General features: G+C 41.4%; 1 protein-coding gene across 1 annotated transcript; it reads left to right on the top strand.

Annotated features, from left to right (window-relative positions):
• The first annotated feature begins 7,537 nt into the window (after window positions 1-7,537).
• LOC129839213 (uncharacterized) lies at window positions 7,538-42,963 on the top strand. Its single transcript, XM_055906520.1, has 8 exons — window positions 7,538-7,620; window positions 8,900-8,983; window positions 9,214-9,654; window positions 9,690-9,865; window positions 22,865-23,625; window positions 33,101-33,138; window positions 40,356-40,439; window positions 41,887-42,963. Exons 2-8 carry the CDS (start codon window positions 8,902-8,904, stop codon window positions 42,774-42,776), a joined length of 2,472 nt encoding a protein of 823 aa, XP_055762495.1. The 5' UTR covers window positions 7,538-7,620; window positions 8,900-8,901; the 3' UTR covers window positions 42,777-42,963.
• Window positions 42,964-64,922: the final 21,959 nt, after the last annotated feature.

Below are 64,922 nucleotides of genomic sequence, written 5' to 3' on the forward strand. Positions count from 1 at the left end.
GTGTACTCCCTCCCTGGTCTGTGTTCTCCCTCCCTGGTCTGTGTTCTCCCTCCCTGGTCTGTGTACTCCCTCTATCCTCCCTCCCTGGTCTGTGTTCTCCCTCTACCCTCCCTCCCTGGTCTGTGTTCTCCCTCCCTGATTTGTGTTCTCCCTCCCTGATCTGTGTTCTCCCTCCCTGCATTTATTAAAATGCATTTTGGGGTAGAAATGCCTTCTCAAACATGTGAACTTCATGTGCCTTAATAAAAAACGTGTATGCCATCTGTAAATACGAATACAATTGTTAAATTACGAGCCTAGGTGGTTTAGCCAAAGAAAAAGTTGGCAACCTTCCCGCTAGCCATGATTGGCTGAGATAATGAGTGGGCTGGACATGCCGAGAGATAAGTTTGGATTGGTCTGCCATTTAGCATGCTTCTGTCTATTTGAGCTGGTCAGTATGTCTAGGTAATCCTGTCTAACGTGTTTAAAAAACAAATGTATTGTGTATTAAAACTTCTTGACGCACGGATCCCTTTAGCGGGATCATTTTCGTAAACAACCTGCTGAATTGCAGAGCGCCAAATTTAAAAAAAATGGCAAAAAAAAATTATATTCATGAAATCACAAGTGCAATATAGCAAAACACAGCTTAGCTTGTTCTTAATCCACCTGTCGTGTCAGATTTTGAAAATATGCTTTACAGCGAAAGCAATCCAAGTGTTTGTGTGAGTTTATCAATCAATAGACAAAACATTAAGAACACCTAGCAGCAATTGGTCACAAAAGCCAGAAAAGCAATCAAATGAATCGCTTACCTTTGATGATCTTCGGATGTTCGCACTCACGAGACTCCCAGTTACGCAATAAATGTTCCTTTTGTTCGATAAAGAATATTTTTATATAAAAAAAACTCCATTTGTTTGGCGCGTTATGTTCAGTATTCCACAGCCTTAGGCAGGTCATCAAGGCTTGACGAAAATTCCAAATAGTATCCGTAAAGTTCGTAGAAACATGTCAAAAGTTGACTAAAACTATTCAATACTGGAGAGAAAGAAAATGTCGAGCAACCAGTGTCGAGCCCATGAACTAATGTAAGGACATCCGTGTATCCACTGACGTGTTTTGATAAATCTCTCTCATTTTTCAGAATAAAAGCTTGAAACTATGTCTAAAGACTGTTCACACCCTGAGGAAGACATTGGAAAAGGAATCTGGTTGATATCCCTTTAAGTGGACGAAAGGAAGAGAGTCACTTCCGGGTTGGATTTCCTCAGGTTTTCGCCTGCAAAATCAGTACTGTTATACTCACAGACAATATTTTGACAGTTTTAGAAACTTTAGAGTGTTTTCTATCCTACTCTGTCAATTATATGCATATTCTAGTATCTGGACCTGAAAAATAGGCAGCTTACATTGGGAACGTTATTTTTCCAAACATAAAAATTCTGCCCCCTAGCTTCAAGAGGTTAAAACTGCATTAGTGTTGCTCTCCACTTTCTGGAGGACTGAGTTTTGAAATCAGTGGAATTCAAGTATGATAGCTAAGGAGATGGGGAAAACACCTGTCGCCGGATTAAATCTTCAAACTAAGGGCAACCATGGCATCCGACAGGAGACCCGTCCAACCATGAATCATGTATACTTGTAAAATTGTCTAGCTAGCTACATTTTCAGATATTACACGTTTCTAATTTTGACAGAAAGAGACATTTACTTGGCTAGCTATAGCCTAATGTTAGCTAGCTAACATTGAACCTGGTTGGTTAGCTACCTGCAGATTCATGTAGGGTAGTAACGTCATGAGTTGGGATTATGGTTCATTGTTTACTTATCTACATGTCTTAACAAAAGACTCCACTATGGAAGTAAACATTTCGGGTGCATTCATAAATTCAGTCTGGCAATCTACTCCGATTTCAGAGCACTCTAGTCTCAGTGTGCCAAAGAGAGCAAAATAACTTATGAATTTACGAACGCTCAAAACCCATTGAATATGGCCGTTGTCGGCAAATATGCGGAATTAAATTGTTGCCAGCAGCACAGTTACAGTCACCAACGCTCTCGATAATATAAAAACAGCCTAACCAGCTCTGCTAGGGTGGGTAAAATGGTCAGAGTGGGGTGTTCTCTCATTATGTGTCTGGAAGTAGCTAGCCAATGTTAGCCAGTTAGCTTGGGTGCTTGACTGCAGTTGTGAGGTCAGAATGTTCGGATCAACCCTACTCATCGCCTAGAGCGTCCGCTGTGCACTCTGAACTAGAAATACTCAGATTTTATGAATGTACAGTCTGACAGCACAGTTGCAGTCACCACAGCTCAGAGATTTAACAATGCTCCTGTGAAAGGTTCTAACAATGAACATAGCTTTTTAGGAAACCGGGCCCTGGTCTCTTTGACACAAGGCAATGAAGAGTGAGATGGATGTATAGACAAGCCAGGACACGTTGCTGCTGGTGATCAGACTGACAAAGTTCACAGACGAAGAGAGGAACACTGTGAAGTGGATCCAGGAGAACTTTAGAGAAGAAGCCTCAAAATATACTATTCTAGAATTACTCTTAATTTTAAAACCAATGGCTTGCATTGTAATTTTTACTTTTCATGTTTGGTTTACAGATTCAGGACAGCCTTCAAAATATACTATTATATTATTCACTGGTGAAAATCAGTTACATGGTAATCAGTCGAAGTTTGTGGGAGAAAGTGATGAGCTTCAGGATCTTATAAACATCTGTGGCTTTAGAAATCACTCTCTCAACAACCAGACAAAAGATCGCTCTCAGGACACAGAGCTGCTGAGGAAGATAGAGGAGATGGTGGAGGAGAATGGAGGACAATACTACACCGGTGAGATGATAGAAGAGATGGTGGAGGAGAATGGAGGACAATACTACACCAGTAAGATGATAGAGGAGATGGTGGAGGGGAATGGAGGACAGTACTACACCCGTGAGATGATAGAGGAGATGGTGGAGGGGAATGGAGGACAGTACTACACCAGTGAGATGATAGAGGTGACGGTGGAGGGGAATGGAGGACAGTACTACACCAGTGAGATGATAGAGGTGATGGTGGAGGGGAATGGAGGACAGTACTACACCAGTGGGATGTATCAGGAAGCTCTGAGAGCCCAAGAACAGACAGACAGTTGGAGAAAGATTGAAAAGTTATGGAAAGCCCTAGCAAAGCCAGGAACTTGTTTTTTAATCGCTGGAACAGCAGAGCTTGTGTCACCAATTGAGTTGCTGACAACATCAGTAGCGATTATAATTAGGTTTGGCAGCAGGATGCATTTTACTGATTGTAACCACAGCCAATGATTTCTTATAGGGAGGGGAAAGCAACTAAAGATTCATATTCGGGTGAAGAATCCATTGTTTCTGAAAATATCTACAAACAAACAGTAGTGTAAAGTTCTCTGGCACTTGTTTAGGTCAGACTGTCTTTTGTTTTTACACAAAATTATTTCTGAAGGAAAAACATTTATGAAAATATATTCAAGCTATTGTGAGGAGTTTATAATAAATAATATAAAACAACTGAACTCATTATTGTTCTTTGGCTCTTTTTCCGATTTGGTCTGATGGGTCCCTCTAGTGGTGACCTTGAACACAACACTCTGGTCTGATGGGTCCCTCTAGTGGTGACCTTGAACACAACACTCTGGTCTGATGGGTCCCTCTAGTGGTGACCTTGAACACAACACTCTCTGGTCTGATGGGTCCCTCTAGTGGTGACCTTGAACACAACACTCTGGTCTGATGGTCCCTCTAGTGGTGACCTTGATCACAACACTCTGGTCTGATGTGTCCCTCTAGTGGTGACCTTGAACACAACACTCTCTGGTCTGATGGGTCCCTCTAGTGGTGACCTTGAACACAACACTCTGGTCTGATGGGTCCCTCTAGTGGTGACCTTGAACACAACACTCTCTGGTCTGATGGGTCCCTCTAGTGGTGACCTTGAACACAACACTCTGGTCTGATGTGTCCCTCTAGTGGTGACCTTGAACACAACACTCTCTGGTCTGATGGGTCCCTCTAGTGGTGACATTGAACACAACACTCTCTGGTCTGATGGGTCCCTCTAGTGGTGACATTGAACACAACACTCTCTGGTCTGATGGGTCCTTCTAGTGGTGACCTTGAACACAACACTCTCTGGTCTGATGGGTCCCTCTAGTGGTGACCTTGAACACAACACTAAATAAGAAAGCCAGTGTTTCTCAACCTTTTTCGGTTACTGTACCACCAAGTACATTTTGGTCAGCCCGGATTAATGCTAAAGAACCCGGTCATGTGATTTTACCAGTAAGCCTCATGAGTCTTCTCAAGTACTCTCTTTGGAAAGGCCAAGTACCCCCAGGGGTCCTACCAGCCCCGGTTGATATCTACTGGTGTAGGTCTACTGTAGGGACAGAGTCCTGGTTGATATCCACTGGTGGAGCTCTACTGTAGGGACAGAGTCCTGGTTGATATCCACTGGTGTAGGTCTACTGTAGGGACAGAGTCCTGGTTGATATCCACTGGTGTAGGTCTACTGTAGTGACAGAGTCCTGGTTGATATCCACTGGTGTAGGTCTACTGTAGAGACAGAGTCCTGGTTGATATCCACTGGTGTAGGTCTACTGTAGGGACAGAGTCCTGGTTGAGAACCACTGGTGGAGGTCTACTGTAGGGACAGAGTCCTGGTTGAGAACCACTGGTGTAGGTCTACTGTAGGGACAGAGTCCTGGTTGATATCCACTGGTGTAGGTCTACTGTAGGGAGAGAGTCCTGGTTGAGAACCACTGGTGTAGGTCTACTGTAGGGACAGAGTCCTGGTTGATAACCACTGGTGTAGGTCTACTGTAGGGACAGAGTCCTGGTTGATATCCACTGGTGTAGGTCTACTGTAGGGACAGAGTCCTGGTTGATAACCACTGGTGTAGGTCTACTGTAGGGACAGAGTCCTGGTTGATATCCACTGGTGTAGGTCTACTGTAGGGACAGAGTCCTGGTTGAGAACCACTGGTGTAGGTCTACTGTAGGGACAGAGTCCTGGTTGATATCCACTGGTGTAGGTCTACTGTAGGGACAGAGTCCTGGTTGATATCCACTGGTGTAGGTCTACTGTAGAGACAGAGTCCTGGTTGATATCCACTGGTTTAGGTCTACTGTAGAGACAGTGTCCTGGTTGAGAACCACTGGTGTAGGTCTACTGTAGAGACAGTGTCCTGGTTGAGAACCACTGGTGTAGGTCTACTGTAGGGACAGAGTCCTGGTTGATATCCACTGATGTAAGTCTACTGTAGGGACAGAGTCCTGGTTGAGAACCACTGGTGTAGGTATACTGTAGGGAGAGAGTCCTGGTTGAGAACCACTGGTGTAGGTCTACTGTAGGGACAGAGTCCTGGTTAATATCCACTGGTGTAGGTCTACTGTAGGGACAGAGTCCTGGTTGATATCCACTGGTGTAGGTCTACTGTAGAGACAGAGTCCTGGTTGATATCCACTGGTTTAGGTCTACTGTAGAGACAGTGTCCTGGTTGAGAACCACTGGTGTAGGTCTACTGTAGAGACAGTGTCCTGGTTGAGAACCACTGGTGTAGGTCTACAGTAGGGACAGAGTCCTGGTTGATATCCACTGATGTAAGTCTACTGTAGGGACAGAGTCCTGGTTGAGAACCACTGGTGTAGGTCTACTGTAGGAACAGAGTCCTGGTTGATATCCACTGGTGTAGGTCTACTGTAGGAATAGAGTCCTGGTTGATATCCACTGGTGTAGGTCTACTGTAGGAATAGAGTCCTGGTTGATATCCACTGGTGTAGGTCTACTGTAGGAATAGAGTCCTGGTTGATATCCACTGGTGTAGGTCTACTGTAGGGACAGAGTCCTGGTTGATATCCACTGGTGTAGGTCTACTGTAGGGACAGAGTCCTGGTTGAGAACCACTGGTGGAGGTCTACTGTAGGGACAGAGTCCTGGTTGATATCCACTGGTGTAGGTCTACTGTAGAGACAGTGTCCTGGTTGAGAACCACTGGTGTAGGTCTACTGTAGAGACAGTGTCCTGGTTGAGAACCACTGGTGTAGGTCTACTGTAGGGACAGAGTCCTGGTTGATATCCACTGGTGTAGGTCTACTGTAGGGACAGAGTCCTGGTTGATATCCACTGGTGTAGGTCTACTGTAGGGACAGAGTCCTGGTTGATATCCACTGGTGTAGGTCTACTGCAGGGACAGAGTCCTGGTTGATATCCACTGGTGTAGGTCTACTGTAGGGACAGAGTCCTGGTTGATATCCACTGGTGTAGGTCTACTGTAGGGACAGAGTCCTGGTTGATATCCACTGGTGTAGGTCTACTGTAGGGACACAGTCCTGGTTGAGAACCACTGGTGGAGGTCTACTGTAGGGACAGAGTCCTGGTTGATATCCACTGGTGTAGGTCTACTGTAGGGACAGAGTCCTGGTTGATATCCACTGGTGTAGGTCTACTGTAGGGACAGAGTCCTGGTTGATATCCACTGGTGTAGGTCTACTGTAGGGACAGAGTCCTGGTTGATATCTACTGGTGTAGGTCTACTGTAGGGACAGAGTCCTGGTTGATATCCACTGGTGTAGGTCTACTGTAGGGACACAGTCCTGGTTGATATCCACTGATGGAGGTCTACTGTAGGGACAGAGTCCTGGTTGATATCCACTGGTGGAGGTCTACTGCAAGGGGCAAGGGTAGAGACAGGTAGAGTCTGATTTAACCTAACACAGCTGGAGTAAAATAGATGCTGGGTCCCAAAAGGTTTCTTTCAGACCCTGCTGAGGGTGTCTTCTTGTGGAAGAATGGTGTCACATCTCTCTAATAGACAGACACTTGTAGAACCTATGCCAAGGCACATTGAAGCAGTTTTGTCGTCTCGTGGTGCCCAACGTCCTATTAAGACACATTATGTTGGTGTTTCCTTTATTCTGTCAGTTACCTGTAAGGTCCAGGTAATAGCTTCACCTCTCAGCAGGCGACAACAATTAACAGATTTGTGCAACTCCACTAACAGTGACTATTCAACTTAACTACCTTACTAACTAAATGATGTACAACGATTACATTAGAAGACCTAGGCCACTAATACCCTGAGTGCCAGTCTGTTTGTGCTATCTTTACAGCTACTTGTCACTCATTGTCATGGCTTGATAGTGATCAATGGAGTTGGAAAGGGCACAAACAGATCTGGGACCAGGCAAAACAACTACAGTATGTAGTGATCAATGGAGTTGGAAAGACCACAAACAGATCTGGGACCAGGCTAGACAACTACATAGTTACATTTTAAAATGCTGTAAAAAAAAAAAAAAAAAAAAAAAATCAATCATATACCTTTTCCCCTAAAGGTGTCAGACACATTTTATTTTACTCAGAGATTTGGTATACCTTCTTACTCTGGGCAGACAGCCAAAGTTAATTTGTAAGGAGGAGGTTGATATGCAGCGACACCCAATCAGAATTCATCCTCTGCCTGTCCTGAATTGAATTATTTTTGCCTAGCAACACTCGCCCATTGGCTAGAAATGACTAGTTACGAGGAAAACGAAACCTAACAGAATATAGGCTCTCACAGTCACAACAGGGGACAACAAACAACAGATCAGTACAACCACACTAAAAGTGAGTATTCAACTTAACTACCTCACTAATTAAATGTACAACAATCTACAGTTTTTTAACAACTATAGCACAACATCAAGTAAATATTTAATTGATACCAGGTCTGTTGACCTTCATGCATAAATAACCATGTTTAGAATGTAATTTGATCTTGATACATGTTATGGGAACATTATGTTGACCTGGGAAGGGAATGTACTGTGTTTAACGACAGTTATACCACATAGCATTAATATTTTTTATAGTTTAGATTTTTAGAAAGACAAATTGATGAGACAAATTATAATTAAGTGATAATGACCGACAAGGCAGTGTTAATGGCACGGGTGTTGTTAGGTGTTGCAAATCATGTCACAATGCCAATATTTCCTCCAAACATCAGCTTTCAGGGAATTATCACTTTTATACAACGTGTTACCAACATATTAAAATAATGATTGACATATTTTCATTAAAAAGGTTATTTTGATTAATTGATTCATACTATTTCATCCTTCCACGAGATATAGTCCCCACACATCTAGGACAGATATACCACATATCATTACTCTCTTTATAGTCCCCACACATCTAGGACAGTTACCTCTACAGTTATACCACATATCATTACTCTCTTTATAGTCCCCACACATCTAGGACAGTTATACCACATATCATTACTCTCTTTATAGTCCCCACACATCTAGGACAGTTACACCACATATCATTACTCTCTTTATAGTCCCCACACATCTAGGACAGTTACCTCTACAGTTATACCACATATCATTACTCTCTTTATAGTCCCCACACATCTAGGACATTTATACCACATATCATTCCTCTCTTTATAGTCCCCACACATCTAGGATTGTTACCTCTACAGTTACACCACATATCATTACTCTCTTTATAGTCCCCACACATCTAGGATTGTTACCTCTACAGTTATACCACATATCATTACTCGCTTTATAGTCCCCACACATCTAGGACCGATATACCACATATCATTATTCTCTTTATAGTCCCCACACATCTAGGATTGTTACCTCTACAGTTACACCACATATCATTACTCTCTTTATAATCCCCACACATCTAGGATTGTTACCTCTACAGTTATACCACATATCATTACTCTCTTTATACTTTAGATTGTTTGAAAGTTAAATAGCCGAGAAGAAATTCTAATTTAGTTTATCCTCATTTGCAAAAAATGGAACTCGGACAAAAAAGATGAGGTCATTGTAATGAGGTCTTCGTCTTTTACCATGTTTTTGATTGGCCATTGTAACAGAGATGGAACGAGGAAAAGGAGGAACTCAGAGGACTCTGTTCCTGTTGACACTCTGTCTACAAGCCTTCACTGGTCAATGCCAAGGTATACACACACACACACACACACACACACACACACACACACACACACACACACACACACACACACACACACACACACACACACACACACACACACACACACACACACACACACACACACACACACACACACACACACACACACACACACACACACACACACACACACACAGTTTTCAGTAGCCTTTAATCAAGACACTATCAACTCAAGCACTTCTTGTCTGTTTCCAGTTTCAGGGCAGCTCTCTGACCTCAGGATAGTTCTGGTGGGGAAGACTGGATCAGGGAAGAGTGCAACAGGAAACACCATCCTGGGAAAAAATGTGTTTAAAGTGGAGGCTTCTCCAGTGTCTGTGACTGCACAGAGTGAGAAACAGAGTGGAGTGGTGGATGGGAGGAAGATTGATGTCATCGACACCCCGGGGCTCTATGACACAACACTGTCTAAAGAAGAGATGAAAAGTGAAATAGAAAAGGCCATCTACAAGTCAGTCCCAGGACCCCACGCCTTCCTGCTGGTGATCAGACTGGGGAGGTTCACAGAGGAGGAGAGGAACACTGTGAAGTGGATCCAGGACAACTTTGGAGAAGAAGCCTCAATGTACATCATCATTCTGTTCACACATGGAGATCAACTGGAGGGCAAAACAGTGGAGGACTTGGTGAATGAGAGTGAGGAGCTTATGAAACTCGTCAAGGTCTTTAAGGGAATATATATATCTGTGGGGGCAGATATCACTCCCTAAATAATAACAAGAGAAAACACAACACTCAGGTCCCAGAGCTGCTGAAGAAAATAGAGGAGATGGTGGAGAAGAATGACGGACAACCCTACACCAGTGAGATGTACCAGGCGGCCCAGAGGAAGATTGAAGAGGAGGAGGAGAGGAAGAGACAGGAAAATGAGAAGCGAGAGAGAGAGAGGAGACAGGAAGAGGAAGAAAGAAGAAGAAGAGAAGAGAAATTGAATGACTGCAAGTGGTCAGCGCTTGCCAGTACGGCTGCATTGGGTTTGGGAGCCATGTACAGCTCTCCATTGTCTTTAGCAGCAGCGGCTGCATTAGCCGCTGTTAAAGGTTATCAGTGCATGGACACCTATTTCACCTCAGAAGACCAGAAGAAATAAGATTTCCACATCCACCATCTCAGATTGTTTTGAAATGAAGACTAATTATTGTGTTATATAACATAAATAAAATTTGATCTCTGAGAAATTAAGCACATTTATTGTGCCCAAATTTGACATTTTATTTTAATTAACAGCATTCATATACTATTCAATAAATATAGTACCCAACATCTGATCTGGATCCAATTGTTCCCCAACAATGATTAACAACAAAGAATGGTCAAAAGCCTCAGATCAGATGTTGGGTATTATTTCACACTAGGGCCTTGTTATCTGGAGGGCTGCCATTTGCATCTCCCCAATGGTCCTAATGTGGAATCCGTAACCATGCCGATATCATGGACAGTAATGGTTTGAGAACATTCCAAGATTTGGAAGATACATACACATTACCAGATACATACACATTACCAGATACATACACATTACCAGATACATATACATTACCAGATACATACACATTACCAGATACACATTACCAGGTACATATACATTACCAGATACATACACATTACCAGATACATACACATTACCAGATACATACACATGACCAGATACATACACATTACCAGATACATACACATTACCAGATACATATACATTACCAGATACATACACATTACCAGATACATATACATTACCAGATACATATACATTACCAGATACATACACATTACCAGATACATATACATTACCAGATACATATACATTACCAGATACATACACATTACCAGGTACATACACATTACCAGGTACATATACATTACCAGATACATACACATTACCAGATACATACACATTACCAGATACATACACATTACCAGGTACATACACATTACCAGATACATACACATGACCAGATACATACACATTACCAGATACATACACATTACCAGGTACATACACATTACCAGATACATACACATTACCAGATACATACACATTACCAGATACATACACATTACCAGATACATACACATTACCAGATACATACACATTACCAGATACATACACATTACCAGATACATACACATTACCAGATACATATACATTACCAGATACATACACATTACCAGATACATACACATTACCAGATACATACACATTACCAGATACAAACACATTACCAGATACATACACATTACCAGATACATACACATTACCAGATACATATACATTACCAGATACATACACATTACCAGATACATAAACATTACCAGATACATACACATTACCAGGTACATACACATTACCAGATACATACACATTACCAGATACATACACATTACCAGATACATATACATTACCAGATACATACACATTACCAGGTACATACACATTACCAGATACATACACATTACCAGATACATATACATTACCAGATACATACACATTACCAGATACATACACATTACCAGATACATACACATTACCAGATACATACACATTACCAGATACATACACATTACCAGATACATACACATTACCAGATACATACACATTACCAGATACATACACATGACCAGATACATACACATGACCAGATACATACACATTACCAGATACATACACATTACCAGATACATACACATTACCAGATACATACACATGACCAGATACATACACATTACCAGATACATACACATTACCAGATACATACACATTACCAGATACATAAACATTACCAGATACATACACATTACCAGGTACATACACATTACCAGATACATACACATTACCAGATACATACACATTACCAGATACATACACATTACCAGATACATACACATTACCAGATACATACACATTACCAGATACATACACATGACCAGATACATACACATGACCAGATACATACACATTACCAGATACATACACATTACCAGATACATACACATGACCAGATACATACACATTACCAGATACATACACATTACCAGATACATACACATTACCAGATACATACACATTACCAGATACATACACATTACCAGATACATACACATTACCAGATACATACACATTACCAGATACATACACATTACCAGATACAAACACATTACCAGATACATACACATTACCAGATACATACACATTACCAGATACATATACATTACCAGATACATACACATTACCAGATACATAAACATTACCAGATACATACACATTACCAGGTACATACACATTACCAGATACATACACATTACCAGATACATACACATTACCAGATACATATACATTACCAGATACATACACATTACCAGATACATACACATTACCAGATACATACACATTACCAGATACATACACATTACCAGATACATACACATGACCAGATACATACACATTACCAGATACATACACATTACCAGATACATACACATTACCAGATACATACACATTACCAGATACATACACATTACCAGATACATACACATTACCAGATACATACACATTACCAGATACAAACACATTACCAGATACATACACATTACCAGATACATACACATTACCAGATACATATACATTACCAGATACATACACATTACCAGATACATAAACATTACCAGATACATACACATTACCAGGTACATACACATTACCAGATACATACACATTACCAGATACATACACATTACCAGATACATATACATTACCAGATACATACACATTACCAGATACATACACATTACCAGGTACATACACATTACCAGATACATACACATTACCAGATACATACACATTACCAGATACATATACATTACCAGATACATACACATTACCAGGTACATACACATTACCAGGCAACTCTTTTTGTTTATATTTACAACTCAGGTCAGGTATGTTAGCCTATGGAGTCCCTTGGGAAACCCAACTACCAAACCATTCAATGATGGGATTTATAAATAAATGATCTGGGCTCCTGAAAGGACTGATCTCTATAACATACGTGCTATATATGCTAACTTCTGTAAAGTGGTAAAAGATCTTAAACAACTCCTCCCCCTTGGGGTTGGCAGAGCGCCAAGACATTAGAGCATTGGGCCAGTTACTGGAAGGTTACTGGATCAAATCCCTGAGCTGACAAGGTATAAATCTGTTGTTCTGCTCCTGAACAAGGCAGGTATCCCACTGTTCCCCAGGTGCTGAAGATGTGGCTGTTGATTAAGGCAGCCTTCTGCACTTCTCTGATTCTGAAGGGTTAAATGTGGAAGACACATTTCATTTGTACAACTGACTAGTATCCCCCTTTCCCTTGTTGTCCCAGCAGGGTTTCACCGCCTCTGGTTCCATACTAGAATACATTTACATGTGTGGTACTTTAATAACCATTTAGCTTCAGCTGGACAATTATTAGAAAGGATAAACTCTGAAAATGCATATCATTCTACTATAGTCCTCTAGTCACATGACCTTGTAGAGAACGATGCACTAACAGACTCACAGACTGTATCTTCATTTCCCCATTTGATGTCTATGATGTACTAAGTGCTATGATAAAGAGTGTAAATATATATATATATCCATAGCTGATTCATATAATCCCTTCTTACTCTCTGCACCACTGATCACAGAACCATTGACCTATATATTATAACTTGACAGTTGTTTCTGGTGTTGTCCCTAAGTTCTGTAAAGCAGGACATGTCATCCCCCTACATAAAGGAGGAGATCCTTCTGACTTAGATAACTACCGTACAATTTGCCAATTATCTTGCCTTTCCAAAGTTCTAGAATCCCTGGGGAAATTCTTAATGTGAACCAATCAGGTGTTAGAATCCCATCTATTCTTAATGTGAACCAATCAGGTGTTAGACCTGGACAGAGCAGGTTCAGCTGCTACACTTGTTTTAGATGTGTTCAATTACTTAGATCAGAAACATGATAAAGACTTGAACACTGTTGACCATCACACTCATTTAAAGGTTGACTGAAATAAGCCTGGATCAGGCTTGTTGAAAGTGGTTTGAGAATGATCTGTCAGACAGGACTCAATGTGTGATTTCTGATGGTGTCATGTCCAGTTTCCTGCTACTGGAACCTGTTCTCTTTACTACTAATATAAATAATATTGGTTAATCTGTTATAACTTGTAATAGTCATCTGTATGCAAAGTGGACTTCTGTTTTAGGACTAGATCTTGCCTCTACCTAAATAGCAGGAAGCTATTTTTCCTGACAGTTCTTGACTATGGTGACACCATTTATCAGATTGCAGCAGCCACTACTCTTAAACCTTTGGCTGCAGTCTACCATAGTGCCCTTCACAGGTGACAGGTTTAATACTCACCACTGCATCCTGTATTAAAAGGTTGGCTGGTCCACATTAAAGTCCCGTAGATCTCTTCATTCCTCCCTTTTTTTTTACAAAGCTCTACTACAGCAGCTTCCAACGTACCTACTGTGTTAATAATGTATGAAGGAATGAGCTACCAAAGCCACTCGTCAGATTACTTAACTCTTGAGGTTCCTCTGGTCTCCACCATTTAGGTAAATCCTCCTTTAGTTTTATTGCCCCCATTGTTGGAATAACCTACAACATTCCTTGCATCTTGTTTCTCTGGAGACTCAAAGCCCGAACAGCTAAAGCCCCAACATCCAAACCCCCTGACCCGGATGACGCTGGGCCAATTGTGCACCGCCCTATGGGACTCCTGAACACGGCCAGTTGTGATACAGCCTGGTATCAAACCCGGGTCTGTAGTGATGCCTCTACCACTGCAGTAAAATACTTTAGACCGCTGCGCAACTTGGGAGGCGGATTTCAGTTGTTTCGATTGATTGCGGTGGTTTATTTGTTGAAATTGTGGCATTGAGGTTGTGGTGTTGAGGGAATGGTGTTGAGGTTGTGGTGTTGAGGGAATGGTGTTGAGGGAATGGTGTTGAGGTTGTGGTGTTGAGGGAATGGTGTTGAGGGAATGGTGTTGAGGTTGTGGTGTTGAGGGAATGGTGTTGAGGGAATGGTGTTGAGGGAATGGTGTTGAGGGAATGGTGTTGAGGGAATGGTGTTGAGGTTGTGGTGTTGAGTTTGTGGTTGTGGTGTTGAGGGAATGGCGTTGAGGTTGTGGCGTTGAGGTTGTGGTGTTGAGGTTGTGGTGTTGAGGTTGTGGTGTTGAGGTTGTGGTGTTGAGGTTGTGGTGTTGAGGTTTTGGTGTTGAGGTTGTGGTGTTGAGGTTGTGGTGTTGAGGTTGTGGCGTTGAGGTTGTGGCGTTGAGGTTGTGGCGTTGAGGTTGTGGTGTTGAGGTTGTGGTGTTGAGGTTGTGGTGTTGAGGTTGTGGTGTTGAGGTTGTGGCGTTGAGGTTGTGGCGTTGAGGTTGTGGTGTTGAGGTTGTGGCGTTGAGGTTGTGGCGTTGAGGTTGTGCCTTGTGCTTATTTATATTGTTGCTGTTCTATTAGCAATGTTAGTTTTTCTTCCTGTTTGGGAGAAAATGTTTGTATTCAGAGCACCATTGGGAATGAGACCCTGGTCTCAATTGGGCTACACTCAATAAATATGGGTGCTGGTGGTATGCCTGAAGGCATGGCTGGTGGTCCCCGGTGCTGGTGGTATGCCCGAAGGCATGACTGGTGGATTCCCCCGTGCTGGTGGTATGCCTGAAGGCATGGCTGGTGGATTCCCCGGTGCTGGTGGTATGCCTGTGGGTTCTGACTCTTATGTAGGTGTCATAACCAGCCATAAAATAACTACAGTGGTAGGTTCTGTGGGTTTTGACTCTTATGTAGGTGTCATAACCAGCCATAAAATAACTACAGTGGTCGGTTCTGTGGGTTGGACTCTTATGTAGGTGTCATAACAAGCCATAAAATAACTACAGTGGTAGGTTCTGTGGGGTTGGACTCTTATGTAGGTGTCATAACCGGCCATAAAAATTATGTAAGATATGTCACAACAGGTCTAAATATATGTATCATGACAGTGTTGTGACCATCTTATGACAAGTTATGACACATTATGTCAGCTGTTATGACATATGACATGGTTATGACTGTCATAACATGTTATGATGCTGGGTGTCAAGTAAAGTGTTACCATTTTAAGGGTTTCTAAAATCCTCTGGGAAAAATGAATGGTGGAAAAATGATTGGAACCATTTCCCTGTTTGACAGCTAGGTTGTATGGGTAATATGACTCATGCTGTGGTACTCTATGGAGTTGGAAAGAGCAGAAACAGATCTAGGACCAGGTTAGGCAACTATAAAGTTACAACTACAGTATAAAGTTACATTTCAAAATGCAGTTTTATGTGTTATTACATTTGTAACCTTTTTTTGTGTCCAATGTGTCCAACACATTTCATCTTACCCAAAGATGTGGCCTATCTTCTGATTCTGGCAACTAGCCAAGGTTATAATGAATAAGTACTTGTCCTGAGTAGAATAATATTTGCCTAGCAGCACTCTCTCATTGGCTAGAAGTGATTTGTTGCTGGGAAAATGAAACTTAACAGAATGTAAGGTGCAGCACATTGGGCGCTTTAGTTTTAGACCATTTGTCACGTTCCTGACCTGTTTTATGTTATTTTTGTATGTGTTTAGTTGGTCAGGGCGTGAGTTGGGGTGGGCATTCTATGTTTTGTGTTTCTATGTTTAGGTCACTTGTAATTAGCCTTATATGGTTCTCAATCAGAGACAGGTGTTTGACGTTTTCCTCTGATTGAGAACCATATATAGGTTGGCTGTTTCACACTGTTTGTTTGTGGGTGATTGTCTCCAGTGTCTGTATGTTACGCCACACGGGACTGTTCCGTTTTTTGTTAGTTCGTTCGTTTTATGTAGTCTGTTTTCCTGGTTCATGCGTTCTTCACGTTGTATGTAAGTTCGTGTCCAGGTCTGTCTACATTCGTTTATTTGTTTTGTAATTATTCAAGTGTTTGTCGTGTTTTTCCGTTTTGTCTATTAAATCAATATGTATTCACAACCCGCTGCATTTTGGTCAAATCACTACTCCTCCTCTTCGTATGAAGGGGAGGAGGAACACCGTTACAGAATCACCCACCAAACAGTGACCAAGCGGCGTGGGAGAGCGCAACAAGGAAACCAGGACTCGTGGACATGGGAGGAAATATTGGACGGTAAAGGACCCTGGGCTCAACCAGGAGAATATCGCCGCCCCAAAGCTGAGCTGGAGGCAGCGAAAGCAGAGAGGCGGCGATATGAGGAGCTAGCGCGGAAGCAGGAAAAAGATCTGGGCTACACTACGTGGGAGGAGATCGACAGGTGGTCGATCGACCCAGGGCGAGTGCCGGAGCCCGCCTGGGATTCTCTGGCGCAGTGCGAGGAGGGATACCGGCGAATGGAGGCAGCACGACGACGCGGTAGGAAGCCTGTGAGTAAACCCCAAACATTTCTTGGGGGGGGGGCTTAAAGGGAGAGTGGCGAAGTCAGGTAGGAGACCTGCGCCCACTCCCTGTACTTACCGTGGAGAGCGAGAGTACGGGCAGACACCGTGTTACGCAGTAGAGCGCACGGTGTCTCCTGTACGTGTGCATAGCCCGGTGCGGGTTATTCCACCTCCCCGCACTGGTAGGGCTAGATTGGGCATTGAGCCAGGTGTCATGAGGCCGGCTCAACGCGTCTGGTCTCCAGTGCGTCTCCTCGGGCCGGCATACATGGCACCTGCCTTACGCATGGTTTCCCCGGTTCGCCTACATAGCCCGGTACGCACTGTTCCTTCTTCCCGCACTTGCCCTGAGGTGCTTGCCCTCAGCCCGGTACCTCCAGTCCCGGTACCACGCACCAGGCCTAGAGTGCGCCACGAGAGTCCAGTGTGCCCTGTTGTTGTTCCCCGCACTAGCCTGAAGGTGCGTGTCCTTAGCCCGGTACCTCCTGTTCCGGTACCACGCACCAGGCCTATAGTGCGTCTCAGCCGGCCAGAGTCTGCCGTCTGCCCAGCGGCGCCTGAACTGCCCGTCTGCCCAGCGGCGCCTGAACTGCCCGTCTGCCCAGCGGCGCCTGAACTGCCCGTCTGCCCAGCGGCGCCTGAACTGCCCGTCTGCCCAGCGGCGCCTGAACTGCCCGTCTGCCCAGCGGCGCCTGAACTGCCCGTCTGCCCAGCGGCGCCTGAACTGCCCGTCTGCCCAGCGGCGCCTGAACTGCCCGTCTGCCCAGCGGCGCCTGAACTGCCCGTCTGCCATACGCCGTCTGAACTGTCCGTCTGCCATGAGCCTGCAAAGCCGCCCGTCTGCCATGAGCCTGCAAAGCCGCCCGTCTGCCATGAGCCTACAGAGCCGTCCGCCAGACAGGAGCCGCTAGAGCCGTCCGCCAGACAGGAGCCGCTAGAGCCTTCCGCCAGACCGGATCAGCCAGAGCCTTCCGCCAGACCGGATCAGCCAGAGCCTTCCGCCAGACCGGATCAGCCAGAGCCTTCCGCCAGACCGGATCAGCCAGAGCCTTCCGCCAGACTGGATCAGCCAGAGCCTTCCGCCAGACCGGATCAGCCAGAGCCTTCCGCCAGACCGGATCAGCCAGAGCCTTCCGCCAGACCGGATCAGCCAGAGCCTTCCGCCAGACCGGATCAGCCAGAGCCAGCGAGCCATGACCGTCCAGAGCCGTCAGCGAGCCATGACCGTCCAGAGCCGTCAGCGAGCCATGACCGTCCAGAGCCGTCAGCGAGCCATGACCGTCCAGAGCCGTCAGCGAGCCATGACCGTCCAGAGCCTTCCGTCAGCCAAGAGCGTCCAGAGCCAGCCAGCCAGGATCCGCCAGTCATTCTGGTGTTGCCCCTCATTCTGGTGTTGCCCCTCATTCTGGTGTTGCCCCTCATTCTGGTGTTGCCCCTCATTCTGGTGTTGCCCCTCATTCCGGTGTTGCCCCTCATTCCGGTGCTGCTCCTTATCCTGATGATGCCCCTTAATTTAGGTGGGGTTATTTGGAGGGTGGGCATTGTGAGGGGGATAAAAAAGTGGGGATGTATTATGGTGGGATGGGAACCACGCCCAGAGCCTGAGCCACCACCGTGGACAGATGCCCACCCAGACCCTCCCCTAGACTTTTGGTGGTGCGTCCGGAGTTCGCACCTTGAGGGGGGGGTTCTGTCACGTTCCTGACCTGTTTTATGTTATTTTTGTATGTGTTTAGTTGGTCAGGGCGTGAGTTGGGGTGGGCATTCTATGTTTTGTGTTTCTATGTTTAGGTCACTTGTAATTAGCCTTATATGGTTCTCAATCAGAGACAGGTGTTTGACGTTTTCCTCTGATTGAGAACCATATATAGGTTGGCTGTTTCACACTGTTTGTTTGTGGGTGATTGTCTCCTGTGTCAGTGTCTGTATGTTACGCCACACGGGACTGTTCCGGTTTTTGTTAGTTCGTTCGTTTTATGTAGTCTGTTTTCCTGGTTCATGCGTTCTTCACGTTGTATGTAAGTTCGTGTCCAGGTCTGTCTACATTCGTTTATTTGTTTTGTAATTATTCAAGTGTTTGTCGTGTTTTTCCGTTTTGTCTATTAAATCAATATGTATTCACAACCCGCTGCATTTTGGTCAAATCACTACTCCTCCTCTTCGTATGAAGGGGAGGAGGAACACCGTTACACCATTCCATTGGTCCTTAAGGTAAATCTCCACCCACCTGGGGCACCTGGCTATGCAAAACCAGCAGGCCCACTGCTTCAGATCTCTCAGTGACAACAGCAGACAACAATATACAGATCTGTGCAACCACACTAAAAGTGAGTATTCAACTTAACTACCTTACTAATTAAATGTTGTACAACAATCTACTCTACAGTATTTGAATAACTGTAGCACAATATTAAGTAGACATTTTATTGATACCAGGTCTGTTAACATTTATGCATAAATAATGATATGATTACATTACTTATCATCAAAATGTCAAAACAGTAAAATCATGTAGCTGTTAACAATCACATTCTGTTATATGTGTGTATTCATACACGTTTTAAAATTATAGAACAGTGAAAGGGGAAACATGGTTAGACTTTTACCTGAAACATTTACCTTGTTTAGTGGAGAGAAATTGCAGTATACTGTACCTTGATTAGTGCAGAGATAGTGCAGTATACTGTATCTTGTTTAGTGCAGAGATAGTGCAGTATACTGTACCTTGTTTAGTGCAGAGATAGTGCAGTATACTGGACCTTGTTTAGTGCAGAGATAGTGCAGTATACTGTATCTTGTTTAGTGCAGAGATAGTGCAGTATACTGTACCTTGTTTAGTGCAGAGATAGTGCAGTATACTGTACCTTGTTTAGTGCAGAGATAGTGCAGTATACTGTACCTTGGTTAGTGCAGAGATAGTGCAGTATACTGTACCTTGTTTAGTGCAGAGATAGTGCAGTATACTGTACCTTGTTTAGTGCAGAGATAGTGCAGTATACTGTATCTTGTTTAGTGCAGAGATAGTGCAGTATACTGTATCTTGTTTAGTGCAGAGATAGTGCAGTATACTGTACCTTGTTTAGTGCAGAGATAGTGCAGTATACTGTATCTTGTTTAGTGCAGAGATAGTGCAGTATACTGTACCTTGTTTAGTGCAGAAATAGTGCAGTATACTGTACCTTGTTTAGTGCAGAAATAGTGCAGTATACTGTATCTTGGTTAGTGCAGAGATAGTGCAGTATACTGTACCTTGTTTAGTGCAGAGATAGTGCAGTATACTGTACCTTGTTTAGTGCAGAGATAGTGCAGTATACTGTATCTTGTTTAGTGCAGAGATAGTGCAGTATACTGGACCTTGTTTAGTGCAGAGATAGTGCAGTATACTGTATCTTGTTTAGTGCAGAGATAGTGCAGTATACTGTACCTTGTTTAGTGCAGAGATAGTGCAGTATACTGTATCTTGTTTAGTGCAGAGATAGTGCAGTATACTTTATCTTGTTTAGTGCAGAGATAGTGCAGTATACTGTACCTTGTTTAGTGCAGAAATAGTGCAGTATACTGTACCTTGGTTAGTGCAGAGATAGTGCAGTATACTGTACCTTGGTTAGTGCAGAGATAGTGCAGTATACTGTATCTTGTTTAGTGCAGAGATAGTGCAGTATACTGCATCTTGTTTAGTGCAGAGATAGTGCAGTATACTGTACCTTGTTTAGTGCAGAGATAGTGCAGTATACTGTACCTTGTTTAGTGCAGAGATAGTGCAGTATACTGTATCTTGTTTAGTGCAGAGATAGTGCAGTATACTGTATCTTGTTTAGTGCAGAGATAGTGCAGTATACTGTACCTTGTTTAGTGCAGAGATAGTGCAGTATACTGCATCTTGTTTAGTGCTGAGATAGTGCAGTATACTGTATCTTGTTTAGTGCAGAGATAGTGCTGTATACTGTACCTTGTTTAGTGCAGAGATAGTGCAGTATACTGTACCTTGTTTAGTGCAGAGATAGTGCAGTATACTGCATCTTGTTTAGTGCTGAGATAGTGCAGTATACTGTACATTGTTTAGTTCAGAGATATTGCAGTATACTGTATCTGGTTTAGTCCAGAGATAGTGCAGTATACTGTACCTTGTTTAGTGCAGAGATAGTGCAGTAAACTGTATCATGTTTAGTGTAGATTGTGCAGTATACTGTACCTTGTTTAGTGCAGAGATAGTGCAGTAAACTGTATCATGTTTAGTGTATATTGTGCAGTATACTGTATCTTGTTTAGTGCAGAGATAGTGCAGTATACTGTACCTTGTTTAGTGGAGAGATAGTGCAGTATACTGTACCTTGTTTAGGTCAGAGATTGTGCAGTATAATGCACCTTGTTTAGTGCAGAGATAGTGCAGTATACTGTACCTTGTTTAGTGCAGAGATAGTGCAGTATACTGTACCTTGTTTAGTGCAGAGATAGTGCAGTATACTGTACCTTATTTAGTGCAGAGATAGTGCAGTATACTGTACCTTGGGTCAACACCCATCATATAGCAGGTTGTTGATGTGAGGGACACATCTGCAGGTTTTTGTCAGTACTGACTAATGTCACACTGCTTAGAGGTTGCATGCATCAACCAATGGTTGACTGACAGATTGCTGAAACACATGATGTGGTTAGCTGATATGTAAAATACCTATCCAGGCGTTGTAGGATCTGATGTCAGCAATGTCTGAGCAGAAGAACAGAGGAACACATGCTTTGTGTTCAGACATCTCCTGATTTACACATTAAGTACTGGTTTCAGTTATACTGATTACACTTAAAAATTGTTTGAACTCTTCCTGTCTGTCTACATAGTAGATGTGCTGTTTGATGGTAATGGGACACGACCTCTAACTGGTTTATCTGGTCTTGACAGCAGCAGCCAGGCAACGGTAGAATAATAACCATGTTTAGAATGTAATTTGATATGCATGTGGGTAAATTATGTACGCCCTATCTTAGGGAATGTACTGTGTTTTACAACAGAAGTACCGCATATCATTACTCTTTTTATAGTTTATAGTTTAATCGTTTTTATTGTTTAGAAGTCAAATAGCTGAAAAATAAATAATTTATTCTTTCCTCATCTGTGAACGTTGGAACTTGGCCAAACGCTTTGGATGAGTCACTGAAGAAATGTGGACTTTGTATTTTGTAAGGAGGTCATTGTCTGTTTCCATGTGTTTGATTGGCTGCAGTAGTAGAGATGGAACGAGGAAGAGGAGGAACTCTGAAGATTCTGTTCCTGTTGACACTCTGTCTGCAAGACTTCACTGGTCAATGCCAAGGTACACACACATACTGTGCATGAACACACATAGTGTCTTGATAAATGGCTACTGAAAACGATCAACTTTTTGTCTGTTTCCAGTTTCAGGGCATCCCTCTAACCTGAGGATAGTTCTGGTGGGGAAGACTGGATCAGGGAAGAGTACAACAGGAAACACAATCCTGGGTAAAAATGTGTTTAAAGTGGAGGCTTCTCCAGTGTCTGTGACTGCACAGAGTGAGAAACAGAGTGGAGTGGTGGATGGGAGGAAGATTGATGTCATCGACACCCCGGGGCTCTATGACACAACAATGTCTAAAGAAGAGATGAAAAGTGAGATAGAAAAGGCCATCTACATGTCAGTCCCAGGACCCCAAGTGTTCCTGCTGGTGATCAGACTGGGGAGGTTCACAGAGGAGGAGAGGAACACTGTGAAGTGGATCCAGGAGAACTTTGGAGAAGATGCCTCAATGTACACCATCATTCTGTTTACACATGGTGATCAACTGAAGGGCAAAACAGTCAAAGGGTTTCTGGCTCAGAGCAAAGAGCTACGGAGACTCATCAATATGTGTGGGGGCAGATATCACTCCCTAATCAATGACAAGAGAAGAGACAACACTCAGGTTAGAGAGCTGCTGGAGAAGATCGAGGAGATGGTGGTGGAGGACAATGGAGGAGAACACTACACCAATGCTGACTATGAAGCGGCTCAGAGAAAGATCATAGAGGAGAATATGTATAACTGTAAACTGGCAGCGTATGGCGGTCTAGCCGCAGCAGGACTAGGGATGGTGTTTGCTCCACCAGTATTGGTGGCAGCAGGTGTAGCTGTAGGTGTCAGCCAAGGGTTTGAATGCACTAAGGAGATGCTAGGCTTTTAAAACACCAGGGGTACGTTCAGTTGGTCTTAACGTTTTGCTACGTATGGCAACGGTACTTACTGAATCATATAACAGGTCTTTCAAAACTATTTGCAATGTTATAGATATGCTAGCCGTGTGGCAGGATGGCCCTAGCAGGGTGTGAACGTGGAAAATGTTAACAAAACTCTCCTGCTGCACTGTACACAATCAACCTCTCATCACCTATAGTTATAACGTTTCTCAACTCAAATCATGACCGTTTATTTTAGTGGCGGTGTATGTATTTAGTGGGGATATATAGTATATATTAAATAGTAGTGTATGTATTTAGTGGGGATATATAGTATATATTAAATAGTAGTGAATGTATTTAGTGGGGATATATTTAGTATATATTAAATGGTAGTGCATATATTTAGTGGGGATATATTTAGTGTATATTAAATGGTAGTATATGTATTTAGTGGGGATATATAGTATATATTAAATAGTAGTGAATGTATTTAGTGGGGATATATTTAGTATATACTAAATGGTAGTGTATGTATTTAGTGGGGATACATAGTATATATTAAATAGTAGTGTATGTATTTAGTGGGGATACATAGTATATATTAAATGGTAGTGTATGTATTTAGTGGGGATACATAGCATGTATTAAATAGTAGTGTATGTATTTAGTGGGGATACATAGTATATATTAAATGGTAGTGTACGTATTTAGTGGGGATACATAGTGTATATTAAATGGTAGTGTATGTATTTAGTGGGGATACATAGTATATATTAAATGGTAGTGTATGTATTTAGTGGGGATACATAGTGTATATTAAATGGTAGTGTATGTATTTAGTGGGGATACATAGTATATATTAAATGGTAGTGTATGTATTTAGTGGGGATACATAGTGTATATTAAATAGTAGTGTATGTATTTAGTGGGGATACATAGCATGTATTAAATAGTAGTGTATGTATTTAGTGGGGTGTATGTATTAAATAGTAGTGTATGTATTTAGTGGGGATACATAGCATATATTAAATGGTAGTGTATGTATTTAGTGGGGATACATAGTGTATATTAAATGGTAGTGTATGTATTTAGTGGGGATATAGTTAGTATATATTAAATGGTAGTGTATGTATTTAGTGGGGATACATAGTATATATTAAATGGTAGTGTATGTATTTAGTGGGGATACATAGTGTATATTAAATGGTAGTGTATGTATTTAGTGGGGATACATAGTGTATATTAAATGGTAGTGTATGTATTTAGTGGGGATACATAGTGTATATTAAATGGTAGTGTATGTATTTAGTGGGGATACATAGTGTATATTAAATGGTAGTGTATGTATTTAGTGGGGATACATAGTGTATATTAAATGGTAGTGTATGTATTTAGTGGGGTGTATGTATTAAATAGTAGTGTATGTATTTAGTGGGGATATATTTAGTATATATTAAATGGTAGTGTGTGTATTTAGTGGGGATACATAGCATGTATTAAATAGTAGTGTATGTTTTAGTGGGGTGTATGTATTATAGGTAGTGGGTACTGGCTGTGGAGGGATATATAACACACCTGTTAATATGAATACTCCTGTTTCCAGTTGTTTTTATTCGTCCTGATACAGTGCTTGAAATATATTTTCCAGATTGCATAGTTGCTTAAAAAAGTTGTTTACAGCAGGATTTATTTTTGTGTACACTCACAACTTAAATCACATTAATTGCAGCACCTGTCTTTCTGTCTACAAAATAATTCAGTGGAATGTGTGTGTTCAGTCTATGTGCTTAAGGGCCGTATTCAATCTGGACTGCAGAAGATCCGTGCTATAGTGTGATTGAAATTTAAAGGCAATGTTTTTTCTCCTGGTCACATACAGCTAATGTGTTGTGCATTGAAGTCCACAGGCAAAGGGAAAAGGGGAAATCCCACTTTCCAATGACACTGTCTTGTATAGGATCCAGGATATGGCAGATGATACTGAATCTTAGGTTTTAGACAGAGCCTGTGCTTCAAATTAGTTTGCAATTCAATTAGATGAGACATTTCAAATGTAGCCCAACTTCTTTTGTATACAATATTTGCAGATTTGATGAAAAACGGGGTGTCTGGAGATACCAAGTGGATGGAGACATTTTCAATATTTTCCCCCTATTCTCAACTCTGACTGACAAAGGTGTTGTGGATATGGATCACGTGACCAGGGTGATGTGGATATGGATCATTTGCATAAATAGATGGGATCACATCTGGTCAAATTCAATAATTAATTTCCTTCACAATCTGATCCACGCCAGGGAAAGCAGTGAATGTGTAATCCGTTCACCAGCACTAAATAGACTCAAGCATTGTTCACATTACCCATAAGCACTCCGTTACCTTGCGCCGGATGTCATGCATTTGAATGGGGACGTCCACAAAGGAGTGGAATGGAAAGCCTCCTTGTGGTTGAAGGCTGTGTTGCGAGTCGGACTTCGCATACTTTGACCCTGCAAGATAGCTTGACTTGCTCTAAAGTTAAAGAAACAAGGTAAATCAAAAGTAACTATACAAAACATGTTTTATTGTCACCTGAAACAATATATTTATCCTTTCTTGAATGAAAAAGTCATATTTTGCAATCTCCCAAAATAAATGCGATCGCTGTCTTGCGTTAAAAACACTATGCTTGCCGGTTCAGTAGCGGGGCAAGACTTATGGCGCAATAAAATACATCAATGTTTACGGGGAATCACAGCTTGTCACCGGTTCTAGAGTATTAACTACTGGAGCTGTCCTGGGACCAATGCATGCACATTAGTTTTAATGAGATGCGTCTTTCCACATTCTGTCTGTGCAGCAGTGGAGAATAGCCACAACTCAGCTAGTTGGCAGTAAAGATGTTATTCCCCTTTCTTTCTACTTCTGGGAAACCAGCTTCTCCTCTCTTGCTGCAACAAAATCAAAATATCGAAAAAGACCGGCTGTTGAAAACACCTTGAGAGTGTCCCTCTCCTTCTTCCCTCCGATGTTTGACATGCTGGTGTTCAAGAGACACGCACACCCATTGTCAGAGTCCTTGAAGAACAGTTGGGTTGGAGTCAGGCGCAGAGAGCAGAAGGTTCGAATAAATTTATATTTTATTCCCGGAAAAACGGTCACGCCACAAACACAAGGCGCATAAACTGACTGGCCCATAACCAGGACCCAAAATATCCGGGAAAACAGAATACAAACGAACATCCACAACCTAACAGAAAAACAATACCGCACAAACCTAGGCGGGCCTAACAGGCTTAAATAGACAAAAATCAAGAAACACAATAAGGAACAGGTGCAACTAATAAGACCAAACAAACAGAAAAGGAAAAAGGGATCGGTGGCGGCTAGTAGACCGGCGAGGACGACCACCGAGCACCGCCCGAACAGACAGGGGAGCCACCATCGGTGGGAGTCGTGACACCCATCTCATTGATTAGGTGAGTCAAACATATTTTACTGTTCTTTATAATGTAGATATTGAAAGAATGAAATATTGTTATTTGTTTATAAATATTCAGTTGTTGTTACATAGTTTTTATTGACAGAAGAGGTAAGGTGATTGTGTATAATGATAACATAATTTTAATAACGACCGACTGACTGACCATGACATGAGAACAACACAGACAGACAGACAGACAGACAGACAGACAGACAGACAGACAGACAGACAGACAGACACAGACAAACCGTGAAGGCAGTCAAGTAAATACATAATTCATTAATTTAGTGTAAAGTAAAAAATACAATAACAGTTTTTTTAATGAAGAATAAGCGATTTTCAATCATGTGTAACCAAAGCGGTCCCCAGAGGAGGAAGGCCATGCCTTACTGGTCCCTGGCTCAAACTCATTTAAGAAAGTCTGAAGTAGTGAAACCTTTAGTAGGACAATCATGGTGAGTGATGACACATTATCTTGTTAATTGCCTTTTTGTGTTTAAATCACATTGAACCTAGAGAAAATATCACAAAATATGAACATGTTCCATTTTCTATCTATTAGCTTTTCACAAAGATGATTTTAAAATGTTTATTTATGCATTTACAAAAAACACACAGAGAAAAGGGAGGAAAGGTGGCGAGAGGTAGAAGACCCAGGCGGTGTATCAGACAAGTAAAGTATCTGTATATCTGTTCCATCCTGTGTGAATGAAAGACGGAGACCCAGCTCTGTAATAACAGCATGAAGACCTGTGTGATTTAGATTTCAGAGAGAGCAGGATACCACAGGAAGTTACAACGTTTTTATATAGAGATTCTAAAGCAAAACACTCATAATTCTGAATATCTTTGGGGGCTGATCCTCCCGTCAGGATCAGCCCTTAGTCGTGGACGGCGGTTGTGTTGAGCCTGCCTGCGGCTGCCCGCCATTTTGCAGGAAGCCTAGTTGAGCAAGACATTTCATCTTTGTGTCTTGAATAATTCTATAATAATGATAATAATGTATTTTATAAATCATAATTTAGCAGTTATCCATCCTTAACCCTCCTGTTGTGTTTGTTTCATGTTAATTCATTCTTTGTTCCCGGGTCCAAAATGACCGCCGCTTTGTAGCTGACTATAAATCCATACTAATCCATACTAAAATCTCTGAAACTGGAAACACCTATCTCCCTCACTAGCTTTAAGCACCAGCTGTCAGAGCAGCTCATAGATTACTGCACCTGTACATAACCCATCTACAATTTAGCCCAAACAACTACCTCTTTACCTACTGTATTTATATATTAATTTATTTTGCTCCTTTGCACCCCATTATTTCTGTCTCTACTTTGCACTTTCTTCCAATGCAAACCAACCATTCCAGTGTTTTTTTAGTTTTTATTTTACTTGCTGTGTTGTACTCACTTCGCCTCCATGGCCTTTTTATATTTTTATTTATTTATACATATATCTGTTTGCCTTCACCTCCCTTATCTCACCTCACTTGCTCACATTGTATATAGACTTATTTTTTTTTATCTTTTTCACTGTATTATTGACTATATGTTTGTTTTTACTCCATGTGTAACTATGTGTTGTTGTATGTGTCGAACTGCTTTGCTTTATCTTGGCCAGGTCGCAATTGTAAATGAGAACGTGTTCTCAATTTGCCTACCTGGTTAAATAAAGGTTAAATAAATAAATAAATAAAATAAAAATAAATGCATTATCACCTAATGTTGTGTTAGATCTTTTTATCAACTTAAGTTCTTGTGAACATTACAAGTTTTGAACTTCTATTTGCTATGTATGGCCTGTAGGCCTCACTGACCTGAGCTCATACAACTAGTTTTTGCGTAAAAAAAGCAAAGTAGTTTCATGATCAAAGATGTGATCAAGAGCCTCACATACAGTATATTATTTGCCACAGAATGAATTGTGAGCAAGGCCTCAAAAAATCTTTATATACCAGAGCGGCGAGAAAAGTTCTATATATTATTGAAACAATGTTGCGATTGTTTGTGAGAATGCCAACAGGTGTGGTTCCCGTGGGGGAGAGATTATATTGGGGAAAGGTTCCCGTGGGGGTTGCCATGGAAGCCAAGAAGGAGAGTGAGGTGTGTGTGTGTGTGTGTGTGTGTGTGTGTGTGTGTGTGTGTGTGTGTGTGTGTGTGTGTGTGTGTGTGTGTGTGTGTGTGTGTGTGTGTGTGTGTGTGTGTGTGTGTGTGTGTGTGTGTGTGTGTGTGTGTGTGTGTGTGTGTGTGTGTGTGTGTGTGTGTGTGTGTGTTCGAACACACATGCATGTGGGGGTCTGGAAGAGGAAGTGAGTCCATCTGATTATGTGCCTGAACTCAATGTTATACACTAGTTGTAGTGTCACCCATTCATTTCTAATGACCCGTCATTTTTGACCACAGGTATACAAAAGTGAAATAAAACACCCAAAATGTACTGGAAAACATGTATTTTGTGTGTTCAGATGCCCTATGTGGACAAAGTCATGGAACCTTATGACAAAATGATTAAATTAACTACATTTTTCAGAGAGAAAACTTGTAAATCGGTCCAATTTGACTGGAACACAGCAGGAGGGTCAAGTAGTCTTTATAAAAGTGTTTTAGATACATTTCTAAATGAAGCTGTTTTTTTGATGATTTGAGGTGACAGTTGTAGCCAATGTTGTATGGTGTTTCCAAATTGTCAACAAGAATATAATAAAATGAATTGACCTTGTTCTACACTTCATGTATATACTCTTTGTTTCTTGGTAAAGTCTGTTTGTTCTGAGAGGTGGAGGAAAGAACCGCAGACAGAATGAGTAGAAATGTAAAGTCAAGAAGAAGGAGATTTAAGATGGCTTGTTGACAGTAACAGCAGTTTTTCTGACGGTGGTTGCAGCTGTTTTAACTGGGTATTTTCAGGGTTCAATGTCTTCGAAAAGACTGAAAGACCCTGACATATAAAGATGTGGAAGATAAGAGGTTGGAGTTGGAAAACACTCAGAGTGATTTAAGTGTAGCAGTAGAGTAGATTAATACTGTACAATGAGAATCAACAGACGTCAGATACACTGAGTGCAGACACAAGTATTTTCTTTTTACATACAATGATTGGTAACACTTTACTTGACATCCAGCATCATAACAGGTTATCATAACCATGTCTTAATATGTCATGACAGGTTATAACACGGTCATAATCATGTATTAATATGTCATAACACCTGACATAACGTGTCATAATAGGGTCATAACGCTGTCATGACACTGTCATGAAACATATTTAGATCTCTTGTAACATATATTGCAATATTTTATGGCTGGTTATGACACCTACATAAGAGTGTCAAAACCCACAAAATCTACCACACAAGACAAACATTCCATTACACCATAGCCTACTTTTCAACAGTAGGTTTATGTCAGATAACATTTTCTGAAATGTACCATATTAAATTATCATTGTAATTGCTCACACGTTGATGTCAGACATGTACCTACCCCAATGATCTGTTGCTGATGACTGGGATGAATGCAGGAGCAGATTTCAGGAACAGGACAAGACACACTCTTTTTGACTGATGACTGACATACTGTAAGGGTATGATAGGCCTATCTGGCATAAATTATTATGATGACCATAATGCCTTATCACAGTGTCACAATGCTTTATCACAGTGACATAATGCCTTATCACAGTGTCACAATGCTTTATCACAATGACATAATGCCTTTTCACAGTGTCATAATGCCTTATCACAGTGTCATAATGCCTTATCACAGTGTCATAATGCCTTATCACAGTGACATAATGCTTTATCACAGTGACATAATGCCTTATCACAGTGACATAATGCCTTATCACAGTGACATAATGCCTTATCACAGTGACATAAATCTTTATCACAGTGACATAAAGTGTATTTTCTTAGTCCAAGTAAAGGGACACAGGAGTGACATAATGCTTTATTTTGAGACAATGTTTAATTTAAAATATGATTAAAAAAAAAATTCATTACAACAACAAGGACTTAAGAAACACTTTCAAACGAAAGGAAACTTCTTGGCAGGGTCATAACCAGTCATTAAATAACGCAACATATGTCACAACAGGTGTAAATATATGGGTCATAACAGTGTTAAGACCATATTATGACAGGTTATGACAATTAATGGTTATAAACATGTTTTTTCATCATAATCTATTGTAGGTGTCATAACCAACCATAAAATAACTACAGTGGTGGGTTCTGTGGGTTTGGACTCTTATGTAGGTGTCATAACCAGCCATAAAATAACTACAGTGGTAGGTTCTGTGGGTTTTGACTCTTATGTAGGTGTCATAACCAGCCATAAAATAACTACAGTGGTGGGTTCTGTGGGTTTGGACTCTTATGTAGGTGTCATAACCAGCCATAAAATAACTACAGTGGTAGGTTCTGTGGGGTTTGTCTCTTATGTAGGTGTCATAACCAACCATAAAATAACAACAGTGGTAGGTTCTGTGGGGTTTGTCTCTTATGTAGGTGTAACGGTGCTCTAGCTCTTCCTCCTCCTCGGACGAGGAGAGGAGAGAGGGATCGGAAGACCAATGTGCAGCTAGGTATGATGACATAATGATTTATTGTACAAGACGAAGACGAAACGAAATACACTTGGAAAATTACAAAACAAATAAACGACGTAGACTGACCTGAACGTAAGAACTTACATGAAACACGAAGAACGCACGAACAGGGAAAAAACAGACTACACAAAAACCGAACGAACAAACAAACCGAAAACAGTCCCGTGTGGCGTAACATACAGACACTGACACAGGAGACAACCACCCACAAACTAACAGTGTGAAAACACCTACCTTAATATGACTCTCAATCAGAGGAAATGAAAAACACCTGCCTCTAATTGAGAGCCATATTAGGTCACCCTTAAACAAACATAGAAACAGAAAACATAGACTGCCCACCCAAACTCACGTCCTGACCAACTAACACATACAAAAACTAACAGAAACAGGTCAGGAACGTGACAGTAGGTGTCATAACCAGCCATAAAATAACTACAGTGGTAGGTTCTGTGGGTTTTGACTCTTATGTAGGTGTCATAACCAACCATAAAATAACTACAGTGGTAGGATCTGTGGGGTTTGTCTCTTATGTAGGTGTCATAACCAGCCATAAAATAACTACAGTGGTGGGTTCTGTGGGTTCTGACTCTTATGTAGGTGTCATAACCAGCCATAAAATAACTACAGTGGTAGGTTCTGTGGGGTTTGACTCTTATGTAGGTGTCATAACCAACCATAAAAAAATGTAAGATATGTCACAACAGGTCTAAATATATGTATCATGACAGTGTTGTGACCATATTATGACAAGTTATGACATATGATATAGTTATGACACGTTATGTCAGCTGTTATGACATATGATATAGTTATGACTGTGTCATAACATGTTATGATGCTGGGTGTCAAGTAAAGTGTAACCATTTTAAGTGTTTCTAAAATCTATGGGACAAATGAATGGTGGAAAAACGAATGGAACCATTTCCCTGTTTGACAGCTAGGCTTTATGGGTAATATGACTCATGCTGTGGTACTCTATGGAGTTTGAAAGATGAACAAACAGATCTGGGACCTGGCTAGGCAAGTATAAAGTTACATTTCAAAATGCAGTTTTATGTGTTATTACATTGTTAACCTTTTTTTGTGTCCAATGTGTCCAACACATTTCATCTTACCCAAAGATGTGGCCTATCTTCTGATTCTGGCAAGTAGCCAAGGTTAAAATGAATAAGAACCTGTCCTGAGTAGAATAATATTTGCCTAGCAGCACTCTCTCATTGGCTAGAAATGATTCGTTGCTGGGAAAATGAAACTTAACAGAATGTAAGGTGCACCATATTGGGCGGTTTAGTTTTGCATGAGTTTTAGACCATTCCATTGGTCCTTAAGGTACATCTCCACCCACTTGGGGCATCTGGCTATGCAAAACCAACAGGTAAACTGCTTCAGCTCTCTGTGACAACAGCAGACAACGATATACAGAACTGTGCAACCACACTAAAAGTGAGTATTCAACTAACTACCTTACTAATTAAATGTTGTACAACAATCTACTCTACAGTATTTGAATAACTGTTGCACAATATTAGGTAGACATTTTATTGATACCAGGTCTGTTAATATTTCTGCGTAAATAATCATGTGATTACAGTATGTTTGTATTTATACACGTTTTAATATTGTAGAACAGTAAAAGGAGAAGCATGGTTAGACCTTTACCTGAAACATTTACCTTGTTTAGTGCAGAGATAGTGCAGTATACTGTATCTTGTTTAGTACAGAGATAGTGCAGTATACTGTATCTTGTTTAGTGCAGAGATAGTGCAGTATACTGTACCTTGTTTAGTACAGAGATAGTGCAGTATACTGTACCTTGTTTAGTGCAGAGATAGTGCAGTATACTGTACCTTGTTTAGTGCAGAGATAGTGCAGTATACTGTACCTTGTTTAGTACAGAGATAGTGCAGTATACTGTATCTTGTTTAGTGCAGAGATAGTGCAGTATACTGTACCTTGTTTAGTGCAGAGATAGTGCAGTATACTGTACCTTGTTTAGTACAGAGATAGTGCAGTATACTGTACCTTGTTTAGTGCAGAGATAGTGCAGTATACTGTATCTTGTTTAGTGCAGAGATAGTGCAGTATACTGTACCTTGTTTAGTACAGAGATAGTGCAGTATACTGTACCTTGTTTAGTGCAGAGATAGTCCAGTATACTGTACCTTGTTTAGTGCAGAGAGAGTGCAGTATACTGTACCTTGTTTAGTGCAGAGATAGTGCAGTATACTGTACCTTGTTTAGTGCAGAGATAGTCCAGTATACTGTACCTTTTTTAGTGCAGAGATAGTGCAGTATACTGTACCTTGTTTAGTACAGAGATAGTGCAGTATACTGTACCTTGTTTAGTGTAGAGATAGTGCAGTATACTGTACCTTGTTTAGTGCAGAGATAGTCCAGTATACTGTACCTTGTTTAGTGCAGAGAGAGTGCAGTATACTGTACCTTGTTTAGTGCAGAGATAGTGCAGTATACTGTACCTTGTTTAGTGCAGAGATAGTCCAGTATACTGTACCTTGTTTAGTGCAGAGATAGTGCAGCATACTGTACCTTTTTTAGTGCAGAGATAGTGCAGTATACTGTACCTTGTTTAGTACAGAGATAGTGCAGTATACTGTACCTTGTTTAGTGCAGAGATAGTGCAGTATACTGTACCTTGTTTAGTGCAGAGATAGTGCAGTATACTGTACCTTGTTTAGTGCAGATAGTGCAGTATACTGTATCTTGTTTAGTGCAGAGAGATGCAGTATACTGTACCTTGTTTAGTGCAGAGATAGTGCAGTATACTGTACCTTGTTTAGTGCAGAGATAGTGCAGTATACTGTACCTTGTTTAGTGCAGAGATGGTGCAGTATACTGGACCTTGTTTAGTGCAGAGATAGTGCAGCATACTGTACCTTGTTTAGTGCAGAGATAGTGCAGTATACTGTACCTTGTTTAGTGTAGAGATAGTGCAGTATACTGTACCTTGTTTAGTGCAGAGATAGTGCAGTATACTGTACCTTGTTTAGTGTAGAGATGGTGCAGTATACTGGACCTTGTTTAGTGCAGAGATAGTGCAGCATACTGTACCTTGTTTAGTGCAGAGATGGTGCAGTATACTGTACCTTGTTTAGTGTAGAGATAGTGCAGTATACTGTACCTTGTTTAGTGCAGAGATAGCGCAGTATACTGTATCTTGTTTAGTATAGAGATAGTGCAGTATACTATACCTTGTTTAGTGCAGAGATAGTGCAGTATACTGTACCTTGTTTAGTGTAGAGATAGTGCAGTATACTGTACCTTGTTTAGCGCAGAGATAGTGCAGTATACTGTACCTTGTTTAGTGCAGAGATAGTGCAGTATACTGTACCTTGTTTAGTGCAGAGATAGTGCAGTATACTGGACCTTGTTTAGTGCAGAGATAGTGCAGCATACTGTACCTTGTTTAGTGCAGAGATAGTGCAGTATACTGTACCTTGTTTAGTGTAGAGATAGTGCAGTATACTGTATCTTGTTTAGTGCAGAGATAGTGCAGTATACTGTACCTTGTTTAGTGCAGAGATAGTGCAGTATACTGTACCTTGTTTAGTGCAGAGATAGTCCAGTATACTGTACCTTTTTTAGTGCAGAGATAGTGCAGTATACTGTACCTTGTTTAGTGCAGAGAGAGTGCAGTATACTGTACCTTGTTTAGTGCAGAGATAGTGCAGTATACTGTATCTTGTTTAGTGCAGAGATAGTGCAGTATACTGTACCTTGTTTAGTACAGAGATAGTGCAGTATACTGTACCTTGTTTAGTGCAGAGATAGTCCAGTATACTGTACCTTGTTTAGTGCAGAGAGAGTGCAGTATACTGTACCTTGTTTAGTGCAGAGATAGTGCAGTATACTGTACCTTGTTTAGTGCAGAGATAGTCCAGTATACTGTACCTTTTTTAGTGCAGAGATAGTGCAGTATACTGTACCTTGTTTAGTACAGAGATAGTGCAGTATACTGTACCTTGTTTAGTGTAGAGATAGTGCAGTATACTGTACCTTGTTTAGTGCAGAGATAGTCCAGTATACTGTACCTTGTTTAGTGCAGAGAGAGTGCAGTATACTGTACCTTGTTTAGTGCAGAGATAGTGCAGTATACTGTACCTTGTTTAGTGCAGAGATAGTCCAGTATACTGTACCTTGTTTAGTGCAGAGATAGTGCAGCATACTGTACCTTTTTTAGTGCAGAGATAGTGCTGTATACTGTACCTTGTTTAGTACAGAGATAGTGCAGTATACTGTACCTTGTTTAGTGCAGAGATAGTGCAGTATACTGTACCTTGTTTAGTGCAGAGATAGTGCAGTATACTGTACCTTGTTTAGTGCAGATAGTGCAGTATACTGTATCTTGTTTAGTGCAGAGAGATGCAGTATACTGTACCTTGTTTAGTGCAGAGATAGTGCAGTATACTGTACCTTGTTTAGTGCAGAGATAGTGCAGTATACTGTACCTTGTTTAGTGCAGAGATGGTGCAGTATACTGGACCTTGTTTAGTGCAGAGATAGTGCAGCATACTGTACCTTGTTTAGTGCAGAGATAGTGCAGTATACTGTACCTTGTTTAGTGTAGAGATAGTGCAGTATACTGTACCTTGTTTAGTGCAGAGATAGTGCAGTATACTGTACCTTGTTTAGTGCAGAGATGGTGCAGTATACTGGACCTTGTTTAGTGCAGAGATAGTGCAGCATACTGTACCTTGTTTAGTGCAGAGATGGTGCAGTATACTGTACCTTGTTTAGTGTAGAGATAGTGCAGTATACTGTACCTTGTTTAGTGCAGAGATAGCGCAGTATACTGTATCTTGTTTAGTATAGAGATAGTGCAGTATACTATACCTTGTTTAGTGCAGAGATAGTGCAGTATACTGTACCTTGTTTAGTGTAGAGATAGTGCAGTATACTGTACCTTGTTTAGCGCAGAGATAGTGCAGTATACTGTACCTTGTTTAGTGCAGAGATAGTGCAGTATACTGTACCTTGTTTAGTGCAGAGATAGTGCAGTATACTGGACCTTGTTTAGTGCAGAGATAGTGCAGCATACTGTACCTTGTTTAGTGCAGAGATAGTGCAGTATACTGTACCTTGTTTAGTGTAGAGATAGTGCAGTATACTGTATCTTGTTTAGTGCAGAGATAGTGCAGTATACTGTACCTTGTTTAGTGCAGAGATAGTGCAGTATACTGTACCTTGTTTAGTGCAGAGATAGTCCAGTATACTGTACCTTTTTTAGTGCAGAGATAGTGCAGTATACTGTACCTTGTTTAGTGCAGAGAGAGTGCAGTATACTGTACCTTGTTTAGTGCAGAGATAGTGCAGTATACTGTATCTTGTTTAGTGCAGAGATAGTGCAGTATACTGTACCTTGTTTAGTACAGAGATAGTGCAGTATACTGTACCTTGTTTAGTGCAGAGATAGTCCAGTATACTGTACCTTGTTTAGTGCAGAGAGAGTGCAGTATACTGTACCTTGTTTAGTGCAGAGATAGTGCAGTATACTGTACCTTGTTTAGTGCAGAGATAGTCCAGTATACTGTACCTTTTTTAGTGCAGAGATAGTGCAGTATACTGTACCTTGTTTAGTACAGAGATAGTGCAGTATACTGTACCTTGTTTAGTGTAGAGATAGTGCAGTATACTGTACCTTGTTTAGTGCAGAGATAGTCCAGTATACTGTACCTTGTTTAGTGCAGAGAGAGTGCAGTATACTGTACCTTGTTTAGTGCAGAGATAGTGCAGTATACTGTACCTTGTTTAGTGCAGAGATAGTCCAGTATACTGTACCTTGTTTAGTGCAGAGATAGTGCAGCATACTGTACCTTTTTTAGTGCAGAGATAGTGCTTTATACTGTACCTTGTTTAGTACAGAGATAGTGCAGTATACTGTACCTTGTTTAGTGCAGAGATAGTGCAGTATACTGTACCTTGTTTAGTGCAGAGATAGTGCAGTATACTGTACCTTGTTTAGTGCAGATAGTGCAGTATACTGTATCTTGTTTAGTGCAGAGAGATGCAGTATACTGTACCTTGTTTAGTGCAGAGATAGTGCAGTATACTGTACCTTGTTTAGTGCAGAGATAGTGCAGTATACTGTACCTTGTTTAGTGCAGAGATGGTGCAGTATACTGGACCTTGTTTAGTGCAGAGATAGTGCAGCATACTGTACCTTGTTTAGTGCAGAGATAGTGCAGTATACTGTACCTTGTTTAGTGTAGAGATAGTGCAGTATACTGTACCTTGTTTAGTGCAGAGATAGCGCAGTATACTGTATCTTGTTTAGTATAGAGATAGTGCAGTATACTATACCTTGTTTAGTGCAGAGATAATGCAGTATACTGTACCTTGTTTAGTGTAGAGATAGTGCAGTATACTGTACCTTGTTTAGCGCAGAGATAGTGCAGTATACTGTACCTTGTTTAGTGCAGAGATAGTGCAGTATACTGTACCTTGTTTAATGCAGAGATAGTGCAGTATACTGGACCTTGTTTAGTGCAGAGATAGTGCAGCATACTGTACCTTGTTTAGTGCAGAGATAGTGCAGTATACTGTACCTTGTTTAGTGTAGAGATAGTGCAGTATACTGTATCTTGTTTAGTGCAGAGATAGTGCAGTATACTGTACCTTGTTTAGTGCAGAGATAGTGCAGTATACTGTACCTTGTTTAGTGCAGAGATAGTCCAGTATACTGTACCTTTTTTAGTGCAGAGATAGTGCAGTATACTGTACCTTGTTTAGTACAGAGATAGTGCAGTATACTGTACCTTGTTTAGTGTAGAGATAGTGCAGTATACTGTATCTTGTTTAGTGCAGAGATAGTGCAGTATACTGTACCTTGTTTAGTGCAGAGATAGTGCAGTATACTGTACCTTGTTTAGTGTAGAGATAGTGCAGTATACTGTACCTTGTTTAGTGCAGAGATAGTGCAGTATACTGTATCTTGTTTAGTGCAGAGATAGTGCAGTATACTGTATCTTGTTTAGTGTAGAGATAGTGCAGTATACTGTACCTTGTTTAGTGCAGAGATAGTGCAGTATACTGTATCTTGTTTAGTGTAGAGATAGTGCAGTATACTGTACCTTGTTTAGTGCAGACATAGTGCAGTATACTGTACCTTTTTTAGTGTAGAGATAGTGCAGTATACTGTACCTTGTTTAGTGCAGAGATAGTGCAGTATACTTTGCCTTGTTTAGTGTAGAGATAGTGCAGTATACTGTACCTTGTTTAGTGCAGAGATAGTGCAGTATACTGTACCTTGTTTAGTGCAGAGATAGTGTACTGTGCTGTACCTTGTTTAGTACAGAGGTAGTGCAGTATACTGTACCTTGTTTAGTGTAGAGATAGTGCAGTATACTGTACCTTGTTTAGTGTAGAGATAGTGCAGTATACTGTACCTTGTTTAGTACAGAGGTAGTGCAGTATACTGTACCTTGTTTAGTGCAGAGATAGTGCAGTATACTGTACCTTGTTTAGTGCAGAGATAGTGCAGTATACTGTACCTTGGATCAACACCCATCATATTGCAGGTTGTTGCTGTGAAGGACACACCTGCAGGTTTTTGTCACTACTGACTAAGGTCACGTTCCACTGCTTAGACGTTGCATTCATCAACCAATGGTTGACTGACAGATTGCAAAAACACATGATGTGGTTAGCTGATATGTAAGATACCTATTCAGGCGTTGTAAGATCTGGCGTGTGGTTGTTCATTTCTTTACTATCAAATGTGGAGATACAAACTTATCACACAAGTCAGAGTTATACTTAAACTAAATCTTGAATCACTTATTAATAAGGGAGCAGGTCAATACAACGCACACATATAAAGTGAATCGATTTAGTGCTCTACGATAATGATGGCTGGTCGACGATTCACGCTCAGATGATCTATAGAATGGGTCACAAGGTTAAGATTTGTATGAAGGACACCTAGAATTCATAGCAGACAGTATCTGCTGTGTCAACAGTTTTCATTGTGTAAAGACCAGTGTCTGGCTCTCCAACTCCATACTGGAGCCATGTCTCCCTGGTACCGTATAGAACAGAAACTCATGTTCTCTGGAATGCTCATTAGGTTTTATCACCCAAAAGACATTGTAAATCTCCTGTCAGTGTGATCTCCCAGAGACCATCCTCAGTAGAACACACAATAGCTATAAGAATCTTCTTTTCTGTTGCATAAAACAACCATTTGATGCAATAAAAGTATTATAACATAATCTTGCAATTTTTCACCATATTCGTCAGCAACGTCTGAGCAGAGGAACACACCCTTTGTGTTCCGACACCTCCCGATTTACACGTCGTTTAAGTGTTCACCTCTAACTGGTTTATCTCGTCTTAACAGTAGCAGCCAGGCAACGGTAGAATAGTAGCCATGTTTAGAATGTCATTTGATACGCCCTATGTGAGTACGTTATGTTGATCTGATGTTGGCTATGTTGTTAGGAAATGTACTTTGTTTATCCACAGTTATACCACATATCATTACTCTTTTATAGTTTATAGTTTAATAGTTTTTATTGTTTGAAAGTCAAGTAGCTGAGAAAAACGTAGGAACTTTGCCGAACACTCTGCATAAGTCAAGAAATGTGGACTTTGTATTTTGTAATGAGGTCATCGTCTGTTTCCATGTTTTTGATTGGCTGCAGTTGTAATAATGGCACGAGGAAGAGGAAGGACTCTGAGGATTCTGTTCCTGTTGACACTCTGTGTTGTACCTGGTCAATGCCAAGGTACACACGTACACACACACACACACACACACACACACACACACACACACACACACACACACACACACACACACACACACACACACACACACACACACACACACACACAGTCTTGTACAGCTAACCTTGTGGGGACATACAATTCAGTCCCATTCAAAATCCTATTTTCCCTAACCCCTAACCCTAAACCTAACCCTAATCCTAACCCGTACTCTTACCCTAACCCTAACCTTAACCCTAACCCTAACCCTAACCCTAACCCAAAAACCTAAACTTTATCCTAACCCTAAACCTAACCCTAGCTCCTAACCCTAACCCTACAACTAACCCTATCTCCTAACCTTAATATTTAACTTAATTCTAACCCTAACACTAATTCTAATCTTAACCCTAAACCCCCTAGAAATAGCATTTGACCTTGTGGGGACTAACAAAATGTCCCCAGTTGGTCAATTTTTACTTTGTTTACTATTCTTGTAGGGACTTCTGGTCCCCACAAGAATAGTTAAACACGTCCACACACACACACACACACACACACACACACACACACACACACACACACACACACACACACACACACACACACACACACACACACACACACACACACACACACACACACACACACACACACACACACACACACACACACACATACACACACATACACACACATACACAAACACACATACACACACACAAACACACATACACACACACAAACACACATACACACACACATACACACACACACACACACACACACACACACACACACACACACATACACACACACACACTTGATGTTTGTTTGTTTGGATCACATTGTCTTTCCCAGAGGCAGCAGATATTCTTCCTGGGGACAGAAATCACAAAACATGACAAGTAACAAAACACTGATAGACAAGGACAGTCACACAAAGAAATGTATAAATATATATAATAATAATAATACAATACAATACATTAAAATAATGAGTGTGTTTGTGTGTCCCTTCACAGTTCCTGCCATTCCATGAGAAGTTGCTTAATATTTGTATTAATGATTCATTTTGAACTTGGGGACTGTGAAGAGACCTCTGGTGGCATGTCCTGTGGGGTATATATGGGTGTATAAGCTGAATATTATTTGACTATAAGAGAAGCATTTAATGTCTCGTCAACTCTCAACCAGGAAAGACACACACACACACACACACACACACACACACACACACACACACACACACACACACACACACACACACACACAAACACACACACACACACACACACACACACACACACACACACACACACACACACACACACACACACACACACACACACACACACACACACACACACACATACATACACACACACACATATATGCATGGAAATAGAGTACCCTTATATCAAGACACCTACTATCAAATCAATCAATTCTTGTTTATTTCCACAGTTTCAGGGCATCCCTCTAACCTGAGGATAGTTCTGGTGGGGAAGACTGGATCAGGGAAGAGTGCAACAGGAAACACCATCCTGGGGAGGGAGGGGTTTAAAGTGGAGGCTTCTCCGGTGTCTGTGACTGCAACGTGTGGGAAACAGAGTGGGGAGGTGGATGGGAGGAAGATTGATGTCATCGACACCCCGGGGCTCTATGACACAACAATGTCACAAGAAGAGATGAAAAGTGAATTAGTCAGGTGTATAGAACAGTCAGTCCCAGGACCCCACGCCTTCCTGCTGGTGATCAGACTGGGGAGGTTCACAGAGGAGGAGAGGAACACTGTGAAGTGGATCCAGGAGAACTTTGGAGAAGCAGCCTCAAAGTACACCATCTTGCTGTTCACACATGGAGATCAACTGGAGGGTAAATCAGTGGAGGAGTTTCTGGCTGAGAGCAAAGAGTTACGGAAACTCATCAATATCTGTGGGGGCAGATATCACTCCCTAAACAATGACAAGAGAAAACACAACACTCAGGTCCCAGAGCTGCTGAAGAAGATAGAGGAGATGGTGAAGAAGAATGGAGGAAAACACTACACCAATGAGATGTACCAGGAGGCCCAGAGGAAGATCGAAGAAGAGGAGGAGAGGAAGAGACAGGAAGAGGAGAAGAGAGAGAGAGAGAGGAGACAGGAAGAGGAAGAAAGAAGAAGAAGAGAAGAGAAATTGAATGACTGCAAGTGGTCAGCACTTGCCAGTACGGCTGCATTGGGGTTGGGAGCCATGTTCAGCTCTCCATGGTCGTTAGCAGCAGGGGCTGCATTAGCCGCTGTTAAAGGTTATCAGTGCATGGGCACCTATTTCACCTCAGGTAGTTCCAACTCAGAAGACCAGAAGGAATAAGATTTCCACATCCACCATCTCAGATTAAGATGAATTATTGTGTTATATAATATAAAATTAAGATGAATTATTGTGTTACAAAATATAAATGTAATTTGATCTCTGAGAAATAAGCTAATTTATTGTGGCCAAATTTGACATTTTAATGAATTAGATTCATATACTATTCAATAAATATAGTACCCAACATTTGATCTGGATCCAATTGTTCCCCAACAATGATTAAGAACAAAGAATGGTCAAAAGCCTCAGATCAGATGTTGGGTTTTATTTCACACTAATGCCTTGTTATCTGGAGGGCGGCCATTTGCATCTCCCCAATGGTCCTAATGTGGAATCCGTAACCATGCCGATATCGTGGACAGTAATGGTTTGAGAACATTCCAAGATTTGGAAGATACATACACATTACCAGATACATACACATTACCAGATACATACACATTACCAGATACATACACATTACCAGATACATACACATTACCAGATACATACACATTACCAGATACATACACATTACCAGATACATACACATTACCAGATACATACACATTACCAGATACATACACATTACCAGATACATACACATTACCAGATACATATACATTACCAGATACATACACATTACCAGATACATAAACATTACCAGATACATACACATTACCAGATACATACACATTACCAGATACATATACATTACCAGATACATACACATTACCAGATACATACACATTACCAGATACATATACATTACCAGATACATAAACATTACCAGATACATACACATTACCAGATACATACACATTACCAGATACATATACATTACCAGATACATATACATTACCAGATACATACACATTACCAGATACATACACATTACCAGATACATACACATTACCAGATACATACACATTACCAGATACATACACATGACCAGATACATACACATTACCAGATACATACACATTACCAGGCAACTCTTGTTGTTTATATTTACAACTTAGGTCAGCTATGTTAGCCTATAGTGTCCCTTGGGAAACCCAACTACCGAACCATCCAATGATGGGATTGATAAATAAATGATCTGGGCTCCTGAAAGGTCTGATCTCTATAACATACGTGCTATATATGCTAACTTCTGTAAAGTGGTAAAACATTTTAAACAACTCCTCCCCCTTGGGGTTGGCAGAGCGCCAAGACATTAGAGCATTGGGCCAGTAACTGGAAGGTTACTGGATCAAATCCCTGAGCTGACAAGGTATAAATCTGTTGTTCTGCTCGTGAACAAGGCAGTTAACCCACTGTTCCCCAGGTGCTGAAGATGTGGCTGTTGATTAAGGCAGCCCTCTGCACTTCTCTGATTCTGAAGGGTTAAATGTGGAAGACACATTTCATTTGTACAACTGACTAGTATCCCCCTTTCCCTTGTTGTCCCAGCAGGGTTTCACAGCCTCTGGTCCCATACTAGAATACATTTACATGTGTGGTACTTTAATAACCATTTATCTTCAGCTGGACAATTATTAGAAAGGATAAACTCTGAAAATGCATATCATTCTACTAGAGTCCCCTAGTCACATGACCTTGTAGAGAACGATGCACTAACAGACTCACAGACTGTATCTTCATTTCCCCATTTGATGTCTATGATGTACTATGTGCTATGATAAAGAGTGTAAATATATATATCCAGAGCTGATTCACATAATCCTTCTTACTCTGCACCAGTTATCACAGAACCATTGACCTATATATTATAACTTGACAGTTGTTTCTGGTGATGTCCTTAAGAACTGTAAAGCAGGACATGTCATCCCCCTACATAAAGGAGGAGATCCTTCTGACTTAGATAACTACCGTACAATTTGCTAATTATCTTGCCTTTCCAAAGTTCTAGAATCCCATCTATTCTTAATGTGAACCAATCAGGTGTTAGAATCCCACTATATTCTTAATGTGAACCAATCAGGTGTTAGACCTGGACAGAGCAGGTTCAGCTGCTACACTTGTTTTAGATGTTCAATTACTTTGATCAGAAACATGATAAAGACTTGGACACTGTTGACCATCACACTCATTTAAAGGTGGACTGAAATAATCCTGGATCAGGCTTGTTGAAAGTGGTTTGAGAATGATCTGTCAGACAGGACTCAATGTGTGATTTCTGATGGTATCAAGTCCAGTTTCCTGTACTGGAACCTGTTCTCTTTACTATTAATATAAATAATATTGGTTCATCTGTTATAACTTGTAATATTCATCTGTATGTAAAGTGGGCTTCTGTTTTAGGACTAGATCTTGCCTCTCCCTAAATAGCAGGAAGCAGATTGTAAAGTCAACTTTCCTGACAGTTCTTGACTATGGTGACGCCATTTACCAGATTGCAGCAGCTACTACTCTTAAACCTTTGTCTGTAGTCTACCATAGTGCCCTTTGTTTTATCACAGGTGACAGGTTTAATACTCACCACTACATCCTGTATTAAAAGGTTGGCTGGTCCTCATTAAAGTCCCGTAGATCACGTCATTCCTCCCTTTTTTTTTACAAAGCTCTACTGCAGCAGCTTCCAACGTACCTACTGTGTTAATAATGTATGAAGGAATGAGCTTCCAAAGCCGCTCGTCAGATTAGTTAACTCTTGAGGTCCGTCTGGTCTCTACTAGAGGTCAACCGATTATGATTTTTCAACGCCGTTACCGATTATTGGAGGACCAAAAAAGCCGATACCGATCAATCGGACAATTTTTTAATTTTTTTATTTGTAATAATGACAATTACAACAATACTGAATGAACACTTATTTTAACTTAATATAATACATCAATAAAAATCAATTTAGCCTCAAATAAATAATGAAACATGTTCAATTTGGTTTAAATAATGCAAAAACAAAGTGTTGGAGAAGTAAAAGTGCACTATGTGCTATGTAAAAAAGCTAACGTTTAAGTTGAGAACATATGAAAACATATGAAAGTTGGTGGTTCCTTTGAACATGAGACTTCAATATTCCAAGGTAAGAGCTTTTAGGTTGTAGTTAATATAGTATTTCATGTACCTTTGACTATTGAATGTTCTTCTGGGCACTATAGTATTGCCAGTGTAACAGTCTAACTTCCGTCCCTCTCCTCGCCCCTACCTGGGCTTGAACCAGGAACACATCGAAAACAGCCACACTCGAAGCAGCGTTACCCATCGCTCCACAAAAGCGCGGCCCTTGCAGAGCAAGGGGAATAACTACTCCAAGTCTCAGAGCGAGTGACGTTTGAAAAGCTATTAGCGCACAACCAGCTAACTAGCTAGCCATTTAACATCGGTTACACCAGCCATTAGGCTGATTGGCTTGAAGTCATAAACAGTGCTGTGCTTGCGAAGAGCTGCTGGCAAAACGCATGAAAGTGCTGTTTGAATAAGTGCTTACGAGCCTGCTGCTGCCTACCATCGCTCAGTCAGACTGCTCTATCAAATCATAGACTTAATTATAACATAATAACACACAGAAATACGAGCCTTTGGTCATTAATATGGTCGAATCCGGAAACTATAATTTCGAAAACAGAACGTTTACTATTTCAAGGAAATACGTAACCGTTCGGTATTTTATCTAACGGGTGGCATCCCTAAGTCTAAATATTCTTGTTACATTTCACAACCTTCAATGTTATGTCATAATTACGTAAAATTCTGGCAAATTAGTTCGCAATGAGCCAGGCTGCCCAAACTGTTGCATATACCCTGACTCTGCGTGGAATGAACGCAAGATAAATGAGACAATTTCACCTGGTTAATATTGCCTGCTAACCTGGATTTCTTTTAGCTAAAGATGCAGGTTTAAAAAAATATACCTCTGTGTATTTATTTTAAGAAAGGCATTGGTGTTTATGGTTAGGTACAGTCGTCCAACGATTGTGCTTTTTTCGCAAATGCGCTTTTGTTAAATCATCCCCCAGCGTTGCATTGATTATATGCAACGCAGGACACGCCAGATAAACGAGTAATATCATCAACCATGTGTAGTTATAACTAGTGATTATGATTGATTGATTGATTGTTTTTTAATGACAAGTTTAATGCTAGCTAGCAACTTACCTTGGCTTCTACTGCATTCGCATAACAGGCAGGCTCCTCATGGAGTGCAATGAGAGGCAGGTGGTTAGAGCGTTGGACTAGTTAACTGTAAGGTTGCAAGATTGGATCCCCCGAGCTGACAAGGTGAAAATCTGTCATTCTGCCCCTGAACAAGGCAGTTAACCCACCGTTCCTAGGCCGTCATTGAAAATAAGAATGTGTTCTTAAATGACTTGCCTAGTTAAATAAAGGTGTTACATTTTTGTTTTTTTATCGGCAAAATCGGCGCCCAAAAATACCGATTTACGATTGTTATGAAAACTTGAAATCGGCCCTAATTAATCGGTCATTCCGATTAATCGGTCGACCTCTAGTCTCTACCAATTTAGGTAAATCCTCCTTTAGTTTTATTGCCCCATTGTTGGAATAACCTACAAAATTCCTTGCATCTTGTTTCCCTGGTGCCTCTAGTGTAGGTTAGGACTCTGGTGTTGAATTATTTCAATGAAGATTGTATTTTACCGCTTTTTTCTCCACAACTTCGATCTTGTCTCATCGCTTGCTTCTCCCCAATGGGCTCGGGAGGCGAAGGTCGAGTCATGCGTCCTCTGAAACCTGACGCACCAAACCGTGCTTCTTAACACCTGCCCGCTTAACCAGGAAGCCAGCCGCACCAATATTTCAGAGGAAACACTGTTCAACTGACGACCATGGTCAACTTGTAGGCACCCGGCCCGCCACAAGGAGTCGCTAGAGCATGATGAGCCAAGTAAAGCCCCAACAGCCAAACCCCCTGACCCGGATGACGCTGGGCCGAATGTGCACCGCCCTATGGGACTCCTGATCACGGCCAGTTGTGATACAGCCTGGGATCAAACCCGGGTCTGTAGTGATGCCTCTAGCACTGCAGTAAAATACTTTAGACCGCTGCACAACTTGGGAGGAGGATTTCAGTTGTTTCGATTGATTGCGGTGGTTTATTTGTTGAGGTTGTGGCATTGAGGTTGTGGTGTTGAGGTTGTGGTGTTGAGGTTGTGGTGTTGAGGTTGTGGTGTTGAGGTTGTGGCGTTGAGGTTGTGGTGTTGAGGTTGTGGTGTTGAGGTTGTGGTGTTGAGGTAGTGGTGTTGAGGTTGTGGCGTTGAAATTGTGGCATTGAGGTTGTGGTGTTGAGGTTGTGGCATTGAGGTTGTGGTGTTGAGGTTGGGGTGTTGAGGGAATGGTGTTGAGGTTGTGGCGTTGAAATTGTGGCATTGAGGTTGTGGTGTTGAGGTTGTGGCATTGAGGTTGGGGTGTTGAGGGAATGGTGTTGAGGTTGTGGTGTTGAGGTTGTGGTGTTGAGGTTGTGGTGTTGAGGAAATGGTGTTGAGGTTGTGGTGTTGAGGTTGTGGTGTTGAGGTTGTGGTGTTGAGGTTGTGGTGTTGAGGTTGTGGCGTTGAGGTTGTGGCGTTGAGGTTGTACCTTGTGCTTATTTATATTTTTGCTGTTCTATTTGCAATGTTAGTTTTTCTTCCTGTCTGGGAGAAAATGTTTGTATTCAGAGCGCCATTGGGAATGAGACCCTGGTCTCAATTGGGCTACCCTCAATAAATACAAGTTAATAATAAGTAAAAAATATATAAACAACTATTGAAAAGGTCTTATTCTGAGCTAGCCATTCAAAGAGTATGGTCCATAGATCTGAATCTGAACAACCCTTTAACTGGAACAGAATATGGTAAAATATGGCATCCTGTAATCTGAACCATCAATTTATACATTGTGTGCAACCCAATCATCACCAAGTTGTACCAGGGTGCTGGTGGTATGAACTAAGGCATGGCTGGTGGTCCCGGGTGCTGATGGTATGCCTGAAGGCATGGCTGGTGGTCCCCGGTGCTGGTGGTATGCCTGAAGGCATGGCTGGTGGATTCCCCGGTGCTGGTGGTATGTCTGAAGGCATGACTGGTGGATTCCCCGGTGCGGGTGGTATGTCTGAAGGCATGACTGGTGGATTCCCCCGGTGCTGGTGGTATGTCTGAAGGCATGACTGGTGGATTCCCCCGGTGCTGGTGGTATGTCTGAAGGCATGACTGGTGGATTCCCCCGGTGCTGGTGGTATGTCTGAAGGCATGACTGGTGGATTCCCCGGTGCTGGTGGTGTGCCTGAAGGCATGACTGGTGGATTCCCCGGTGCGGGTGGTGTGCCTGAAGGCATGACTGGTGGATTCACTAGTGCTGGTGGTATGTCTGAAGGCATGACTGGTGGATTCACTAGTGCTGGTGGTATGTCTGAAGGCATGACTGGTGGATTCACTAGTGCTGGTGGTATGTCTGAAGGCATGACTGGTGGATTCCCCGGTGCTGGTGGTATGTCTGAAGGCATGGCTGGTGGATTCCCCGGTGCTGGTGGTATGTCTGAAGGCATGACTGGTGGATTCCCCGGTGCTGGTGGTATGTCTGAAGGCATGACTGGTGGATTCCCCAGTGCTGGTGTTCGCCGCTCCTGCAGGCGATGGATCATCTGGACCAACTATTGAGGAAGCCGACTAAACCATTCCAACGTTCCTACAACTACCTTCCCTAACAAGCAACGTTTGAAATGCTGCTTTGAGTCAAGGACTATTATCATTGTGACTCTTATCACAACCTGTGTCAAGTCACTCCAGTTCACACTAAGCGTAGTAGTAGTCCATCACAACTTGTCCCCACTGATCTTTGTCTATAGCGCCTGCTGAATTCAAGGCAGCAATGTTGTTGAGAGCAGTCCATTACTAACGTTATATCTTTTTATAAAGCTGCTCAGTATCTTCACATAGTGAGCAGTTCACGTTATAGACAGAAGCGGGCTACATGGCAGACCAATCCGAACTCATCGCTCGGCATATCCAGCACAGCCATTATCTCAGCCAATCATGGCTAGCGGGAAGGTTCCTGACTTTTTACGTGGCTAAACCGACTGGGCCTGTATTTGTAGACAGCATACAAGTTAGTTTTAAAGGCATTTTTGCTAAACAAGCGGTGAAGTAGTGCCTAGCTTCTTGAATCGGGTCACATTTGAACATTCTATCATTAATGAGCTCGAACAGATAAGAGGATTTATCCTGATTTAAAAACCCTCACATATATCCTTATCACAAGGGTTGTGTAAATACAGTAAGTCTTTCACAGATCACGTTTTGTCCAACAGATCACATTGGTGTCTGGTTACTAAGCAAATGTTTCATAAGCTAAACTGACTGTTACACACAAAGAAATAGGATCCGGGTACACACGCTACGATAACACACCTTTTACTGGAAATGACATTAGAAACACACCTCGTGATGACAAGGACGTCATTCCATCAAAACACACCTTGTGATGAGAAGGACATCATTCCATCAAAACACACCTCGTGATGACAAGGACCGTGAGGGAAGTCAGTGCATCATGTTGATGACTGCAGAACAAAGCAGACATTTCATACACCTATGCAAAGAGACAGGTATCTAAATAGGAAGGACAGTCTCAAACACATCAGCACATGTGGTAAGAGACAGGTATCTAAATAGGAAGGACAGTCTGAAACACATCAGCACCTGTGGTAAGAGACAGCTATCTAAATAGGAAGGACAGTCTGAAACACATCAGCACATGGGGTAAGAGACAGGTATCTAAATAGGAAGGACAGTCTGAAACACATCAGCACATGTGGTAAGAGACAGGTATCTAAATAGGAAGGACAGTCTGAAACACATCAGCACATGTTGTATGAGACAGGTATCTAAATAGGAAGGACAGTCTGAAACACATCAGCACATGTGGTAAGAGACAGGTATCTAAATAGGAAGGACAGTCTGAAACACATCAGCACATGGGGTAAGAGACAGGTATCTAAATAGGAAGGACAGTCTGAAACACATCAGCACATGGGGTAAGAGACAGGTATCTAAATAGGAAGGACAGTCTGAAACACATCAGCACATGTGGTAAGAGACATGTACCTAAATAGGAAGGACTGTCTGAAACACATCAGCACATGTGGTAAGAGACAGGTATCTAAATAGGAAGGACAGTCTGAAACACATCAGCACATGTGGTAAGAGACAGGTATCTAAATAGGAAGGACAGTCTGAAACACATCAGCACATGTGGTAAGAGACAGGTATCTAAATAGGAAGGACAGTCTAAAACACATCAGCACATGTGGTAAGAGACAGGTATCTAAATAGGAGGGACAGTCTGAAACACATCAACACATGTGGTAAGAGACAGGTATCTAAATAGGAGGGACAGTCTGAAACACATCAACACATGTGGTAAGAGACAGGTATCTGAATAGGAGGGACAGTCTGAAACACATCAACACATGTGGTAAGAGACAGGTATCTGAATAGGAGGGACAGTCTGAAACACATCAACACATGTGGTAAGAGACAGGTATCTAAATAGGAAGGACAGTCTCAAACACATCAGCACATGTGGTAAGAGACAGGTATCTAAATAGGAAGGACAGTCTGAAACACATCAACACATGTGGTAAGAGACAGGTATCTGAATAGGAAGGACTGTCTGAAACACATCAGCACATGGGGTAAGAGACAGGTATTTAAATAGGAAGGACAGTCTGAAACACATCAGCACATGTGGTAAGAGACAGGTATCTAAATAGGAAGGACAGTCTGAAACACATCAGCACATGTGGTAAGAGACAGGTATCTAAATAGGAAGGACAGTCTGAAACACATCAACACATGTGGTAAGAGACAGGTATCTAAATAGGAGGGACAGTCTGAAACACATCAACACATGTGGTAAGAGACAGGTATCTGAATAGGAGGGACAGTCTGAAACACATCAGCACATGGGGTAAGAGACAGGTATCTAAATAGGAAGGACAGTCTGAAACACATCAGCACATGTGGTAAGAGACAGGTATCTGAATAGGAAGGACAGTCTGAAACACATCAGCACATGGGGTAAGAGACAGGTATCTAAATAGGAAGGACAGTCTGAAACACATCAGCACATGTGGTAAGAGACAGGTATCTGAATAGGAAGGACAGTCTGAAACACATCAGCACATGGGGTAAGAGACAGGTATCTAAATAGGAAGGATAGTCTGAAACACATCAGCACATGTGGTAAGAGACAGGTATTTAAATAGGAAGGACAGTCTGAAACACATCAGCACATGTGGTAAGAGACAGGTATTTAAATAGGAAGGACAGTCTGAAACACATCAGCACATGTGGTAAGAGACAGGTATCTAAATAGGAAGGACAGTCTGAAACACATCAGCACATGTGGTAAGAGACAGGTATCTAAATAGGAAGGACAGTCTGAAACACATCAGCACATGGGGTAAGAGACAGGTATCTAAATAGGAAGGACAGTCTGAAACACATCAGCACATGGGGTAAGAGACAGGTATCTAAATAGGAAGGACAGTCTGAAACACATCAGCACATGGGGTAAGAGACAGGTATCTAAATAGGAAGGACAGTCTGAAACACATCAGCACATGTGGTAAGAGACAGGTATCTAAATAGGAAGGACAGTCTGAAACACATCAGCACATGTGGTAAGAGACAGGTATCTGAATAGGAAGGACAGTCTGAAACACATCAGCACATGGGGTAAGAGACAGGTATCTAAATAGGAAGGACAGTCTGAAACACATCAGCACATGGGGTAAGAGACAGGTATCTAAATATTAAGGACAGTCTGAAACACATCAGCACATGGGGTAAGAGACAGGTATCTAAATAGGAATGACAGTCTGAAACACATCAGCACATGTGGTAAGAGACATGTACCTAAATAGGAATGACTGTCTGAAACACATCAGCACATGTGGTAAGAGACAGGTATCTAAATAGGAAGGACAGTCTGAAACACATCAGCACATGGGGTAAGAGACAGGTATCTAAATAGGAAGGACAGTCTGAAACACATCAGCACATGTGGTAAGAGACAGGTATCTGAATAGGAAGGACAGTCTGAAACACATCAGCACATGTGGTAAGAGACAGGTATCTAAATAGGAAGGACAGTCTGAAACACATCAGCACATGTGGTAAGAGACAGGTATCTAAATAGGAAGGACAGTCTGAAACACATCAGCACATGGGGTAAGAGACAGGTATCTAAATAGGAAGGACAGTCTGAAACACATCAGCACATGTGGTAAGAGACAGGTATCTAAATAGGAAGGACAGTCTGAAACACATCAGCACATGTGGTAAGAGACAGGTATCTAAATAGGAAGGACAGTCTAAAACACATCAGCACATGTGGTAAGAGACAGGTATCTAAATAGGAGGGACAGCCTGAAACACATCAACACATGTGGTAAGAGATAGGTATCTAAATAGGAGGGACAGTCTGAAACACATCAACACATGTGGTAAGAGACAGGTATCTGAATAGGAGGGACAGTCTGAAACACATCAACACATGAGGTAAGAGACAGGTATCTGAATAGGAGGGACAGTCTGAAACACATCAACACATGTGGTAAGAGACAGGTATCTAAATAGGAAGGACAGTCTGAAACACATCAGCACATGTGGTAAGAGACAGGTATCTAAATAGGAAGGACAGTCTGAAACACATCAACACATGTGGTAAGAGACAGGTATCTGAATAGGAAGGACAGTCTGAAACACATCAGCACATTGGGTAAGAGACAGGTATCTAAATAGGAAGGACAGTCTGAAACACATCAACACATGTGGTAAGAGACAGGTATTTAAATAGGAAGGACAGTCTGAAACACATCAGCACATGTGGTAAGAGACAGGTATTTAAATAGGAAGGACAGTCTGAAACACATCAGCACATGTGGTAAGAGACAGGTATTTAAATAGGAAGGACAGTCTGAAACACATCAGCACATGTGGTAAGAGACAGGTATCTAAATAGGAAGGACAGTCTGAAACACATCAGCACATGTGGTAAGAGACAGGTATCTAAATAGGAAGGACAGTCTAAAACACATCAGCACATGTGGTAAGAGACAGGTATCTAAATAGGAGGGACAATCTGAAACACATCAACACATGTGGTAAGAGACAGGTATCTAAATAGGAAGGACAGTCTGAAACACATCAGCACATGTGGTAAGAGACAGGTATTTAAATAGGAAGGACAGTCTGAAACACATCAGCACATGTGGTAAGAGACAAGTATTTAAATAGGAAGGACAGTCTGAAACACATCAACACATGTGGTAAGAGACAGGTATCTAAATAGGAGGGACAGTCTGAAACACATCAACACATGTGGTAAGAGACAGGTATTTAAATAGGAAGGACAGTCTGAAACACATCAACACATGTGGTAAGAGACAGGTATTTAAATAGGAAGGACAGTCTGAAACACATCAACACATGTGGTAAGAGACAGGTACCTAAATAGGAAGGACAGTCTGAAACACATCAGCACATGTGGTAAGAGACAGGTATTTAAATAGGAAGGACAGTCTGAAACACATCAACACATGTGGTAAGAGACAGGTACCTAAATAGGAAGGACAGTCTGAAACACATCAGCACATGTGGTAAGAGACAGGTATCTGAATAGGAAGGACAGTCTGAAACACATCAGCACATGTGGTAAGAGACAGGTATCTAAATAGGAAGGACAGTCTGAAACACATCAGCACATGTGGTAAGAGACAGGTATCTAAATAGGAAGGACAGTCTGAAACACATCAACACATGTGGTAAGAGACAGGTATCTGAATAGGAAGGACAGTCTGATACACATCAACACATGTGGTAAGAGACAGGTATTTAAATAGGAAGGACAGTCTGAAACACATCAGCACATGTGGTAAGAGACAGGTATCTAAATAGGAGAGACAGTCTGAAACACATCAACACATGTGGTAAGAGACAGGTATCTAAATAGGAGGGACAGTCTGAAACACATCAACACATGTGGTAAGAGACAGGTATCTGAATAGGAGGGACAGTCTGAAACACATCAGCACATGGGGTAAGAGACAGGTATCTAAATAGGAAGGACAGTCTGAAACACATCAGCACATGTGGTAAGAGACAGGTATCTGAATAGGAAGGACAGTCTGAAACACATCAGCACATGGGGTAAGAGACAGGTATCTAAATAGGAAGGACAGTCTGAAACACATCAGCACATGTGGTAAGAGACAGGTATCTAAATAGGAAGGACAGTCTGAAACACATCAGCACATGTGGTAAGAGACAGGTATCTAAATAGGAAGGACAGTCTAAAACACATCAGCACATGTGGTAAGAGACAGGTATCTAAATAGGAGGGACAATCTGAAACACATCAACACATGTGGTAAGAGACAGGTATCTAAATAGGAAGGACAGTCTGAAACACATCAGCACATGTGGTAAGAGACAGGTATTTAAATAGGAAGGACAGTCTGAAACACATCAGCACATGTGGTAAGAGACAAGTATTTAAATAGGAAGGACAGTCTGAAACACATCAACACATGTGGTAAGAGACAGGTATCTAAATAGGAGGGACAGTCTGAAACACATCAACACATGTGGTAAGAGACAGGTATCTGAATAGGAAGGACTGTCTGAAACACATCAACACATGTGGTAAGAGACAGGTATTTAAATAGGAAGGACAGTCTGAAACACATCAACACATGTGGTAAGAGACAGGTATTTAAATAGGAAGGACAGTCTGAAACACATCAACACATGTGGTAAGAGACAGGTACCTAAATAGGAAGGACAGTCTGAAACACATCAGCACATGTGGTAAGAGACAGGTATCTGAATAGGAAGGACAGTCTGAAACACATCAGCACATGTGGTAAGAGACAGGTATCTAAATAGGAAGGACAGTCTGAAACACATCAGCACATGTGGTAAGAGACAGGTATCTAAATAGGAAGGACAGTCTGAAACACATCAACACATGTGGTAAGAGACAGGTATCTGAATAGGAAAGACAGTCTGAAACACATCAACACATGTGGTAAGAGACAGGTATTTAAATAGGAAGGACAGTCTGAAACACATCAGCACATGTGGTAAGAGACAGGTATCTAAATAGGAGAGACAGTCTGAAACACATCAACACATGTGGTAAGAGACAGGTATCTAAATAGGAGGGACAGTCTGAAACACATCAACACATGTGGTAAGAGACAGGTATCTGAATAGGAGGGACAGTCTGAAACACATCAGCACATGGGGTAAGAGACAGGTATCTAAATAGGAAGGACAGTCTGAAACACATCAGCACATGTGGTAAGAGACAGGTATCTGAATAGGAAGGACAGTCTGAAACACATCAGCACATGGGGTAAGAGACAGGTATCTAAATAGGAAGGACAGTCTGAAACACATCAGCACATGTGGTAAGAGACAGGTATCTGAATAGGAAGGACAGTCTGAAACACATCAGCACATGGGGTAAGAGACAGGTATCTAAATAGGAAGGATAGTCTGAAACACATCAGCACATGTGGTAAGAGACAGGTATTTAAATAGGAAGGACAGTCTGAAACACATCAGCACATGTGGTAAGAGACAGGTATTTAAATAGGAAGGACAGTCTGAAACACATCAGCACATGTGGTAAGAGACAGGTATCTAAATAGGAAGGACAGTCTGAAACACATCAGCACATGTGGTAAGAGACAGGTATCTAAATAGGAAGGACAGTCTGAAACACATCAGCACATGGGGTAAGAGACAGGTATCTAAATAGGAAGGACAGTCTGAAACACATCAGCACATGGGGTAAGAGACAGGTATCTAAATAGGAAGGACAGTCTGAAACACATCAGCACATGTGGTAAGAGACAGGTATCTAAATAGGAAGGACAGTCTGAAACACATCAGCACATGTGGTAAGAGACAGGTATCTGAATAGGAAGGACAGTCTGAAACACATCAGCACATGGGGTAAGAGACAGGTATCTAAATAGGAAGGACAGTCTGAAACACATCAGCACATGGGGTAAGAGACAGGTATCTAAATATTAAGGACAGTCTGAAACACATCAGCACATGGGGTAAGAGACAGGTATCTAAATAGGAATGACAGTCTGAAACACATCAGCACATGTGGTAAGAGACATGTACCTAAATAGGAATGACTGTCTGAAACACATCAGCACATGTGGTAAGAGACAGGTATCTAAATAGGAAGGACAGTCTGAAACACATCAGCACATGGGGTAAGAGACAGGTATCTAAATAGGAAGGACAGTCTGAAACACATCAGCACATGTGGTAAGAGACAGGTTTCTAAATAGGAAGGACAGTCTGAAACACATCAGCACATGTGGTAAGAGACGGGTATCTAAATAGGAAGGACAGTCTGAAACACATCAGCACATGGGGTAAGAGACAGGTATCTAAATAGGAAGGACAGTCTGAAACACATCAGCACATGTGGTAAGAGACAGGTATTTAAATAGGAAGGACAGTCTGAAACACATCAGCACATGTGGTAAGAGACAGGTATTTAAATAGGAAGGACAGTCTGAAACACATCAGCACATGTGGTAAGAGACAGGTATCTAAATAGGAAGGACAGTCTGAAACACATCAGCACATGTGGTAAGAGACAGGTATCTAAATAGGAAGGACAGTCTAAAACACATCAGCACATGTGGTAAGAGACAGGTATCTAAATAGGAGGGACAGTCTGAAACACATCAACACATGTGGTAAGAGACAGGTATCTGAATAGGAGGGACAGTCTGAAACACATCAACACATGTGGTAAGAGACAGGTATCTGAATAGGAGGGACAGTCTGAAACACATCAACACATGAGGTAAGAGACAGGTATCTGAATAGGAGGGACAGTCTGAAACACATCAACACATGTGGTAAGAGACAGGTATCTAAATAGGAAGGACAGTCTGAAACACATCAGCACATGTGGTAAGAGACAGGTATCTAAATAGGAAGGACAGTCTGAAACACATCAACACATGTGGTAAGAGACAGGTATCTGAATAGGAAGGACAGTCTGAAACACATCAGCACATTGGGTAAGAGACAGGTATCTAAATAGGAAGGACAGTCTGAAACACATCAACACATGTGGTAAGAGACAGGTATTTAAATAGGAAGGACAGTCTGAAACACATCAGCACATGTGGTAAGAGACAGGTATTTAAATAGGAAGGACAGTCTGAAACACATCAGCACATGTGGTAAGAGACAGGTATCTAAATAGGAAGGACAGTCTGAAACACATCAGCACATGTGGTAAGAGACAGGTATCTAAATAGGAAGGACAGTCTGAAACACATCAGCACATGGGGTAAGAGACAGGTATCTAAATAGGAAGGACAGTCTGAAACACATCAGCACATGTGGTAAGAGACAGGTATTTAAATAGGAAGGACAGTCTGAAACACATCAGCACATGTGGTAAGAGACAGGTATTTAAATAGGAAGGACAGTCTGAAACACATCAGCACATGTGGTAAGAGACAGGTATCTAAATAGGAAGGACAGTCTGAAACACATCAGCACATGTGGTAAGAGACAGGTATCTAAATAGGAAGGACAGTCTAAAACACATCAGCACATGTGGTAAGAGACAGGTATCTAAATAGGAGGGACAGTCTGAAACACATCAACACATGTGGTAAGAGACAGGTATCTAAATAGGAGGGACAGTCTGAAACACATCAACACATGTGGTAAGAGACAGGTATCTGAATAGGAGGGACAGTCTGAAACACATCAACACATGAGGTAAGAGACAGGTATCTGAATAGGAGGGACAGTCTGAAACACATCAACACATGTGGTAAGAGACAGGTATCTAAATAGGAAGGACAGTCTGAAACACATCAGCACATGTGGTAAGAGACAGGTATCTAAATAGGAAGGACAGTCTGAAACACATCAACACATGTGGTAAGAGACAGGTATCTGAATAGGAAGGACAGTCTGAAACACATCAGCACATTGGGTAAGAGACAGGTATCTAAATAGGAAGGACAGTCTGAAACACATCAACACATGTGGTAAGAGACAGGTATTTAAATAGGAAGGACAGTCTGAAACACATCAGCACATGTGGTAAGAGACAGGTATTTAAATAGGAAGGACAGTCTGAAACACATCAGCACATGTGGTAAGAGACAGGTATTTAAATAGGAAGGACAGTCTGAAACACATCAGCACATGTGGTAAGAGACAGGTATCTAAATAGGAAGGACAGTCTGAAACACATCAGCACATGTGGTAAGAGACAGGTATCTAAATAGGAAGGACAGTCTAAAACACATCAGCACATGTGGTAAGAGACAGGTATCTAAATAGGAGGGACAATCTGAAACACATCAACACATGTGGTAAGAGACAGGTATCTAAATAGGAAGGACAGTCTGAAACACATCAGCACATGGGGTAAGAGACAGGTATCTAAATAGGAAGGACAGTCTGAAACACATCAGCACATGTGGTAAGAGACAGGTATCTGAATAGGAAGGACAGTCTGAAACACATCAGCACATGTGGTAAGAGACAGGTATCTAAATAGGAAGGACAGTCTGAAACACATCAGCACATGTGGTAAGAGACAGGTATCTAAATAGGAAGGACAGTCTGAAACACATCAGCACATGGGGTAAGAGACAGGTATCTAAATAGGAAGGACAGTCTGAAACACATCAGCACATGTGGTAAGAGACAGGTATTTAAATAGGAAGGACAGTCTGAAACACATCAGCACATGTGGTAAGAGACAGGTATTTAAATAGGAAGGACAGTCTGAAACACATCAGCACATGTGGTAAGAGACAGGTATCTAAATAGGAAGGACAGTCTGAAACACATCAGCACATGTGGTAAGAGACAGGTATCTAAATAGGAAGGACAGTCTAAAACACATCAGCACATGTGGTAAGAGACAGGTATCTAAATAGGAGGGACAGTCTGAAACACATCAACACATGTGGTAAGAGACAGGTATCTAAATAGGAGGGACAGTCTGAAACACATCAACACATGTGGTAAGAGACAGGTATCTGAATAGGAGGGACAGTCTGAAACACATCAACACATGAGGTAAGAGACAGGTATCTGAATAGGAGGGACAGTCTGAAACACATCAACACATGTGGTAAGAGACAGGTATCTAAATAGGAAGGACAGTCTGAAACACATCAGCACATGTGGTAAGAGACAGGTATCTAAATAGGAAGGACAGTCTGAAACACATCAACACATGTGGTAAGAGACAGGTATCTGAATAGGAAGGACAGTCTGAAACACATCAGCACATTGGGTAAGAGACAGGTATCTAAATAGGAAGGACAGTCTGAAACACATCAGCACATGTGGTAAGAGACAGGTATCTAAATAGGAAGGACAGTCTGAAACACATCAGCACATGTGGTAAGAGACAGGTATCTGAATAGGAAGGACAGTCTGAAACACATCAGCACATGGGGTAAGAGACAGGTATCTAAATAGGAAGGACAGTCTGAAACACATCAGCACATGGGGTAAGAGACAGGTATCTAAATATTAAGGACAGTCTGAAACACATCAGCACATGGGGTAAGAGACAGGTATCTAAATAGGAATGACAGTCTGAAACACATCAGCACATGTGGTAAGAGACATGTACCTAAATAGGAATGACTGTCTGAAACACATCAGCACATGTGGTAAGAGACAGGTATCTAAATAGGAAGGACAGTCTGAAACACATCAGCACATGGGGTAAGAGACAGGTATCTAAATAGGAAGGACAGTCTGAAACACATCAGCACATGTGGTAAGAGACAGGTATCTGAATAGGAAGGACAGTCTGAAACACATCAGCACATGTGGTAAGAGACAGGTATCTAAATAGGAAGGACAGTCTGAAACACATCAGCACATGTGGTAAGAGACAGGTATCTAAATAGGAAGGACAGTCTGAAACACATCAGCACATGGGGTAAGAGACAGGTATCTAAATAGGAAGGACAGTCTGAAACACATCAGCACATGTGGTAAGAGACAGGTATTTAAATAGGAAGGACAGTCTGAAACACATCAGCACATGTGGTAAGAGACAGGTATTTAAATAGGAAGGACAGTCTGAAACACATCAGCACATGTGGTAAGAGACAGGTATCTAAATAGGAAGGACAGTCTAAAACACATCAGCACATGTGGTAAGAGACAGGTATCTAAATAGGAGGGACAGTCTGAAACACATCAACACATGTGGTAAGAGACAGGTATCTAAATAGGAGGGACAGTCTGAAACACATCAACACATGTGGTAAGAGACAGGTATCTGAATAGGAGGGACAGTCTGAAACACATCAACACATGAGGTAAGAGACAGGTATCTGAATAGGAGGGACAGTCTGAAACACATCAACACATGTGGTAAGAGACAGGTATCTAAATAGGAAGGACAGTCTGAAACACATCAGCACATGTGGTAAGAGACAGGTATCTAAATAGGAAGGACAGTCTGAAACACATCAACACATGTGGTAAGAGACAGGTATCTGAATAGGAAGGACAGTCTGAAACACATCAGCACATTGGGTAAGAGACAGGTATCTAAATAGGAAGGACAGTCTGAAACACATCAACACATGTGGTAAGAGACAGGTATTTAAATAGGAAGGACAGTCTGAAACACATCAGCACATGTGGTAAGAGACAGGTATTTAAATAGGAAGGACAGTCTGAAACACATCAGCACATGTGGTAAGAGACAGGTATTTAAATAGGAAGGACAGTCTGAAACACATCAGCACATGTGGTAAGAGACAGGTATCTAAATAGGAAGGACAGTCTGAAACACATCAGCACATGTGGTAAGAGACAGGTATCTAAATAGGAAGGACAGTCTAAAACACATCAGCACATGTGGTAAGAGACAGGTATCTAAATAGGAGGGACAATCTGAAACACATCAACACATGTGGTAAGAGACAGGTATCTAAATAGGAAGGACAGTCTGAAACACATCAGCACATGTGGTAAGAGACAGGTATTTAAATAGGAAGGACAGTCTGAAACACATCAGCACATATGGTAAGAGACAAGTATTTAAATAGGAAGGACAGTCTGAAACACATCAACACATGTGGTAAGAGACAGGTATCTAAATAGGAGGGACAGTCTGAAACACATCAACACATGTGGTAAGAGACAGGTATCTGAATAGGAAGGACTGTCTGAAACACATCAACACATGTGGTAAGAGACAGGTATTTAAATAGGAAGGACAGTCTGAAACACATCAACACATGTGGTAAGAGACAGGTATTTAAATAGGAAGGACAGTCTGAAACACATCAACACATGTGGTAAGAGACAGGTACCTAAATAGGAAGGACAGTCTGAAACACATCAGCACATGTGGTAAGAGACAGGTATTTAAATAGGAAGGACAGTCTGAAACACATCAACACATGTGGTAAGAGACAGGTATCTGAATAGGAGGGACAGTCTGAAACACATCAACACATGAGGTAAGAGACAGGTATCTGAATAGGAGGGACAGTCTGAAACACATCAACACATGTGGTAAGAGACAGGTATCTAAATAGGAAGGACAGTCTGAAACACATCAGCACATGTGGTAAGAGACAGGTATCTAAATAGGAAGGACAGTCTAAAACACATCAGCACATGTGGTAAGAGACAGGTATCTAAATAGTAGGGACAATCTGAAACACATCAACACATGTGGTAAGAGACAGGTATCTAAATAGGAAGGACAGTCTGAAACACATCAGCACATGTGGTAAGAGACAGGTATTTAAATAGGAAGGACAGTCTGAAACACATCAGCACATGTGGTAAGAGACAAGTATTTAAATAGGAAGGACAGTCTGAAACACATCAACACATGTGGTAAGAGACAGGTATCTAAATAGGAGGGACAGTCTGAAACACATCAACACATGTGGTAAGAGACAGGTATCTGAATAGGAAGGACTGTCTGAAACACATCAACACATGTGGTAAGAGACAGGTATTTAAATAGGAAGGACAGTCTGAAACACATCAACACATGTGGTAAGAGACAGGTATTTAAATAGGAAGGACAGTCTGAAACACATCAACACATGTGGTAAGAGACATGTACCTAAATAGGAAGGACAGTCTGAAACACATCAGCACATGTGGTAAGAGACAGGTATTTAAATAGGAAGGACAGTCTGAAACACATCAACACATGTGGTAAGAGACAGGTATCTGAATAGGAAGGACAGTCTGAAACACATCAGCACATTGGGTAAGAGACAGGTATCTAAATAGGAAGGACAGTCTGAAACACATCAACACATGTGGTAAGAGACAGGTATCTAAATAGGAAGGACAGTCTGAAACACATCAGCACATGTGGTAAGAGACAGGTATCTGAATAGGAAGGACAGTCTGAAACACATCAGCACATGTGGTAAGAGACAGGTATCTAAATAGGAAGGACAGTCTGAAACACATCAGCACATGTTGTAAGAGACAGGTATCTAAATAGGAAGGACAGTCTGAAACACATCAGCACATGTGGTAAGAGACAGGTATCTAAATAGGAAGGACAGTCTGAAACACATCAACACATGTGGTAAGAGACAGGTATCTGAATAGGAAGGACAGTCTGAAACACATCAACACATGTGGTAAGAGACATGTATCTAAATAGGAGGGACAGTCTGAAACACATCAGCACATGTGGGATGTGTCACAAATGGCACCCTGTTTATGTCATAACCAGACATAAAATAACGTAAGACATGTCACAACAGGTCTAAATATATGTATCATGACAGTGTTGTGACCATATTATGACAAGTTATGACACGTTATGTCAGCTGTTATGACATATGATATAGTTACGACTGTGTCATAACATGTTATGATGCTGGGTGTCAAGTAAAGTGTAACCATTTTAAGTGTTTCTCAAATCTATGGGACAAATGAATGGTGGAAAAACGATTGGAACCATTTCCCTGTTTGACAGCTAGGCTTTATGGGTAATATGACTCATGCTGTGGTACTCTATGGAGTTGGAAAGAGCAGAAACAGATCTGGGACCAGGTTAGGCAACTATAAAGTTACAACTACAGTATACAGTTACATTTCAAAATGCAGTTGTACATGTTATTACATTTGTAACCTTTTTTTGTGTCCCATGTGTTCAACACATTTCATCTTACCCAAAGATGTGGCCTATCTTCTGATTCTGGCAAGTAGCCAAGGTTAAAGTTAAAAAGCAACTTCCAATCAGAATTCAGACCCTACCTGTCCTGAGTAGAATAATATTTGCCTAGCAGCACTCTCTCATTGGCTAGAAATGATTTGTTGCTGGGAAAATGAAACTTAACAGAATGTAAGGTGCAGCACATTGGGCGCTTTAGTATTGCATGAGTTTTAGACCATTCCATTGGTCCTTAAGGTAAATCTACACCCACCTGCGGCACCTGGCTATGCAAAACCAGCCAACCACTGCTTCAGCTCTCTGTGACAACAGGGAACAACAATTAACAGATCTATGAAACCACACTAAAAGTGAGTATTCAACTTAACTACCTTACTAATTAAATGTTGTACAACAATCTACTCTACAGTATTTGAATAACTGTAGCACAATATTAAGTAGACCTTTAATTGATACCAGGTCTGTTAACATTTATGCATAAATAATCATATGATTACATTACTTATCATCAAAATGTCAAAACAGTAAAATCATGTAGCTGTTAACAATCACATTATGCTATGTGTGTATTTATACACATGTTTTACAATTATAGAACATTGAAAGGAGAAACATGGTTAGACTTTAACCTGAAACATTTACCTTGGTTAGTGCAGAGATAGTGCATTATACTGTATCTTGTTTAGTGGAGAGATAGTGCAGTATACTGTATCTTGTTTAGTGCAGAGATAGTACAGTATACTGTATCTTGTTTAGTGCAGAGATAGTGCAGTATACTGTATCTTGTTTAGTGCAGAGATAGTGCAGTATACTGTACCTTGTTTAGTGGAGAGATAGTGCAGTATACTGTACCTTGTTTAGTGCAGAGATAGTGCAGTATACTGTACCTTGTTTAGTGCAGAGATAGTGCAGTATACTGTACCTTGTTTAGTGCAGAGATAGTGC

Source organism: Salvelinus fontinalis, chromosome 40, assembly GCF_029448725.1.
Source record: "Salvelinus fontinalis isolate EN_2023a chromosome 40, ASM2944872v1, whole genome shotgun sequence".
NCBI classification, from domain to species: domain Eukaryota; kingdom Metazoa; phylum Chordata; class Actinopteri; order Salmoniformes; family Salmonidae; genus Salvelinus; species Salvelinus fontinalis.

What these genes read in the sequence shown, in the direction of transcription:
- LOC129839213 (XM_055906520.1), top strand. Translation starts at nt 8,902, where the DNA reads ATGGAACGAGGAAAAGGAGGAACTCAGAGGACTCTGTTCCTGTTGACA. An exon ending in CTTCACTGGTCAATGCCAAG is followed by an intron (nt 8,984 to 9,213) that starts GTATACACACAC and finishes GTCTGTTTCCAG; the next exon opens with TTTCAGGGCAGCTCTCTGAC. An exon ending in GGAGGACTTGGTGAATGAGA is followed by an intron (nt 9,655 to 9,689) that starts GTGAGGAGCTTA and finishes AAGGTCTTTAAG; the next exon opens with GGAATATATATATCTGTGGG.